The sequence below is a fragment of the Puccinia triticina genome, chromosome 6A, assembly GCF_026914185.1.
Source record: "Puccinia triticina chromosome 6A, complete sequence".
NCBI lineage: Eukaryota > Fungi > Basidiomycota > Pucciniomycetes > Pucciniales > Pucciniaceae > Puccinia > Puccinia triticina.
This window is the reverse complement of record NC_070563.1, coordinates 1414430-1485490: the sequence shown is the minus strand read 5'-3', so window position 1 is coordinate 1485490 and position 71061 is coordinate 1414430. Positions and strand designations below refer to the sequence as shown.

Below are 71061 nucleotides of genomic sequence, written 5' to 3'. Positions count from 1 at the left end.
TTTCCTCTTTGTTTTTAGATTGTGAATCAATGACGAGCTCAGAACAACGTGCAAGCCATTTATGCACGCCACAATCTTTGTGGCGTGGAGGTTCATTCACACCAAAGGCGGGCTATTCACGCCAGAATCAATGCGGCCAATGCCTGATCTTGGCGTCTGGCGGGAAAACACGTCTCTTTCTCTGGCATATAGGCATCCACAGGCCAGCTTTATAAGACTCTCTGGCGTGTCAGGGCAGAAAAGCCAATTCTAAGGCGTGCGTGTATTGACACACTAAAACAGCTGGTGTGGGTGGAAATGCACACCAACCATGTTGGCTTGTTCAACCGCTCACACCATATCCTTGGCATGCACAGGGGTTTTTTTTTGGTGTGCATAAAGGCTTGCCCTAAATTTAATCCTCAAGAGAGACACTGCATGACTTCCCTTTGGATCTGCATCTCTCCCAGATTTCAATTCACACAACCCAATTTTTAATTTTTGTCAAAAATAAATGTGTTTTCCTAAGCCTGGGAATCATTGCTCTCACGTGCAACCGTTGTGTTTCTGGTAGATTTCTGCATTTAGTATTTTGAAGGGCATCTAGAGCTCTCAAAATGCCAACAGGAAGTCTTCAACTGTAATTAGAAAAACCATAAGTCTAATGGAATAAATATTCTATTTTTCCACATTCTTTCATTAAATACCCAGTGCCTTTGTACCTGGGGTCCAGCTGTAAGAGCTGAGCTCTTCACTGGAAAGGATTTTGGAGGCACGGGAGAGAGTGGTCTCAGAGGTTTTGATAACAACATTGGGCTTGCATTTCAATACCTGTTAAGATTACAGTGATGTCTATTTCATCTTTCTTTCTTCTTACATGTGCTACATACATGTATTCTACATTTTACTCGGATGTCACAGCATGTAGTTAGTGTACCTGAGACAGCGGGTGTGGAAGGACTCTTTCCTCATCCTTCCACATCATTCTCACTCGTCAACACCTTGTGCCTGCTGTCTTCAGTTATAGTCTTTCATTCCTCTCTCTATCTCTCTTTGTCTTTCTTTCTTCCTTCTCTTCATGTCTGATGTGAAATGCTATTATCCCTCCACATCATTGTAAGAGCTTGCTAGAGCTCTTCACTGTTCGGAGGCAGAGAGGCGCAGTGGGACAGGCTTGAAGGCCTAATGGTTCTAGAACCAACATCTGCGGGGATTTATTGCAAGGGCTAGCCGGCGGAGAGAGGAAGGCGGTCCGGTTCTCTCAGTGGTTTGTCTAGATACAACATAATGAACTGAGAAGGAGGAGGAGAAGGAGAGAGAGAGAAAATGGAAAGCTCACCTAGCTGTTGGAGAGAGGAAGGCGGTCCGGGTCTCTGCCGGACTAGGTGAGGGAGCAGAGAGGCTGGGATGGTCCCCCTATCACGTGATAGGTGCCATGTAGCCTTGTGAACCCCGCAGGAGGCGCGGGGCTTCACAATCATCCCCAATCTTTGACGCCTTGTGCCCGCTGTCCAGCTCAGAGAGATGATCAGTTGGGTTTGGGTCTCTGCTGAGCTAGGAAAGGGTGGCAGTGGTGAGAATATGCTGGTCAAAGAGGGTCTTGTGAAACTTGCAGCACCCACGGTGCGGGGTTTTTACACCGCCTTCATGTTGTCTTCCACAGTATGCTATGCAACTAACTTGTAAAAAATGTTGCCAAAAAGACTGGTTCAACTGCTTGCAGTTCATGTGGGATGCTCCAGCCAAGCTACCATTGTAACCCCACCTCTTTAAATAATTGAATTCCAGGAATAGCCACTGTGCAATTTTCACAGTGACTGTGAATCCGAGCTGTTTGAGTGAACCCTTCATGAGAAATGTTGGAACAACCCCACAAGGCTCCCTCAATTTCATGTCTGTCAACAGCTTAGAGTTGATCCAGTTTGTTTTTCAGCAACTATATAACTTGGATCAAGGAACTATTTTATATACAGGATGAGGTTTTGCATTTGATGAAGATAATCCTGTAATTTGATAGACTTGGGGAAGCCTTTTTTGAATTCCTGCAATACAATTTCAGAATAGCTTTTGAACATGATACACCTGAAGCTAGAGATGGCCCCGCCACACCCGGGTACCCGTTTTGGTGCGGGTACCTGCAGCTGTTTTTAGCCCAAGTAGGACACCCGCACCCGCACCCGCACCCGCGGAGTGGAACAGAGCGGGTATTGGCGGTACCCGCGCGGGTACCTGCAGGTACCCGTGTAAGGGTTTCACCAAGGCTCCACCCTTACATAAGCTGTGTTGTAATAGAAGCATTATTATCCATGCTTATACATAGTATTCCCGCTTTATATAGTTTTGATCCCATCTCTTCTCTTCTCCCCCAAGCTGGTCTTCACCTCGAGGTTCCCCTTTCCATCCCTTCTCACGACTCATTAGTGAAATATCATTCTTTTATATAGACTCCTGGCCTTTGGCCCTCCGTCCCACCGACCCTTCCAGTGAGGGTTCACTGAACCCTTACACTTTTTTTTTCTATATAAAGATCAATTTCTCACTTGATCTCCTTCCTTCCTTACTTCCATCAGCCTTTCCAAGCCCGCAACGCCACTGGAAGCTCCGAATTGTCTTTGAAACATCATCGTGGTCTTTGGAAAATCTTCATTGTCAACCGCCTCATCCTTGTTGGACTCGGAGGCTCTTCATCATCGGGACAACCTCATCCTCGCTGGACTCGGAGGCATTCATTTTGGAATAGCCTCATCCTCGTAGGACTCGGAGGCTCCTCATTTTCGGAACAGCTTCATCCTTGTGGACTCGGAGACGCTTCATCAATTGAACGGACACATCCCTGACCAACAACTCGAACTCAATCTCGCCAGTCATCGATCTCTTGGCCCTTTGCCTGGATCCCTTCCACACCCTTGGCCCCTTGGACTCTTTCTCAATCTCTTGGACGCCCTTCCTCATCCGCCAACGCCCATCTGCCCCGCACCAGCCGCCACCATCCACGCCCTCTTCGTCGTCCTCTTTCCCCGCCCCGCTGCTCCTCTTTCTTCCGCCGCCGACATCAACTTCAGGCCAGCCTCAACCTCGCCTTGTGGTGGCCACATCGCTCCCTTGCCAGCCTCGACACGTTTTCCTCCGAAGGACCAGACAACAAATCGGTCGCCGGCCTCTCTGCTCTCTTGTCTCGATCCCAAAGGACCAACAACCCGAAGGTCACCAACTCGCCTCGAACTCGTCCTTTCTTCTTCAGAGGGGTCAATGGGGTCCCTCTGAGAAGAAAGGCTCCACACCCCGGACAACCCGAGAGCCGCGGAAGGTCCTCAACCCTCGCCCCCTTTTCTGGCCGCTTCCGCCCCCCTCCCACACCCTCGCCCTCCCATCGCCCTCGCCCTCCCATCGCCCTCGCCCTCCCATCGCCCTCGCCCTCCCATCGCCCTCGCCCTCCCATCGCCCTCGCCCTCCCATCGCCCTCACCCTCCCATCGCCCTCGCCCTCCCATCGCCCTCGCCCTCCCATCGCCCTCGCCCTCCCATCGCCCTCGCTCTCTCCACATTGCCCTCGCCATCCTTCGACCGCCACGCGCCCTGGCTACTACTCAACCTCGCCAACAATCCTTCTTGTCTCTCTTCGCTGCCCCCCTGCCCACTTTTCTTTTCTCGATGCCAAAGGACAGACGACCCAAAGGTCCCGGACTCCTCGATTTTCCTCTCAATCACCTCGCACGCCACCGCCTCCTCAACCAGGAGCATCCCCACCAGACACACCAGCTCGCGCCACCCTCGTCGTCATCTCAGTCAACCCAACCCCTGCCATTCGTCTGAACCCTCAGCTACCAGGTCCTCTCTTCCTCAGAGGGGTCAATGGGGTCCCTCTGAGGGGATGGAGACTATCAGCGGCAGCCGCCCGCTCCCCCGTCCGGACCACTCCGGTCCACACACGCTGTCGTCGCCGTCGTCGACGGAAGGCGGCCAGGAACGGCCCTCGGCGCCGCCCGCGCTTCCTCACTTGTCTTCCCCTCGCTCGCGTCACCATGCTCGCCAGACCACTCAAAGCCTGACCTCCTCTGCTACGACCCGCCCTCCAGGACCCCTGCACACTTGAGAGAAGGTCTCCGGCCTTGAAGGCTACATCTTCATCAGCGGCCTCGCCTCCCACCTGCTCACTCTGCTTGTCCGCGCCAGGTGGCCCTCGTCCATGGCTCCTCCAAAGACCTCGCCCCTCTCTCCGCAATCGCGAAGGAACAACGCCCCTCGCCATCGCTCCCCACCTCTTGACATCACTCTTTGCCCTTCCCTATTGACTCCAGCCCCTCGTCGACATCGCCTCAAGCCCCTCATCATCCACTCCCTCGCACCCTTGTCATCGCTTCCAGCCACTCTCCATCGCCACAGGCCCCTCGTCACCATATCTAGCCTTCTGTCATTGTCATCATCGCCTCTAGCTCCTCCTCATCGCCTCAGTTCAATGTTATCAACCTTGTTGCATCTTTGTACCTGGTCAATCATGACTGTTGCTTCAGGACATTCGGTCCATTTGGGACACTCGGTCTACTCGGGACATTTGGTCCATTCGGGACACTCGGTCCACTCGGGACATTTGGTCCATTTGGGACACTCGGTCCACTCGGGACATTCGGTCCATTTGGGACACTCGGTCCACTCGGGACATTCAGTCCATTCGGTCTTCTCACTCTCTCGTCATTGCCCTCACTCTCTCCCCCTTGTCTCCTCTCTCAACCCCATTGTCTTTGTCTCTTGCCCTCGCCATCGCCTCCAACCCCTCTTTGTCGCTCCAGCCCCTCACCATCATCTGTTTTCCTTTTCTTTTATAGGAGGGGAGATTGTAAGGGTTTCACCAAGGCTCCACCCTTACATAAGCTGTGTTGTAATAGAAGCATTATTATCCATGCTTATACATAGTATTCCCGCTTTATATAGTTTTGATCCCATCTCTTCTCTTCTCCCCCAAGCTGGTCTTCACCTCGAGGTTCCCCTTTCCATCCCTTCTCACGACTCATTAGTGAAATATCATTCTTTTATATAGACTCCTGGCCTTTGGCCCTCCGTCCCACCGACCCTTCCAGTGAGGGTTCACTGAACCCTTACAACCCGTTACGCAAAATGCTCTCAATACTCTCACAAAGACAGATATAGTTCTTATTTCTTCACATAGTCTTGTATACATAGTTATGGTGACAGTGGAGTGGCTAAAAGTCACTCCACAGTCACCACATTCACATTGCTGCCGCTACTTTTCTTACCCTTACTCTTAGACTTGTTCTTCTCCTTTGCCATGTAATCGTGGAGGGCCAGAGGCTTGATCTTGTCGTTCTTCAAATAGAACGACAGGGCCATCCCTCGACTTACTGATTTGGCATTGAGTTTGTGCCTCCTGACAGAGACATAGTCTCGGCCGAAGCTGAAAGTGCGCTCAACATTGACTGTTGTAGCTATGTATAAAAAAAAAATTAGAATGGATAATCAACTGAAGAGGATAAGAGGGTCTCATCTAATCTTACCTGGGCAACTAAGAACGTTGAGAGCCATCTGCAAGAGACCATCATGATTGTTTCCGCCCTGTTTCTGCCCGGCCCACCAATTGAGGGCATTGATCGGCTTGCCATCCTCCAAAAATAGGCCGCCCGAGAGCCAAATGTCCAATGGATCTGACACAGGTTCAGCTGATCTGGCTAAAGCAGCCGCACCTAGACCAGCAAGAACACCTGTTTGTACCTAAATAACAAATTTGATCAGCTCATGGTGAGATAGCGATATCGATTGCAGGAGGAAATTTACCTTTGGTGGTCCTTGTCTTGGTATTCTAGGGAGTGAAGTTGAATTTTTTGGCTTGTACCATTTGCTATACATATCGCGAGTGAGTCTGATGGCCTCGTCGATCCATTCCCTGGGCCACTTGGCAAGCTTAAAGTATTCATCTTTGAAATACGGGTGGAGAACTGGGAGTTTGGAGGCAGTTTTGCTTAGTCAACCTCAGAAAGCATACGAGATTAGAAGCGGGAATCCACTCACTCATTGCAATTCTGTATATTGGCGAACAGTCCGTAAGCGAATAGTATTTGTTTGTAATCGCAAGCCCAGCTCGGCAGGCGTTTCGTAAAGCTGCAGGATAATCACCATCCTTGTTTGCAATCACTGCCGAAAGATTTGCAGTGATTTGATCGATCAAGACGACAACCTCGGCAACCCGAGCCAAGGAGGATGTTGAGACTTGAAGGGTCATTTCGTAAAAAGGTTTGAGAACCTTCACCAGGTCCGCCGCCAAGTCAAAGTCCTCTTGATTCACATGAATGCCGCGAGGGGTGCCAAACGTTTTGTCTCGTTGCCACATGATACTACAGAAATGAGGGTCAGCCTTGTTCACAATCTGAATTAATATTAGCAAAGTGGTACTTACATAGCGTCCTCGCATCGAACGATGCTTGAAAGCTGCAAGTAAGTTGAGTTCCAACGTGTTGGGACGTCTCGCTCGACGTTATGAGGCCTCTTGCAATTCTTTTCTTGACAAAGCTCTATGAAGTTTGCCTTGGAGTTCGGCGACTTGTTGAGTTTGGTTGCAATTCCACAAAACTGGATATGAGAAGATATATTGGGTCAATTCGAGTGTTTGTTTTAAAGACCAGCCAATAAGTAAAAAACTCACCTTTGCAAGTGATCGGCGACAAGTTTCGGAGGTATAACTATCATCCACGCTCTCCTCTTCAATGTCTTTGAGGTCAGCCAGGGTCAGCTCATCGTCATCGCCAAGTTGTCCATGGGTAATATTGGGAAGATTGTCGCTGTCATCTTCTTCATCGGAGTCACCGAACTCATTGCTGGGGCTTTGGAAGCTAAAAAGGTAGATAGAGACAGAACAATTGTTCATGATCAGCGACAATTAATAAGCATAGTATGTGGTAAACAACAAAGGTACCTTTCAATTAAATCATGGGCATCTTCTTCCTCATCGGATTTGTTGATCTCAGTAACTACGGGAGTGTTTGAAGGGGTTTTTTCTTTGCGTCCAAATCGTCGGAGTATCGCCTGGACTATGAGATTGAGGATGTGTGCGAAGCACCTGATCCAGTGCGGCTCACCTTGGAATCGCTTCCATTTGAGTTTTGCCAACTCTTCAATCATCACTCCGTTGTTTGCTGCATTATCGGAAACTATCCCACAGATCTAAGGGGAGTCAAAGAGGATCAGAAAGCTGAAAAGGGAATAAAACAAAATGAAAAAGAAAGAGTACGTACACGATTCTCCAATTCAAACTTCTCAACTATGTATTGTACAACGCGAGCCAAGTAGCCACCAGTATGCCTTTCTTTGAGCTGGACAAAATCCAGAGGCATCGCATTTAAAACAACCTTACCGCTTGGATCATCCAATAGTCGGTAGATAACTGCACCGATGATATCGTATCCGTTCGGTGTCTGCCAGGCGTCAACACCCAAGTACAGTGCCCCATTGTGGACCTGAGTGCAAGTCGAAGTTAGTTTCTAATCAATCTGGAGAAAAATAAAAACAAAAGTTTACCTTCAGCTCCTCAAGGAGCTTCTCCTGAACACTCAAATATAGCTTATGAATCGTGATTGATACCGCCTTGCGAGTCGGAAGATTCTTTAAGATCGTTGGGTGGAGAACCCTCTTGAAGCTGATTTCCTCCAAGGCTGAAAAGGGTTTTGCGCCCTCAGCGCACCATATAGCACATCGTTGCAAAACCTAGAGCCCAAGAAAGAAGGTATTCAGATGAGATGACCAAATAGAAAGACCTGGAAATAAGTCTCACCTCCCGCGGGTCTATTTCACCCGTGCCGGTTACTCCACACGATGCAAGCGACTTGTTACTTGAAGGATTTTGTTGCTTCCTGAGGCATCGACCCGCATGTGTCAGAAGATTGCTGCAGGACGAGTTGTATGTCGGGCGATTAATTTTTTTAGAACACCTGGTGAGAATAATATATTCAGGTTAGGATAATATATTCTAGTTGTCTCGAATAAAATAAAATATACACACAATTTACATTGCCATGCAATCATGCGGCAATTGAACTTATCGAGCTGATCTGATAACTTGGGTGGGTCGTAAGAAGCGTATGCCGAGCTCACTTGATTCTGGGAAAGTTTGATTGCATGTTCTAAGGGATTCATGCTGGTGAGCTGGCATATCAAAGTATAGATGATAAAGAATAGGAAATGGAGGCTTACCTAGTCGCTGCTCATCAGTTGATTCAGGTCCGGAGGGAACGTTTGCGCCAGCCGAGTCAAGATCTTGATCGTGATCTTCTTCGCGATAATCTTCTTTGTTGTTTGATTGGCCGGTGGGTCTGTCTGTTTTGTCTTCTGACCTTTGTCGGGGTCGCTTGCGCGCTCGGGCCATTGTGTAGGTAGGAGGTTGAGGGCGCCGGGTATGGTTGAGGTTGCCGGGTATGGTTGAGGATGGGTGAGGTTGCCGGGTATGGTTGAGGATGGGTGAGGTTGCCGGGTATGGTTGAGGAGGGGGAGGGGAAGCCCGGTCGGAGATCCTGTGGTGCGCAGCTGCAGCGCACACAAGTACAGCTGTGCGCGGGTGTGGCAAAAAATACCCAGGTACCCTATGGGATATCCCCAGAATATCAGACATCCGCACCCGAACACGCACACGCTGGCGGGTACCCGCCGACCTTGGGCGGGTACCCGCCAGCGGATAGCAGGTACCCGCCCGCGGGTTCGTTTGGCCATCTCTACATGAAGCAAGAATGGTATAATGAGAGCATTGGGATTGGTCAAAAGACATGGCTTGGAATTGCCAATGTTTTGGCAGCTTAGTTCCATCTAGGCAGAGATGGCATCAGCACAACCATCCTGGAAATAAGCAGCTGGTATGGGAGAAAAGATGTCTGAAGGCTGTGACACAAATGGAAGTTTAGCTGGGATTTTAGATAAAATAGGCTATGGAAGGTTGAAATATCCAACAGGGATTCATTAATGAAAAAGAACATACCAAATTGCCAAGTCCAATGATATTAGTTTGCCTTGGAGTCACAAACTGCAATCAAAAATGGATTAATTAGATTGGATTAAAGAGAGAAAAAATACAATGGAAAGGCAGTAATTGATACAGAAAAGTACATGTCAGACTCATACCTTTAAATTATTAGTCACATCAGAAGTGCAACACTTTGCCAACAATGTGTCAGTTTTAGGTGACAATTGGGCACTTGCACTGCAGTCAAATTTACTTTTAGTAATGTCATATTTCCCATAACTGACTATTATTAGAAATTTGGAGTGATAATTAGCCAACAGTGCACAAGTTAAGAATGCATTTCCAATCAAGGAATTTGAGCCTATAGTTTCTGAATCTTATATGAGTAAAGCCTAGACTTACATGCTTGGTACCCAGATGACGAGGAGGTTGTTCTCTTTGTGAGACAGAGAGCATCTCTACCATTTGGACATGGTTTTGCAAACTTTGGGCTGACTTTCCCTTGACCTTGAACGGCTTGGCCCTGGAGGATGAATGTCAAGAGCACAGAGAGGAGAGTTAAATACAGCTGCATTATCAAGGGTGTGAATGGGAATGGGAATGATCTATTCAATGGTATTGATAATATTCAGGCGTATACTTTGGCTGTTCTAGTTGTGGAAAATTCAAGTAGTTACTGCGGTAGCTTTTGGGGTTTACGTATGTGACTGTTGATGGTTGGGGAGTAGATATTCTGGATGGGTGTGGAACACTCTTTTTATACCTGCAGAGAGCGATTAACTGAGAGTCTGAGACCCTCCATGACCATCGTCAGTCACCCCAGGCAACAAAATGGTCACATGTCTCTCCAAACAGTATCCTCGTTTCCGGGGCGCGAGACAGCCTAGTAGTGATAGATACCGAGCATGGTTGTATCTCAAGTCGAATTCCAACGTCGAACAACAGTTTGACATCCACGGTGATTGTTGAAAGGATGCGTCGGCTCCAGCTACGGTCTCGAAACTTTCAGGGGCCCGGAGCACTTCCTGCGACGACAAATTCGAAGAAAGGCTGTGTAGTCGAAGTTGTTTGTTGCATGGAATGAGCAAGAAATATGTTATGAATGTATGTATGTCTTGACTATGAAGGCGTTGGAGTCGGCCAATAGTGAAACTGATGCGATGCGGGCATTGATATCGGGCCGTATCGCATCGTCAATACAGCCCGATATTGTGCATTGCATCGCATCTACATAGCTTAACAAAGCCACTCGAACGGAGGTCCAGGGGACCCGCACGGAGCGCTCTCCGTACAGAAGAGATATTCAGTACAAAAAATAAAAATACAGTACACACCCCGTCAAATGGTCACCAGAGGGTTTTCCTGCGGTTAAGGGGACATGCATACATCCCTTAATGTTGACTGGAAAAAACCCCTCCAGTCCATGATTTGTTGGCAGGTGCAGTTCATGGATGCCACTTGTGTAGCATCCACAGACTCTGCATGGCACACAAGAAGTAGATTTTCATAAATATTGGTGTTCAGCCCCAGACACAACAATTTTCTTGGCATGCCTGGGCCCATACGCCAACAGCTCATGGTGTGCACACCGGTTTTTACATGTATCCTGGCCTTTATTTTTTCCTTGAGGATATGTTCATCTAAACATGCCAGGGGTGCATACATGATGTCAGAATATACAACAGAACATTCTAACGCATGCATAAGGTGACAGTAGACTGCATGAGCTGTCATACAGGGGTAATTAGTGTAGAGATGGCTCCGTCACACCCGGGTACCCGCAGCCTGTTTTGACTGGATCCTGACATCTGCACCCGCATCCGCACTTGTTGGCGGGTAGCCACCAGCCTGGGCGGATACCCGCCCCTTGAAACTCATCTCGGCAACCAGAAGGGACCCCTTTTGGTCAAAGAGGGATGACCTTGGCAACCAGAAGGAAGCCGTTCTGGTTGCAATAAGACCTCTAGTGCAACCAGGAGGTTTCCTTCTGGCTGCCAAGGTAACTTTGACAACCAGGAGGTTTCCTTCTGGTTGCCAAGGTAACTTGAGCGACCAGGAGGTTGTCTTCTGGTCGCCGAGGTGGCTTCAGCAACCAGGAGGTTAGCTTCTGGTTGCCAAGGTTACCTTGGCAACCAAGAGCTTGCCTTCTGGTTGGCGAGGTAACCTCTGCAAACAGGAGGTTACCTGGTGGTCGCGCGCTGAGGTTATTTAACCTCTGCAACCAAGACCATTTCCTCTTGGTTGCTGAGGTTTTACAACCTTTGTGACCAATATAGTATCCTCCTGGTCGCCAAGGTTTTGTAACCTCTGCGACCGGTAGGATTTTTTCCTTCTGGTCGCCAAGATACAGCCCCGGTGACCGGAAGGAATCCCTCCTGGTCGATGAGGTTGTGTGTCCTTGGCGACCAGGTGGGTTTTTCTGGCTGCCAAGGCTGTAAAACTTTGGCAACCGGAAGGGATCAGGCTTTCTGGTTGAAGCGGTGGGCGGGTGCAGGCGGGTGTGGGTTGAATTATCCGGGTACCCGCCCACTTTTTCCTGGAATCTCAGACATGCACACCCGCTGGCGGTTACCCGCCAGCGGATAGCAGGTACCCGCAACGGGTTCGCTGGGGCCATCTCTAAATTAGTGTATACACAAAGTCTGAGGCTGCAGAAACAGTGTAAATGATGTCATACTATGTATATAAATGAGTGTATTTAGCTAATATGTAATGAGTGTAGCCTGAAAGGGAGATGTATGCTTGTATCCTGTGATTTGTATAAGTGTACTACTGTGAAAATTGGGTTGAGGCAGGTGACAGCTGGGTTACTGGGGCTGGCTGTGTGATAGATGTCCATGAGGTGTAACTTCCACACTAGAGGGGGCCCAGGGGTGCTTCCAGTGGTGACTAGGGGTGAGATTGGCCATAGAATCCATTTGGTGGTATCTTGAGGCCTAGTATGAGTACTTATGTGGCATAAAAAAAACTTTTTATTTTTCCACATTTCTGTCTACCACATCCTTCCCCAACTTATCATCTGTCCCCAGATAATTTTGACATGAAAAGTGCTTTTTGTCAATTTTTCAACCTGTGAAATGGGAAATTTACGTGGAGATTTGCAGGATCCTTGGAGAATTGGCCATTTTGACGTCTTCTGGGCAACATGGCTTGAGAGGCTGAGTTAGGGGACCAACCCCATTTCTCCTGTATTTGACATGTCCCCCCTTTATTTATGCACCCCTGGCAGCTGCATGCAGTCTTCTGACCCCATTTCTGCACTTCATCTGATAGTATAGAAGGGCAGAGTTTGCACCTCCATCATCCCCTTCTACATTCAGCAAAAGGGTTTCACAACCACTTTTGAGTCTTACAATGATTCATCCTTGCATTCCGAGTTGAGATAGTCTTTGATCTCTTCATCAATTGAAGAGACTCATTTTTTTTTCTTGAAAATATAAGCTTTCAAGGTGTTTCTAGGGATAGGCTCATTGTTGTGTTTGTTTTTGTCTTTACTGTAGTTATTGAGACTAAATTTCTTGGCTTCTTCCTTAAACTGCCAAAGAATGAATTTGCTTGTCCAGGTTCATCAACTCAAGGGCTTCAGGAGTGAGTGTGTTTGTTTTAATTTGTGGATCAAGCAGCATCAAGCAGAGATGACGATATCTGAGTCAGAGCTGGACTCCACTTCTTTGGCAGGGTGTTTTGGAGGCATTGGATGAGATCAATTGGAGCTGCGGTGAACCAGGGATGATCAGGGATCCCATGTACACTTTAAAAGCCCACAGGTGCCTGAAATTTCAAAAAAATTACAAGATCCAACGGATGCCCGGCATCAGAGCCGGATATGCCAGGTTCGGATCTCGGGAGAGCCATACCCAAGCCCGGAGGCCCGGGTTGCAACCTTAGTTTGAATCCTGGTGGACCCAACCCCTGGCCACTGCCACTAAAACTACACACCCCCCATTCAACCTTCAACCCACTTATTAGTTGTCCTCTTAACATGTATAAAACTCTTCAATTTTCAATACCCGTTACCCAATTGAATCAACCTGAAAAATGGTTGCACCCCATTCACCCCACAAACCCACATCACACCTCATTGTCCCTAGTTGTTAAGATTGCCACATCCTCTACAGAACTTGGCTCCATAGAAACAAGTACTGGAAAGAACAAACTACAAACATAAAAATAAAGGGGGTTGAAAAATTGACTCCCAAAAATTAATTTTCTGACTCGCAAACATCGCAGAAGTTGGGAAGACCATATTTTGATGTCTGCACCGCCAGGACTCAAAATTGGTCCGGGGCAATTTTGGGCATGTGCTACTGTGGTTGTAATTTGGCAGATTCCCTCCAAAGGAATGTTACCAAATCCTTAGCTATTGTGCCCCAAAGTGCCCCAAAATTTCACAGAACTGAGTTAAATAAATCCTCTAAGAATATTTAGCTTCTGGGCAGTACCCCATAAACAGAAGTTAGTTTTGAGGGTGTGTCAGCTTTTGGTCATATCTCCTCATAAGGTACTTATTATCCGGCACATTCATAAATTTTTCTTCCCATGCACCACATGCATAAAAATTTGATAGTGCAGAGAATTATGCATAAACTGAAATCCTTGAAATTTCTAGAAATATTGTGTCATCAGAACATGTGTTATAAGGGGTGCGCTGTGGAATTAGTAGGAAAATGACTTCTAACTGTATACCTTTTTTCTTTCATGCCCAAACAGTCTAAAAACTTCAGGAATACTTTAATGTTAGATAATATTCATACGATTAAATTCTGAACAATGTTATTGCATCAGAACATGGGATATAAGGGGTACATGGAGGGCTTAGTAGGAAAATAACTGCTTACAGTATAACTTCTTTTTTACATGTCCCATAAGTCTCAAAACTTAAAGCAACGGCCTACGAAGTTCTCCAACACCCATGAATTGTTCATGTAGCAAGGAGATTGCATCGACGTATGTAGTTGGTAGTTTGGTTTCGTGGCCAACCACAACAACGTTGGGTCTTGCACCCTTTGTCGAAAAAAAAAAACCAGAAAGCAAACGCGTTATATCGCAGAATTACCCTTCCAACTTGGAATGGAACAGCCCACTCATCCGTAGAGAGTTTTACCCATTTGGTATGAAGATCACGGATTCAGTGGTTGCCTATTCAGCAAGGTGACTTTTTCGGTGACCATGGCCGTGGAACGCCGCAATTTCATTTGAACAGGGGGATAAAAAATGAACTCTCGTGATGAGGATCTTGGTTTTATTGGACAGGGAGGAAAATGAAAGTACTCGACAGAACGGAAAGATTAGAGAAATACAGGGGAAGGAGATAAGAGAGAAAGAAAGGTCCAGTCAATCACGGCTCGGCAGGAGCACTGTCCTCAGAAACAAACTTCCTCTTTCTTTCTTTCAGTTTTTCGGTCAAGATCGGGTTGACCCTCGACTCCTCAACCGGCGGTTTATCCTGACCCTTGTTCAGCTTCTTCAAGCTACTAACGAGTTCTCGCCCCTCTGCCTTCTTAGCATCATCAGTTCGGTCACCCTTTGTCCGCGCTTTCTTCTTGAAATACTCGCCCGATTCTAGCTCCAAGTCGATCTGTATTAATCAAGGTGGGCCGGGAGGTGAGAGTGAAGTCAGAATAGAGACGCATGTGACTTGGTTGGTCGTTCCGACTCACCTTTCTGGGCATCTGAGGTGGGGGGAATGGGGTGTATTTCTTCTTCTTTTCTTGCATCGACTTTTGTTTAGCTTGCTCTGATCGGAAAGCCGCAGCTTGGGAGGTATCTTGAATCGGTCGTTCGACGGCCGGCTGCTGTTCAGATAACTTGGCCGCTTTGGCCTGTTTAGCCCGCTTCCTCTTGGTAAAATTTGGTAGAAATCGATCCCAATTCTCTTCGGCTAGTTTGGGATTCTTGGCCAACTCGCGTTTAATCATCAGTTCCTAGCGAAAAAAAAAAAAAAATCGCAAGAGTTGCATTAATACCTCTGCGAAATAGAAGTGAGTAAAATAAACACTTTTGAGGTCAATGAGACGTTTGTTCGTCGCTCCCTCAGCTTACTTTGATATGATATATCGGATGTATGTTTTTCATGCAATCGATAACGATCCTTCGGACCATTTTCAAACCTTTATAAGGTCCCATTGCGGAGACTGTGGTGCCTTGAACCAACAAATAACAATCTGTAAGAAGTTCGATTGCCTAAATTCAAGGAACGACTTTCAGTAAGCATTCTCGAGGATACTACATTTAGACCTGGCAGTCAAAATAACTGGGATAGCCGATCAGAATAAGAACCTTGAGTGTGCTGCCCGATGGGCCTAAGATCCGCTGGCGTCGCTTAACAAATCTTTCTTTATTTCGGATGATGTTGCCAATCTTGATCACATCACAAGCTACATTGTCATCCAGAATTTTAACAGCCTGTTGATTGAAAATTTGTGGAAAAGGAACCAAATTTCAGTTTACTCGGAAATGTTCAGAACACAAAGCTGGATAGGGCGAGTACGCGCGTACCTGAGTGATTGGAACACTTCTTGCTAGGAGTTTGATCAAATCTCGAGCTTTGAGGATGATGTATGGGTCGACGGTTTTTCGGGTAGTTTTGACGGTCATGGACCCCTCCACAAGATTCAGTACACATGCTACACCCTAGACAATGTGCGATGAGATGTTCAGATGGTCCAACCAAACCTCTTAAGCAATCTGACAGTACGTGGAACGGTATGTAGAGTGCTACTCACATGCTGTTCGAGGATCTTGGTTAAGTGGCTCCAGATCTCTTTCAGATAAACTTCGCGGTATTTCGGAAACAGGGTCGCAAAACTAGATTCTTCGGTGAACGGTTTGATTTTATCTTTCTCCAATTCAAACGGTTCGATCTTCCAGTGGTCGATGTCGTCGGTATCCCATGGTTTGTCTTTACGATGTTTCTGCTTCTTGGATTTATGAATTTCATTTACTTCTTCATTGATATTTGATGTTGTGATATCTGAGCAGAGAGTCAAATCGGTTTAGTTTGGAGGGAGTAAAATAGTCGTGCTATTATTGTCAGTTCGATGAGACGTATGAAGGCAATGTATCTATGTGAGTGTTGGTTGCTTACCCTGGACTGGTTTGGCGATGGCCATGATGTATCGACGTTGAGTTGGTTTTGGAGGTGGCCGCACGCGTTTTGGGATTTTCTGCGGGAGTTTCAACGGTCAGAATTTCCAATTGAATATTCAAAACCGAAAAACCCAGCAAGCCCCCTGCAAGCAAGCGCCCAAACTACAGATTTCATGATTGATCAAAAGCCCGTCAAAGCCGTACTTCGTTGATGTTGCCTTCATTCATCGTGCTTGTCGCTACCTTTTTCTTTCCCTTGTAGATGACTCGGTTGTCGTTCAGTGAAAAAAAACTCCAATTTTACTGCTTCATTCCACTTGCGGTGTTCTGTGTAGCACAAATATTTTGCCGTTATGGCAGCAATTTTTCTTGTTCATCGTGAGGATGCGACCCCCTTGAACAACAAATCCATTCAACTGTAGATCGTGGATTGCTTTTCCTAAAATGTTTGGTTCAGGGAATCGCATACTTGCTCGACAGTACACCATGGAGATTTGACTTGGACCCGACGAAGCTTTCAACAATCATCAAAAGAAAATGTTGCTCGACGCCGGCGGTATCTATCACTCCATACACAACGTAAGAGGTTGGACCGAAGCCTACGATGCTTCTAACCAATCAGTTGGGGGTGTTTCCAGGTTGTCATGAGCTCCGTAAACAAGGACACAAGAAAGGGAGATATACATAGTGGCCATTTTGTTACCAGGGGTAACTGACTTCCAGGCATTGCAAGTTGCGGTATAAAAAGCTGAGTGTTCTACAACCATCCCAACTATCTATGTAGGTACACCGTCAACAATTACGTACAATATAAAAGCTACAGAAGTACCTACATACTTTAATTCTCCACGACTAAAATTGCCCAAATATACGTCTGAATAGTATCAATCTCATTGACTAGACCATCCCCGCTAGCACACTCAAACAATGCAGTTTTCTATAAGTTTTCTCTCAGTTCTGTTGGCGATCAGGCTCCAGGTTCAAGCTGTTGAAGGCAAAGGAACCTTCCTTCCAAAAATCGCAAAGCCATGTGTATCACCGGATCAGCCTTATGCGATGTGTATCACACAAAGACAAACTGGCACAAGTAGAGGGTTTTTTGCAGGTAAGTCTAAGTTGCACACAAACAAAAGGCCTGCATAGGCTCAATTTCCTCGCTTGAAAATTATTATAAAATAACCTGCCGTTGTTTTGTCTATCACTCCACTTTTATGATCACAGTGAGCTTTGCGTTTATAGAAAAACCTGGGACTCCATTCAACTGCAAAACAAATGCGGATTTGTCTCCCAACACAGACAGTTTGGTGGCAGTGTGCTGTAATAATCAGATGATTGATACCATGAAGGTATGTTGTTTCAAATACATGCCTTCAAATTTCATACATATCCTCACACTTTTGAATCCAAGCTAACCATCATTCTGCACCACAGCTCACCAATTCTGCCCCCAGTGGTCTGGTAAGTTTTTTCAAAGAAAAATGGATGACTTCCCGTTCAATCTGGGACCCCCACAGATGTGGTTTTAGACCCAAAAAGTCTAGATTTTTGCAGGGAAATCTAGCTTTTTGGGTTCTATACCACTTCTGCAAGGCTCACAGATCTTGATGGGAAGTCATCTAATCCTGTGTGAAAATTTGAACCATATCCTATTTTCTCTTGGTGGTCCCAACTGACCTTGAGATTGCATCACAGAAAATAGGTCACTTCTTCCTGTTGTCACCCTCGTTCTATCTTGGCCCCACTTGCGTTGTTGCAGACACTGGCAGTAGCTAGAGAAACCAGATTTATCATTTTTGGAGGGATCATTGACAAGGACCTGAAGATTTGATGATTTGTTGGGTGTTTAAGTATGCCCAACAATGATGAAGATTTGGAGAATAAAAGAATCTGATAAGATTCAGTATTAGTCAGAGTGAAGTGAGAAACGGCACAACAACAAATTTGAGTCAACGAGAACGGAAACAGTTTTCCTTTCTTTAGTTATTTTGATTTATTTGATTGATTGACTAAAGAAAGGAAAACTGGCGCCGGGCTTGATCCGAGTTTTATTTGAGGGGCCGACGTGGCATTTTGTTTTGCATATGTTATTGAATAGTTGTGCGGATTGAATAAAATGATCGAAATTCAATAAGATTCAGTGGCCAAATGTGCAACAATTGTGGTCTTTTTTTGAGAAATTTCCATGCCCAGATTTTCCATTACCCTTTTTTTTGTTTTAAATCATGTTCCATAGACTTTTTGAGACTCTAAATGGTACTTCTGGTCACCACAGAGAGAATTACTGTAAGTCTGTTTAGATGAAAAATGTGTGTCCTTGTATGTAGAACCCCATGTAAGATACTTCCTCAATGCAGTCCCAATTGTCACAGTTTTTATAGAAACTGTGTGAAGAAGGGCTGAACTATGCATAGGAGGTGCCGCGAATAAACCCAAAGTAATTCCCAAATCGGAGCACCCCTATAGCTACCGGAACTAAGAAAAAAACAAGTTTTACATACTAAACCGCAAAGCTTAATTAAAGGGGATCTCCTGTTTGGAGGTGTTACGATGAGCATCACAACCACATCACCCAGCCGCGCATATCCGCCCGCGCTGCCAAGCTCGTAAAGTGTGAAGTCAAGTCTCCCCATGGAGGGCCACAAAAGTGAGAGCCCCATATAAGGGACGGCATCCTCAACGGATCCTTCCCCCACCAGATACTCACATTGCTCTTGGCCCGGTGCCATCCTAATTTTTTCCTAATTCTTGGTATTCATATTTGGCCTCACTTATAAACAACAAATTGCATTTCAAGCTCGAAGCATCACATATTTAGTTTTGTTATCTTTGCATCAGGTCATCAACATTCACCAAATCTTGTTGAATTTGCACCAATCACAGTTTTCCCTTCAACCCTTGCAGGCCAAAACTTACCTCGAGATAAACACCTAGTGATTTGGTCACAGCATCGACTGCACCCACTTCCAACCTTCTACATATCTTCATTGAACCCCCCCTCTGCCGCCTGGCCTCTCTATTCTCAACTTACTCGAGACTGCGACTTAACAAGCCTGCTCATCTTAATCCATTCAACCTCATCCACAAGATCCCGGTCCGCCCACCCAATAAGACCAGTAAGCCCAACCCCCATCCCATCCCCAAATTTTACCAGTCCGCGTGCTTAGTAACACCACTAACTCTTTGCTTCTCTCTCAAATTCATCTGATCCCCAAACTTTTATCAGCCCGTGCATGAGTCAGATCACAAACTCATTGATGAGACAATCCAACATACAAAGCCAGACAATGGTCCCCAGGTCCGCAAAACCGTTGGACAATGCATATCCCATGATCCCCAACATTGAAGATGTTGTCCCCAAGCCAACTACACAAGAAGTTCTTGTCCCCCATGGCATCAAATTGCCACCCTGCACCCTTCGAATGGTCCGATGGCTCGGCGGTGCCCCCCCGGCATTTGATACACATCCGTACTGCTTTACAATACCCGGCCGCACCATGGTGGACGCTTTTGCCTTCGCTGTTGCCATGCAGGCCACTGTCCGATGGACATTGGAGAATTGCATACCCCCAAAAGTCCCAGGAGAAAAGAAGTCAAACGCAGGTCGACCCCCGACGTATAAGTGGAAACTTTTCTATATTTGCCCCCGAAAAGGTCACCACGTAGCTCCACTCAATTCTCACAAAGCCGAATCCGGACGGAAATGCGGCTGCGAGGCAAAGTTCAACATCTCGCTGCACCTTGCCACTGATACGCTACGGGTTGAGTGGTTCTGGAGGCACTCTCATCAGCTCAACACCGCTGACAATATGAAGCACACTCGGATCTCAAAGGCTGTCTACGACTGGGCTTGCGACCGAGTCGACTCAGGACTTGGGTGGGATAAGATTCAAGACTTACTTTTGTCGCAAGACCTGGATGATGTAAGTGCCTATTGTCATCATTATGCAAGGTATATGCCCATCCTGATCAGTGGTACCTGACCCAAAAAACTAGCTCTGCGAGACCGGTGCGGCTGTCCCAGAGGCCAATGGTGTCACCGCTGACCTTGTCCGCCACCTGATCAAAACACGTAGGCCTAACGATGCTCGGAAGGATCATGATGTTTTCAAATCACTGTCCCTCTGGGAAGTTCACCTGAAAAGTCTCGGGTGGCATACCTTTGCTCCGGTTATCGCCGATTCGGAGGCGTTCTTGTTTTGCATCCAATCACCCTGGCAACGGAAGATGATGCTGGCGCACGGTACAACAATGCTCTTGGTTGACGCAACACACAACACTGTCAACAATTGCTTCCTGTCGCAAGGTCGGAAGGCAAGCTTGTACACAGTAATGATCCGAAACGCGGTGACGGGCATGGGTCTTCCTGTATGCTGGGCCTTTACAGGCTCCCTTGCGATGTAAGCCACTTTCTCAGCCAATCACTTGTACGCTCTGAATATGTATCTGACTCGCCATTTGACCTGTCAGCGAGCCAATTGAACAGATTCTCACCTGGCTGCATCGGTCCTCTGGGCTGATCCCCCATTCTATCATGAGTGACTGCGCTCAGGCAATCAAGACTGCAGTCTCGTTATTGTTTGAGTACCTGATGGATCAAGCACCGCTACATTTCTGGTGCGTCTTCCACGTCATCAAGGCCGTCAAGGCCAAAGCGCTGGTCTACTTGGGAAGGCGATCGCTTGAGGCTGTGGAGGATTTCCAACAAGTACTGTATTCTAGCACATATCCAGATAGCCGAATGATGATCTTCCTCAGTAAGTGGAGGCAAGTACGGCCGGCATTCGCAGATTATGTCGACTCGCAATGGTACACGCACATCCAGCATTGGTCCAAGTTTTACCGAACAGTAAGTACCTCAAGTCTCTCCACCTGAAACAACTTTCCATACTCACATCTTTGTTTTGCCGGAAAGACCGCATACCAAGGTATCAACACCAATAATTATGTCGAAGCATGGCATAACGTCCTCAAGTCCCGATACCTCAAGCCATCTACACGACTTCGAATCGACGAAGTGATACAGATATTCTGTGAGGTTGTGGAGCCCAAATACAGTCGAAAAACATGCCAGGTGAACACCGGATTTGTCAAGCAAACTACTAACCGATTTCAACAGAAGGCGAAGCGCCGCGCAGACGCTATTGCCAAAGGCTACTTGGAGCTAATTGGAGCTAAGGTGTGCAGGTTTGCAAACCATGTGAGTATTTATTTTCTATGGCCTTATCTGCGTATCAACTAGTTAACATGATTTGGCAGTTCACAATTGGTAGTTTCTCGACCCCGTCTTTACATGTATACCGGGTCGGTTTTGAGCAGCCAACTGGTGTTGCCGAGGGGCGGCTGATTCGCTGCGACTGTCCCCACTTCACTCGCCACGGTAGTGCGTGTAAACACATGTACTACCTGGCGCGGGAGTACAAGTTACTGGTTGTGGAGAAGGCCCCGATTACCCAACAGCGCCACCCTCCTATCTCCGTCGACAGTGACTCAGAGGTAGAGGTCCTTAGCAGCTCGACCTTGTCCAAAGCCGCCGCCCCCAAACGATCCAACGACGAGGCGTTCTCGCCCCGCAACACTGGCTTTCCCAAGAGAGTCTGCGTAGACCGGATGCCTTGTGCTGAGTTTGCCACCGCCCACCCGGGACTACTCTCGGATGCTTCCAGAACCCCATACATCGAGCCTAGCAGAATCCCAGACAATCAACCCAGCTCATCTATTGCCACATCAGTATTACTCATCGAACCGCTGACCCGCGATGGCAGAATCAAGAACTCACTCAAGTCCGCCACCGTTGCCTTCGACCGGGTGAAAGAAGTCCTCAAGAAAAAAATGGACCGCAAGGAGATGGCCAAACGATCCTCGACGTCACGGATGCATGAGTTTCAGCTCGTGTGCTACTCCCTTTTGCGAATGGTTGAAGAACGTGTCCCAGGAATCTGTCACACAATGGCATCCTCGTTCCCAGGCGTTGCGGACACTTCTGGACTCAATGGTGCGGAGATGGCTGTGTTGGTTTGTGAGCTCGCAGAGGTTGGCTGGGCGGCGCTGAAGCGGATCGATGGGCTGCTGAAAGCCAAGGCGCACTCAAAAGCGTTCATCGGTAATTCGGACGAGCTATCTATGATTCTATTTAAAGAACGTCTTTTCGAGCTCGTGGGGATGCTCGAGAATGCCAATATGCTGGCTCCGAGGAAGCAAATCAGGTAATGGATGATACATTACAGCGTGCAGGGAGAGAGTTGGTGGAATGGTTACACGGCAGCGATTGGAGGGCGAGGCGAAAGTAAGATGGAACCGATTGTAGGGCGAGTCGTAGGAAGGCAGGGCTGGTTATATGGTGGCGCGGTTCAAGGAGCGATTCGACAAGGACGATCCGACTGTCCTTCCATCTAGGACAAGATCTGCCCGTCCTTCGGCCTTCATACTTGTAATTGTTTGGGTTACTCCCTGTGTCATTCGCCTCTGTTGTCACTCCGTTTGATCATTGCATTTTACAATTGTGTCTTCACTGCTAATCACGTATCCTAGTTACATGCACTGCTAATCATTTATCTTAATCAAGATGTGTTGGATTATTACATACTTTCTCTGCTTTTTTTTTGTCGTTCTTTTTTTCCATCTGGTTGTCAAAGTTACAATGAATTTAATTCCGACTTTCTTTGGCTACATTCGCGCAAGCGTACACAACCCTCCCGATAGCTGGTCTGTACCGGCCATCCAGAGTACACAACCCTCTCGATGCCCGGTACAGACCGATCGTCGAGGGGACTCAACCCTCTCGATGCCCGGTACAGACCGGCCATCGAGAGTACGCAACCTTGATGCCCGGTCTGTACCGGTCATCGAGAGGATTCAACCCTCTCGATACCCGGTCTATACCGGCCATCGAGAGTACGCAACCTTGATGCCCGGTATAGACCGGCCATCGAGATAACGCAACCCCCTAGATGCCCGGTCGAGACCGGCCATCGAGAGTACACAACCCTCTCGATGGCCGGTATAGACCGGTCATCGCGAGGACATAGCCCACTCGATGACCGGCCTGTACCTCGAGAGGACACATCCCTCTCGATGGCCGGTACAGACCGGCCATCGAGAGAGAGGGCACCACCCTCTGGTAGATCTGTCCCGGTCATCGAGAGGACACAAACTTCTCGATGGCCGGTACAGACCGGTCATCGAGGGGGTACATCTGTACCGGCCATCGAGAGGCTTGAGTCCTCTCGATGAGCGGCGTTGTGTCCTCTTGATGTCCTACCCACCGGTCATCGAGAGGCATGTGTCCTCTCGATGACTGGTAGAGGGGACACATCTGTACCGGGCATCGAGAGGACACTGTACCCTCTCAATGACCGGTCCGTACCGGGCATCGAGAGGGGTCTGTACTCTCGATGACCGGTCTGTACCGGCCATCGAGAGGGATGTGTCCTCTCGAGGTACAGGCCGGTCATCGAGTGATCGATGACCGGTCTATACCGGCCATCGAGAGGGTTGTGTACTCTTGATGACCGGTCTCGACCGGGCATCTAGAGGGTTGCGTACTCTCGATGGCCGGTCTATGCCGGGCATCGAGAGGGTTGAATCCTCTTGATGGCCGGTCTATACCGGGTATCTAGAGGGTTGTAAATCTGGCAGGTATTCTGGCATCTCAAGCCTGCGGAAAAGCTTCTAAAGCTAAAAATTACAAGGTGAGTCAGATCTGGCTTTACAAGTGCCAGATCTGACTTTACACGGCCGTGTAAATCGAAGGGAAGTCCTCCAGTCTGTAAAAAGTCATGAAACGCATGCGTCGAATCCACCCGGTTATCGAAGGGAGTTCTCTTGTTGATGATCGGAACAAAGCGGGTCGTTCCGGTCATCGTGGGGAGTATATACCCCTCTCAATAACTGGAACTAACCAGCCATCGAGGGGAGTAAATATGTACCTCCCTCGATGAGGTCGGAACAATCCGGGCTGTTCTGGTCATCGTGGGGAGTACATACTCACTGATCAGTAAACTGATGTTAATTTTTCCTGCATGGTGATTGGAGACTTGTTTAAACAACTCCGGGACTTTGGGGAGACAACTCTTGTCATCACTGTTTTTTTTTTTTTTTTTTTTTTTGTTGATTACTGATGGTGGATGACTGAGAAGATTAGTTCACAAAACTGTAGAAATATTGGAATAAGAACTAATAATAACAATCAGCGTGAGTCCAGCCGACCAAAGAGCAGGAACCCAAGTCGACATTCTCAGGAAAGCGGCGTTGTATAGAGCCGCGATAGCCCAGCCTACAAGGCTACCGGAGATTACAGCAGAAAATGAGTATATGACTAAGAAAAAAACAGGGGTGATGAATAGACTGGCGAATGGTCTCCTGGTGCGGTTGAGATGTATTGCAGGATGATGGATAGTAGTGATGATTGATGAGGCTCTCCGGTGGCGATTTAATGGGATCCATTCTTCTTGGTTGTGTATCGATCCAGCTGACCCTCTTCGAATCTTCGTCTTCTTCGTCACTCCTCCTAATCCCATTTTCACCATCTTATCACTTTTACTACTATTCACGGCCCTCGATCCACTTCTCCAAAATGTAAAGCTTGCAAACAATCCACATCCCATGAACACAATTCCTTCGAGTAGTCTATCAGAAAATAATGGATCCACCAATTGTATCAATCAGTGCGCTGAGATTCAAGGTAGTTTGTGTCACTTGGGTTTAACTCACAGAGTCCAATACAACGTGAATTTCCAGATAGCTATAAAGATTTATGGTGTCCGCGAAAAAGCCAACGAACGGCCATGGGCATGATACGTAAGTTCGAGACCAAAAGGGGATGTAAGAGAATCAAAGTTCAGCGCACTATATCAAGTAATGTAGCGATTGAAGAAGGGTCCGGAGGATTAGATGAGCGTGATTTTAGAGATTACTTAGATCAGACAAACTGCAAAAAATCCTCAACTTGAAGGTACGTAGAGATAAATTCCATCTGAATTAGGGCCATAGAGACTAGGCCAATGCGGTGTTACATATCCCGGGGGAGGTGCAGCATAAGTACCTGAGATCCCGTTAAACATCGACCAGAATATGAGGTCAGTCCCATCGAGAGTATCGCGAGGCTTTCAGTTTTGGCAGAAGATGAAGAGATACTCAACTTGGCAGGGAAAAGGAAGCCCGTTTAAATAGATGAGAAATAGTGGACATGTGTTCTTCAGACCATGGAGAAAGTTTGACCTGGCGAGTGCGTCAGCGATATCACGAGAGTTTATCGGATCAATCAGTTCATCGCTTGATTGTGTTCGAGCGCCTGAGCTGACCAAGCATTTGGTGTCGAGCACATCCCCGAGGCCCCGAAAGGCAGCACGCGCATCTCCCCACTCACCCAGATACACACCGGCCAGGGTCCCCACTAGAGGAAGCACACGACATGGCCGCTAGGACGGAGCCTTGGGTTTGCGTGTTTGGATCGAATTTATTCCATCAACTGGACCCGGATGATAGGACGAACTCAACGAAGAAAATTGGACATCCAAGAAACTTGAAGGACACGAGGATTCCAAGTGAGACATCGGTAGAAGTTCTTCTTGTGACCGATTCACAAACCCTGGTTCACTATTACAAGTTCGTGTTCACCTAGAATACGATACGGTGTTGCGACTATTGATGGTTTGTGTTAATGTCAAAATCAGGTCGGGCGAAAGCACTTCAGAATCAAGTTACCTGGAAATTTGGGGCTTTGACGGCGAAAATCAATCAAGCGTCAAAAATATTCGAATACAACATCCGGTCGATCAAGTAAAACAATGGCTTGGGACGACCACAATTCTGGGTTATCTCGCAAAAGACGGAACGATCAACCCGTTCAATTTGATGAAGGCCCAAGCTTCGAATGAGTCTCCAGAAAGAATTAACTTTAATTTAATAGGCAACTCCCCGCGCTATCAAGCCGTTACGATCAGTGACAATGGAGAAGTCTTGGCCGCCTTGTCAGCTGAAGGTAGTCGGACGTTCGATTTGAAAACAGAAAAGCAACTATCTCATCATCTCGAACTGTGGCCAGGTTTTCAAGAGCTACTAGACTTTTGTCATGATGGCGTCAAACCCAATTCTAACCCGAAATCCATCAAGTTGGAAAGCTCCCTGCTGGGGCAGACGGAAATACAACTTTCCTCGGGTGCTTCACACTTCCTTATACTAACTCACACGCCCTCCACGCTGAATCATCGACCGGAAAATGATGATCCCGATTACCATTCCACCTTGTATACTTTTGGCGATAACAGGTTCGGCCAACTAGGAATTGGATCTCGTTCGGTTTCAGTTGATGAACCTCAGAGGATCGAAAATCTTCCAGCTCTATCAAGCATCGATTGCGGCTTATTCCACAGTCTGGCCCTGGGTAAAGGTGGCGAACTTTACACTTTTGGTCACAATCGAAAAGGCCAATGTGGTGTCGGGAGCTCAAAGATTGACACAACAACTCCTATCTTGATTGATCTTGGAGGAAATGGGGAGGCTGGCGACATTATCGACGTGATTGACGCCCGCTGTGGAAGTGAACATACTGTGGTACTGGCTTCTTCTGGAGTCTGGGTAACAGGTTCAAGTAAGTTGCGTGGGTTGGAAACATTCTCGTCAACCAGGTTATTCCAAAAACCCACGGAAATTTACCATGCTGTCCAGATGCTCTTGGTCAATTAGGAATGAAACACTCAGGCTCCCACTTTGAATTCCAGCGGAACAAAAACGTCCCAACGGAATATCACGAAAACATGTCGACAGCGTTGAACATTCAAACTGGCCGGTGGAACACTTTGGTTTGGAGGAACTCATGATTGTAAATTTCTAGGGAGTATACATGTTTATGTTGTCGACATCAAATAGAATGTCCGTATGTTGAAGGAACAATTCAAAGAAAAAAGGGAACCGCATATCTCGACTGGACGTTAGTGATCAACAGCCATGGCGAGACTAACTTTAGCTACAACCTTTTCTTTTTTGTTCATGTTTATTTATTTATCTGTACTTTTCGTGTTTGTAGTTATGCGGGGATACCGATCAAGGAATGGGAAAGCGAACCATTTAAGAGGCGTATGTGAGGGAGCAAGAATCGCACCCTGCGCGTGTACGAAAATGATAGATATAGGGAATTAAACTTGAGTTTTACTCGCTCTCTCTCCTGACTTGACAACCAGTTGGAAAACTTACAAACTCTACGGGTATTAATACCAGCGGCTTGGTCCAAGGTACAATTGAAAAACCTGTCTTTCGAGGTTTTATCATTTTGCGCAAAGCCAAAAGCTGCGAGGTTCGCGTAGAAAAAGCGATGAGGTTAGTCCGAAGATCTAAGGAGTTTGCCGGTCGCGGAGAACGTACCTAGGATACTCTTCGTTGAGTGGTTGATTTGGTAAGCTCTTGAAAAAATTCGGTAATTTCGATCGGATAATTTCTTGCCTTGGTCATCACTCTTCGCACATTGATCAAGGAAGAGCTGCATGCCGACTTAAACCACCCCAAGCCAATTTTGAAGAAAGTTAGGAGAGGACTGAAGGCACAAGATTTTTTTTTGGGAGACAGAAGTTGTTAACGCTTACTAGGATTGGCATCAACGGTACCCGATGGACCACCCATGTGACAAGTCCTGTCGTCGCAGGTGTTTGAGTTGTGATTGTCGCAAGCTGAAACATCAACGGTGGGAAGACAATTACTTATTAAAACTAAGTTCTTGGAAGAGGGAGTTCTTCGGACGTACAAACGGCGTATTGATCCTTGTAGTCGTCTAAAGTTGACCAGCGCTGAGTGCATTCTACCTGATACTTTGCCGAGGATGGTTTTTCAACGGTGGCAGATAAGACTGTAAGACTCATGCAAACGAGTCCAACCATCAAGGAACTGAAGAGTGAATTCTTGAGCATGATGTTGTTGCAGAGATTGAAATGTCCAGGAATGAGTCTCTGCTGGGTCAATAAAGAGAGTAGTTAGCCTTGTGCGGCAGTAAGAGCAATACTAGATCTGCGGTGAGGGACGAGTAGTGGGTAATTGGTGAGGAGGGAGAAGATGGATGAAGGAAGTGGGTGGTATTTATCTACTTGACCCTGCCCACGGCCAGTAGGACGGGTGGCTCACCCGTGGGCGTGGAGTTCGTGACTGCCAGATTAGCTGTACGTACTGCTCTGGTCCTACAGCCTCAGAGTCACCATGACTCTACATATTCGGGGATTCCGCACCAAGAAGAAGGTAGAAGCGGCATTGGAATTTCGGGAAGTGGTTCAAGATCTGATCAACCCTGGCCCCTGTGAGCCACCCAGGGTCTCATGTGATGTATTAGCAGCAGGTGCTATGCCGATGTGTGTAAATGATAGGTAAGATATTGATCAACAACTTCAGCCTTCACGCATCAAAGGGCATTATCATGAACCCTTAATCGTGATACATTTGAATGCGATGCTCTTCAACTTACTTCCCTGTCTGAGCTTTCCTCTAATTGGAAACTGCCGGCTGTGCGATCAGAAGACTGCCATCGCCCAGGCCGAAAACCCAGGGACAACACATTTTGGGGTGACGAGAAGTGAGTTGACGCCTGTTGACGCGTCAGTTGATTGCGTTAGGTTGCCCGAGAGACGGACTGAACCCTGCTGGACCCCGAGCGCATATGCACATTCTCTGCTGGATTGTCGGTGTCATTTGTCCAGGGTCCAAGCGCCACTAAGTCCCAACAGACATCCACCCAACATACCGGGGGATTCCTATGACAAAAGTGTCATGCATGTCAAGACTCAGGAGTAGATTTTGCTTTCTAACCGGAGTTCTTCCAGTGAGTTGTGCTCCATGTTGCCTCTGCTCCATGCCAAGCGAGCAGCACCTGCTGAAGTATTCTCCGAGCCGGACTCGACCTCAACTTGAACAGGCATTACTGCTAATAAACAGATCAGATTCATGCCCGCTGGAAGGCCCTGGCCACCTGTCGAATTGTACATCATCATACATATCACCCTATGGAGACCGTATGAGGCATTTTATTTACACTAACGATTTCAATTGTTGTACACATCACCACACGGAATTACCAGAAAGAATACCGATCGATTTGAGTCGCACGCCGAAGACCGGCCGATCGAGTATGCGATGACTGGCTGATCAAGGCAAATTTGGGTTCAGTGACTGCGAAGCAGAAGCCATATGGATGGTACAGTGACCCCGCCATGTAAGCATAAGGATGGTGGACAAAAATCCTATGCTTACATCGCGGTATGCTTCTTATCGAGGTAAAATCCCAGCAAAACCAAGAGAATGGTCGCGGGAAATCTACATTTATGCTATGCTTACATCGTGATTATGCTTACATCGTGAATGCTTACATGGCGGGGTCACTGTATGACTTTGTGTGTTAACTTGACACAAGTCCCCCCTAACTTAACTAAGCCTCTCAAACGGAGGGTCCGGGGGACACTGCCCATATTGAATAATTGAAAAGAAAGGTCCAAGTGAGGTGGGTATTGAACCCACAACCTTGTGTACTGTGAGAGTCAAACTCACATTCTGAGCATTCATGAGTGATGCTCTATATATAACCATTGATCAGCTAATTAGACATTGCATGGAAATGAGTTTGAGGTGATGACACACATAACATGCAAGAGGTTGCAAACTAAGTGCATTTAACATTGGCATTGTGGTTCAAGGACAGGTACGCTGCAACTGAGCAGACAATCTACTCTCAATAGCCCGGAGGGCTCTCCGTAGGAGAGGCTTATGACTTATGTTGTACTTTTTGCCTGAGAGCTGGGGGCTTTTGTGGCTTTTTATACACTGCCGGCATAATTGGCTGGGTTGAGGTTATCCCAGTTAAACTGGGATGAAATCAACCAATTTAAACTTGGTTGATCTCAACTGATGAAATATCAATCCAAGGTACCCCCCTTGGTTTTGTATTTCATTGGATGAGATCAACCCATTTTAAATTGGTTGAGTGCATCCCAGTCAAACTGGGATGACTTCATCCCAGCCAAATATGCTGGCAGTGTTATGCCCCAATTCCCTTTCACCCCTCACAGAAAAAAAAACCAGCCCACCTCTTCTGAAGCCCTGAAGGGCGAGGGTGGCTGACCATCTTGGCCTCAGGTATCTGTCCTCATAATCGGGATTGGATATGTGAGCAGCATTGGCCAAGGCATTTTAACTGGAGCTTGGTTCTTGGGGAATTCCTTGTTTGCCGTACTGCTTGTCAGGACATAGATATGCTTGTATCTATAGTCCTATATGTAGTTGACTGTGGCGTAGACATGCTTGTAGCTAGACATATATATACCTCTATCTATCCTCTACAAGCAATGTATCATCATCCTGTGCGTGCATATCACAACAGTTTATGAACCCTTAAAGTTTTTTGCTCATTGAATTGTCCAAATAAATCAGCATACATTTCCTTTTCATTCCCAAAAATTATTTCACCTATCTTTGTCATAATTCCCCAGTAGCGTCGTGAAGGTTGAAAGGTACCAACAAGATTGAACCCTTGTTGCAAGAAAAAAAGAGTTCTTTTTATCTGTTTTTGTCAAATTTTACCCTTCTCCTGGCCAGTTAAGGCGTAGCTTCAAAGTACAGACAGATAAAGAGTCCCAAGTATTTCCTTTCTTCATTGACTCTTTCTTTTCAACGTACAAGGCTTCCAAGACTTGCATATCAAAGTTTGTCTCTTTATCTTACTGGAAGACTTCCCGTAGGATCTATGCCCCCCGTACAGACTAAGATTTCACAGATCTAAACCTTACTTGCTGGTGAAAAGTGATTGAGATCAAGTTCTCACCAGCCAGTAAGGTTTAACCTGGCCTGACAGATCTGGCTTTTTAGCCCACGGGAAGTCATCCACTATGTCCAATCATCCTAAACCCAATTCCAACCCATCCACCCATCCCACAAATCCTATCTCTCCTGATTCAACTCAACCAGCATAGCCAAGAATACAAGCTCAGACCGGTGGTCTCCCTACATCAACACACATCCACAATCAAGATACTTTGAACATACCTTTTCTTGCTGGTCCTTGAACAAACCCATACCCCCCCAAACAAAAAAAACCAATTGCCTACATACCCCTTTGTCAGCCAACTCCCCCAATTCCCCATTACCATTTCAACCCCACCCCTTTCAACTCTTCCGCTGCATCTGTCACTCTGTCAAAAAAAAAGTTCCAACTCCCACTCCTACCATCCCAAACCCCAACCCCATATCTCCTTCCAAACCCATGTCAACACCAACCAATGCTGAGGACACCACAATCACAAATCCTCCAAAAATAAATGAGGATCACAAGACTCCTCCGCACCTACCCCGTACCCGTACAGTTCAAGCAAACAATCCACCAATGCCTGACTTCGCCAACTCGCCATATGGATACTATCCCCCTTTTCATTACATGCCATATCCCTATCCCTACCATCCCCTACCGCCCAACTTCCCTCAACATCCCTCCCCAACCACGCCATAACCCAACAATCAGTTTCCCCCAATGCACCCTCAAGCTGAACCGCCACCCTAGATATCTTGGACCAAGCTATTGACAACACTCGCAATTGTTGATTAGCCAAAGAAGACCGCCGGACCACCACCTCAAACATATTGTTGGCGGTAAAGCTCATCTGGGAATAAGACATCCTTCTCGCCGACGGCAGCAACTATTGCAGGTGGGCCCAACAATTACGTGAACTAGCCTTGCAAGTGGAGTTTTGTCTAAGGAAATCTTCCATTCCAAATGGAGGAAAACAGGATCTCATCCTCCATTTGGAATGGAATACCCACCAGAGCTGGCTGGGTCAGCTCCTGCACTTCCAGTCCATATTCCAGCTCACCCAGCTCCCCCCTCAACCAAAATCCATCTCACCCAGGCCTCCCTGGACCCAAATATCCAGCTCACCCAGCTCCTAATCCCACCCAAATTTACAGGTCACCCAGCTCAACCCACAACCAATGATCCAGCTCCCCCAGCTCCCCTTGTCACCCCATGATACATGTGAGCCTGAGTCTCTATAGTGACAGCAGGACACAAGAAGAAGGGGGGGAAATATTTGGATTTCTTGGGATAAAGAAACTACAAATATAAGATAGAGACAGAAAGAGAGAGATAGACTGAGCAGATTCAAGATAAGCGGATGTTCAAGATTATTCTGGTGGGTACTAACTTCCACTGGCAATGCTACCTCCTTAAGGGAGTGCTGCCAAGCTGTGCTAGAGAGTGCAACAGCCTCCTCTCACCAAAGAAACGTGGAGGGCTCCTGGATTAGACAAATTTAATCCATCCACAATTTTTTAGCTTCCTTGTCAGGGCGCTTCTCTAAAGTGGCGACGCCCTGAATAGACAAGAACAGAGATGTGAGTTCCTAAAGAGGAAAACACGCTCGACTCGACCGCGATGCGGGAGGAGAAAGCCGCGCCTCCGGTGAAGGGGCTGGTAGAGCTAAGTCGTACCTGAACCTAAGAAGGTTCGTAGAAGAAAAGCTCTAGCTTACCTAATAAGGTAGCGAGCGGAATGAACCAGGGAGAAAGGGTAGTTGAGAACGGCGGAGGTGAAGGCGGAAAAGGGAGTTGGAGGCGGAGGCGGAGTCAAGGGAGGCGAGGAGAAGAAGTCTTAAAGGTATAAAGGAAGATGAGATAACTATAGATAAAAGCCCCAGTCGTTTGTATCAAAACAAGGTAGACGGGCGTTGTAATCTAGAATATAATCTAGTGGACCTTTTGTGGGGCGGAGGCCCCAGGTCTCTTATAGCAAAAGATGCTGGCCGCACTTAGGCGTTGTGTCTCCACGACGTTCTTGTTGAACTAAATCCACGCGTAGAACATCCGCATGGATTGTACTCACTCGAACTTTGACAACTAAATCCACGCGTGGAACTTTCCCGTGGATTGTGCTCACTTGAGCTCGATAACCCGTGAGTGTTACCCAGCCGGGTATGACACTCATGGCACTCTTACTCAGTTGCGCACGCGCGCGCGCTCGTTGTCTTTGGCGCGTTCTGTGCTTGGAGCGGCATTATGCGCACACAGCCCTTCTGTGGTGCGTGCGGTGTCAGCCTTGGCGCTGTCTGGACTAGCCAAGGGCTGACATTTGCCCCCACAAAAAAGCACGGCTCTGATAGGAGTTGTGCCGGGGTTGCGTCTCTTTGTGGCGCGAAATTTTTGCAGTAAAACATTGGCATTAGCAATGGCCTCCTTCCGGAGCCACTTATCATGATCTGCTGTCAAACCTTTGAACCTTGTCAGGTAAAGGCAACAATCCTGTCCTTGGACACGGGCCAACTTCTCGTCCAAGATCGGAAAGGCAACTTTATCCAAATCTGGTTCTGATAGCGTCTCAGGTACCACTGGAGGCGGAGCCTCCCGCTTATCTCCAGGGACCACATATTTTTTCAGTAGGCTAACGGGGAATGTGGGGTGCTTGAGGTTGTAGCCCTCTGTCAATATAACCTCTACTGCGTTCCGCCCGTGGAGAGCCTTCACAAAAAAAGGACCCACAAACAAGTCTTTCAGCTTGCGATTACCCCCCAAGTTCTGAAAATTAACGGTTGATACTAAGACACGGTCACCAACCGTTATGTCGTGGTCGCGATGGTTCTTATCCCAGCGTTCCTTGTTGTACGCGACCACCTCATTCAAGCAGTCGCTTGCCTGCTTCTCCGCCTTGAGCATCATTTCCTGAAAGCGCTCGGCTGAAGGGTGTAATGTCACCGCCTTGCTGAGCACTTGATCACGCGGCATACGCGGGATCCAGCCGCGCTCAAGTTCGAAAGGTGTTTTACCGGTACTCGCGTGTATGCTAGAGTTGTAAGCGTATTCCAGCGTAGGTAACAGGGAGACCCAATCATGAGTATATCCCTTGCTATCTTTGAATTGAAGGCCAAACGCGCAGTACCTTCGAATCATATCTTCTAGCGTCTGAATCATCCGTTCTGCCAGGCCATCGGTCTGTGGATGATAGGCCGTGGAGAAGGACAACTTAGTTCCCACCAGTTGGAACAGGCTTTGCCAAAACTCTGATGTAAATTTTGGGTCGCGGTCCGTAATGATTACCTTTGGACATCCGACATCATGGATGATGTTATTCCAGAAGATAAGTGCCACGTCCAGGGCGGTATTGTCCTTGTAACACGGCAGGAACCTTGCGCGCTTGGAGAACCTGTCAACGACTACGAGAACTGCATTGAAACTATCCTTCCCTCCAGCCGGCAGCGCTGTTACGAAGTCCATATTAATAACTTACCAGCGTTGCTTGGGTTCCTCAATGGACTGGAGGAGCCCAAACCTCTTGCCCGTGGCCCGATTCGCTTTTTGACAGCAATCGCAGCTGGAGCAGTACTGCTCAACTCTAACGGTCCATCCCGGCCACCATGCCAAGACTCGCAACCTCTCCACTGTTCGGTCTTTGGAAAAGTGGCCGGCGGCAATGTTATCGTGACATTCATGCAGCATTGTTTGTATGTGATCCTCGTCGACTAATACCAGTGCACAGTGATTCCCGGTGCGATGATACAGCAAACCGTCCAAGAGTATAAAACGCCCTGCACTAAAATTTGCCTTCCAGGGTTCCTCTAGCTGGGCCACTAAATCCTGTTGCGTGTGCTTTGAGCGCAGAATTCCTACTAGAGCCGCCGTGTTACGGTTACCGTCATAGCTACGTTCCACAGAGTCCCAAGATTTGTTGGACAGGCCGCTTACACTAATAGCCATTATTGGCACCTCCCTAGGGGAGTCCTCCTCGTCTGACGCGGGATTGTCTTTGTCATTAGGAAGGGCCCATCGCGACAGCCCGTCGGCGTTCTTGTGGACCAAGCCATCCCGGTGTATGATAGTCATAGAGCCTCGCCATTCCTGGATGGAGATCTGCCAGCGCATCATATGACGGCTAGGTGTTTTCATATTAAGCAACGACTTCAGCGCGACACAATCTGTGATGACGGTGAAAACAAATCCATCCAGATAATAGTACAGCTTTTCTAGGGCCCAGACGAGACATAAGCACTCAAGCTGTGAGGCACCATATCGCTTCTCCGATTCTTTCAACTGCCGAGATATAAAGCAAATAGGGCCTTCCTGCTCTTGGTCTCCAATCAATTGGATTTGATGCAGGGCTGCGCCTATGCCCTCCATACAGGCGTCTACGTACAGTATGAAAGGCCTTTTAGGATCAGGGTGAAAAAGCAGGGGTGCTGTGGTCAGTGCTACTCGCAGCGCTTTATAAGCCTTGATCCTCTCCAAGGTCATCTCAAAAGTAGCGTTAGGGCTGCAGATCTTATACAAGCAGGAAGCCATGCGGTTGAAATCCTTGATATGCAACCGGTAGTAGCCCGCAAATCCAAGGAAGGACTGTAGCTCTTTGATAGTGACCGGTATGGGCTTCATCAGCACTGCCACTACACGGTGTTGATCAATGCCAAGGGAGAGACCATTCACAATATGTCCCAGAGCTTTCAATTCTGAAAACCCAAACGAGCACTTGGTGAGAGAGATCTTCATCCCCATGCGAATAACACGCTGGAGGATAATGCAAAGCTTTGCCACATGCTCATCCCATGTATCCGTGAATACTATGATGTCGTCAATATAGATGATTAACCAGAGCTCGCTTAATTCCAGCCGGAATTCGGTGTCCATCATGCGCTGGAAATGTGATGGCGCATTTTTGATCCCAAACGGCATGCGGAGATACTCATGGATCCCCATGTGCAATATAATGCGTAGGAACTGTCGGCTGCTCTCGCTGACCGTGTTCTGATGAAACCCCTTGAGGACATCCATGCACGTGATGTACTTTGCACCGTGCAATTTTGTCAAAGACTCCGTGATTTTAGGCATTGGATACCGGTCTGGAGTCGTATACGTGTTCAGGGCGCGAAAATCACCAACTAGCCTCGACTTCTCCTTGTTCCATGCGATAATTACCGGAGTTGTGATTGCAACTCCTTCATTGGAACCCACCTTGCGGAGTATGCCCATCTTGACGAGCAGGGCAATGTGCTCCTCTATGGCCGCTCGAGTGCGCGGGCTGGCCGGGTACGGAGACTTCCGCAGGGCCAATGGATATGGTTTGTCAACTGTAAGAGTGATCTCAACCTCGTGTCCCTTGATTGACCCAAACGGCTGATCAGCAGTCGCAAAGGCGCACTTGTTGTCGGACAGGGCTCGTACCAGCTCTCCGCGCTGTGCTTTGGTAATATCCCCGCTAATCTTTGAGTCTCGCAGGACTTCACCCTCAAACGTGAGATCCTCACACTTATCAGCCGATACTGCGTTGATTAACTCGTCGAAGTCAAAGGTTTGCTTCCCAATTGTGAATTGGCGTTTCTCCGAGTTGATCAGTGATATTTTGTAATGGAGCAGATAGTCGTTACCGATGATGAAGTACTTAGCTGCCATGTTATCCATGACAACAAACTTGATTACCATCTTGATGCCACTAAAAACAAGTCGAACATTTACTACTCCGAGTGAAATCAGAGCACCTGATGCGCTACGGAACTTCCCTGCCTGCACGGGGAGGATAAATTTCTCCCATCCCGGACAAAAACAAGAAAGGTAGCCTTTCCCCACCACTGACCTTACGGCCCCGCTATCCAACAGGGCCACGCACTCCTTGTCTCAGCACGTCATCTGCACCAAATTATTCCGGCCCCTCGCGTGTCCCACGACCTCCAAACTATCGGATATAGCGCCAATGATGGATTCATCATTCTCTGGGTCACTACCAGCCTCGTCGCCCTGGCTGGCGTCGTCGCCGTCTCCACATTATTAACACTTTTTTTGGGGCAGTTGCGCGATATGTGACCGGTCTCTTTGCATGAAAAGCACTTGATGTCTGACATCGCCGGCTTGGCCTTGTCCGGCTGTGCGGCGGTGTTTTTAGCGGTCGGGGGAGAAAAGGGTTTAGGAGGGAATCTCCGCCTGCCTAGGCGAGTCTTATCGCAGATATCCTCTAGAATGTTTATAAAGCTGCTAAGGTCTGCGTCTGGCCGTCTCATCGCATTTTTGGCGGCATATTCTACCTTGTTTTCCATAAGATTCAGAAGCTTGAAGTTAATGGCCTCCTGGTCGATGCCAGGCTCAAAGCATTGCAGGCGATTATACTGCCGTGTCACCCATTGGGCGGGCGTGGTTTCTCCTGGGACAAATTTGTCTGCAGAGAAGGCGTCCTGTTTCTTTCGCTTCCAAGCAGAGTGCCCGAACTTTTTACAGATGTCAGCTTTCCAGAACGCCCATGTAGTATTCTGGTGAGTTAAGCGCATTGTTTCATACCAAGACAGCGCGGACCCAGTGAGCATCGTAAGAAGTTTGAGGACAATAACCTTGTCATGTATATGGCTGTCATTTTTAGCTGTGTCGATCCACCGTACAAACCGCAAGTGGTCGTATTCGCCGTCACCAGAAAACGTTGGCCAGTCTGATTTAGCAATGGCATTATTAAGCCTCTTCTTTAGTTCAGGATTGATCCCCTCCTGCGCATATCTTGGAGATTGGTATTCAGGCTGAGGAAAATGAGGCGGCGCCTGCCTGTATTGATCAGACTGGCGTAGCTTAGTGACCGAGTCGGTAAGCGCGGCTATCTCTTCCCTAAGCCGAGCCCCTTCTGAACGGTATTGACTCATCATACGGTCAATTTTGTCACTAAGCTTAAGAAAATCAGCGCGCTGATTCTCGCTCTGCTCCTCCAGTTTTTGCTCAACTTCCGCACTAACGCTGGAGGCGCCCAAAGGGATATGCGGGGAAGGCATGGTAGCAGTAAGACTCCCTACAAGCTTTAATTCGGAGAACTTCTTATCAATATGGGCTGATATTACAGCGGACAGGTTGGATAACATGTCATCCGGAACGACAGTCTCCCTGGAGAATTCGATCTCGCGTAGAATTGCCCTGTTCTGATCCGCCACAGAGGACAAGCGGGCGCTGACCTCCTGTATTACTTGTATTACCTTGCTGTTATCAGGTAATCCACTGATGACTTGAGCTACAGCGGTGTCAAGAGCTGTCTGGACAAAATTTCTCAAGTCGTTTTCGCCCCTCTTAGGGTCATCTGGGCGCGTAGTTCTCACAATATCCTCAATAGCGCGGATCTTCGCCGCCAGGCGATCAAGCACTTCTGTCATATAAGTAGAACTGGACGATATGGAATTACTAGTGGTATGTATTCCTGTAAGGGAGAATTTAACAGCCTCAAACTGCTCATTGACAACATCTTTCACAATCTGGACATTATTAGAGATAGGGGAAGAGATGTCTTTGAGCAAGGACTTCGAGAGGGACGTCGAAGACATATCAATACGATCCTTTATAAGGCGAGAGTTACCGTCAATAATCTTCTCAAGCTCCTTGAACATGCGGTTCAACACACTGCTCACCTCCAATAAGGTCAGTTGTTGTGCCCTTGGTTCCTGGAGCGTGACTGATCTATGGCCTGATAGCCTCCCTGGATCGTCCTGCCCATGCAGAACAACTCCGCGTAGATTGACGCCTTGTAGTTCTGACGACCCCGCATCCGGCTCGGACGATTTCCTTGGGCTTGGGATGGCTGGGGCGCTCCCGGTGGAATAGCTACGTGGTTGGGGCGTGCATAGGCTTGATGGCGGTTTCGGCCGCGATTTTGTTGGTTCGCTGACCTCGCTGCCCGGTGGTTGGGGCGCGTGGATGGAGGAGTCCAACCCTCTGTGAGAACCAGCAAGGTTTCGCGGCCGATCAACTGCTCCAGAGTCTGGTGGGTCGCCATTGCTTGGTCCCGCAGGATTCCCATAGCTTCCTGGTTCGCTCCCGCAAGGGCTTCCAGATACGCCTGCTTGTATCTGAGGTGAGTTTGGAATACTAACTCCGTTGTCGGGCTCCAGTTTCGGCGTACTTCCGCCGCGTTTAAATTCGCCCGGGGGAACGAGGGCTGGTTGGGAGGACCTGGTGGAGGATGCACGAGAAGCGGGTTTACTACTAGTTTTCTTGGGAGGAGTCATGATGGATGGGACTGGACAAACCTTCACCAATGGTGATGATATCTATACTAGCAACGGACTCAGATCGCGGCCGTTCTTGATTCAAATTATCGGGCCCAACGCGAGGATTATCGCCGACCAACTGTCGTTCTATAGCTGCGGATGAGGCTCCTGGAGATGGCCTGGAACGGACGTCGTCTATGAGACGCTGGACGACGGAGCTAGCCCGAAGAACCGAGTTCCCGTTAGAACCAGTAGACGAAGACGCAGAGTTGCGCAACTGGATCGGAGCTCCTAGAGCCGGAGCAGTAGCTGCGCGAGTGCTGTTGCGAGCTGTGGCACCTGTGGGGTGAAAAAGCCGATCGAAAAGATCGCCCACACCGTTATTTGCCTGACTACCTGCGGGATCTGCTGGGCCTGGGTTGTTATTTACCCCGGGAGGCGCTGAGCTTCTAGTCAAACGGTTAGAAACCGCTGGATTACGCTCGGACTGAAAAAAGTTAAGAAGGGAAGTCTGACGAGTCAACACTGTAAGGTTGTTGATCAGTTTGTCTTGTCCCACTGACAAGCTTCCGTAGATAAGACTGCGGCTTACTAGTGAAAATAAAAAGGACTGGACTGTCAGTGACACAGAAAAAAAAAAACGTGAAGCGAGTTTCTGTCAAAGAAACTAATGAGAAGACAAGTGTCAGTATTCTAGATACTCGTAGGGTCTGGGAAAAAATTTCCTGATGAGGCCCCCAAATGTCAGGGCGCGTCTCTAAAGTGGCGACGCCCTGAATAAACAAGAACAGAGATGTGAGTTCCTAAAGAGGAAAACACGCTCGACTCGACCGCGATGCGGGAGGAGAAAGCCGCGCCTCCGGTGGAGGGACTGGTAGAGCTAAGCCGTACCTGAACCTAAGAAGGTTTGTAGAAGAAAAGCTCTAGCTTACCTAATAAGGTAGCGAGCGGAATGAACCAGGGAGAAAGGGTAGTTGAGAACGGCGGAGGTGAAGGCGGAAAAGGGAGTTGGAGGCGGAGGCGGAGTCAAGGGAGGCGAGGAGAAGAAGTCTTAAAGGTATAAAGGAAGATGAGATAACTATAGATAAAAGCCCCAGTCGTTTGTATCAAAACAAGGTAGACGGGCGTTGTAATCTAGAATATAATCTAGTGGACCTTTTGTGTGGCGGAGGCCCCAGGTCTCTTATAGCAAAAGATGCTGGCCGCACTTAGGCGTCGTGTCTCCACAACGTTCTTGTTGAACTAAATCCACGCGTAGAACATCCGTGTGGATTGTACTCACTCGAACTTTGACAACTAAATCCACGTGTGGAACTTTCCTGTGGATTGTGCTCACTTGAGCTCGACAACCCGTGAGTGTTACCCAGCCGGGTATGACACTCATGGCACTCTTACACAGTTGCGCACGCGCGCGCTCTCGTTGTCTTTGGCGCGTTCTGTGCTTGGAGCGGCATTATGCGTGCACAGCCCTTCTGTGGTGCGTGCGGTGTCAGCCTTGGCGCTGTCTGGACTAGCCAAGGGCTGACATTTGCCCCCACAAAAAAGCACGGCTCTGATAGGAGTTGTGCCGGGGTTGCGTCTCTTTGTGGCGCGAAATTTTTGCAGTAAAACATTGGCATTAGCAATGGCCTCCTTCCGGAGCCACTTATCATGATCTGCTGTCAAACCTTTGAACCTTACATGACACAGTGGGGGAAGAAGTGATAGAAGGAGCTGAGCTTACCTGACTTGGGGGAGATGTCAAGACGATCTCTGCAGAGTCAGGAGGGGCGGGGGAAGAGCAAGACTATATGCGGGATTGTTTGGGATGCTGTGATCCTGCTTGTGACACCTCCAAAGGGAGGGGTTACAGTGTGGTTCTGGGTGTCTGATTTCTTTCGATCCTCCTCAGGCAAGGAAGATCCTGACTTCAAAATTTTTCACATTTTGCTTACATAATTACACATGTACAAGTGGTTGGCGCGCCTGGTAGCGCTGCCACGTCACAACTGCCCATGCGCGCCATAACTCTCATTGAGTCGCGGGACTCAATTGTAATTCATTGAGTCGCGGGACTCAATTGTAATTCATTGAGTCGCGGGACTCAATTGTAATTCATTGAGTAGCGGGACTCAATTGTAATTCATTGAGTCGCGGGACTCAATTGTAATTCATTGAGTAGCGGGACTCAATTGTAATTCATTGAGTAGCGGGACTCAATTGTAATTCATTGAGTCGCGGGACCTAATTGGAGGAACTTAGAGCTTGCGGATCAAATTTTAGTTTAGAGTTATTGTTCTCAAATGATTTGAGATGTAGAAGAGGCAGACTTTTAGGTTAGCTGCGCTGACTCTGAGGCTGACACAAGAACTTAGGGAAAGAGTAGAGTTACTAAGAAGTGACAAGTTTTAACTAGGGTTAAAATTGCATGGGAAAACAGAATCTGAAGTCTAAACAAGGTTATCTCTTAAGATGGAAAAGATATGAAGTAATTAATATGTAAAAAGGTAGAAAAGGCAGCTTTTAGGTCAGCTGTGTTGACTCTAAGGCTGAGAATACAGCTCACCCAGCTCCCCCTACCAGCCGTAAACCCAGCTGCTCCAGCTCTCCCTGCCACCTCACCATCCAGCTCCCCCAGCTCATCCTTCCACTCACAAAACCGGCTCCCCAAGCTACCCCTGCCACCTCAAAATCCAGCTTCCCCGCCACCCCAAATCCAGCTCCCATTGAGTCGCGGGACTCAATTGTAATTCATTGAGTCGCGGGACTCAATTGTAATTCATTGAGTAGCGGGACTCAATTGTAATTCATTGAGTCGCGGGACTCAATTGTAATTCATTGAGTAGCGGGACTCAATTGTAATTCATTGAGTAGCGGGACTCAATTGTAATTCATTGAGTCGCGGGACCTAATTGGAGGAACTTAGAGCTTGCGGATCAAATTTTAGTTTAGAGTTATTGTTCTCAAATGATTTGAGATGTAGAAGAGGCAGACTTTTAGGTTAGCTGCGCTGACTCTGAGGCTGACACAAGAACTTAGGGAAAGAGTAGAGTTACTAAGAAGTGACAAGTTTTAACTAGGGTTAAAATTGCATGGGAAAACAGAATCTGAAGTCTAAACAAGGTTATCTCTTAAGATGGAAAAGATATGAAGTAATTAATATGTAAAAAGGTAGAAAAGGCAGCTTTTAGGTCAGCTGTGTTGACTCTAAGGCTGAGAATACAGCTCACCCAGCTCCCCCTACCAGCCGTAAACCCAGCTGCTCCAGCTCTCCCTGCCACCTCACCATCCAGCTCCCCCAGCTCATCCTTCCACTCACAAAACCGGCTCCCCAAGCTACCCCTGCCACCTCAAAATCCAGCTTCCCCGCCACCCCAAATCCAGCTCCCCCAGCTTTTCCTGCCACCCCAAATCCAGCTCCCCCAGCTTGTCCTGCCACCCCAAATCCAGCACCCCCTGCCACCCCAAAACCCAGCTCCCCCTGCCACCCCAAAACCCAGCTCCCCCAGCTCCCCTACAATGTTATCCAGCTCCCCCTGCCACCTGGCGCAGGGAGAGCTGGTAGAGCTGGAATTTTGAGTGCAGAGGGAGCTGGCAAAGCTGGATATTTGCGTGGGAGAAGGAGCTAGGTGAGCTGGATATTGGGTGGAGGGAGAGCTGCAAGAGCTGAATATTTTGGTGCAGAGGGAGCTGGGGGAGCTGGAGTTTTGGGTGCGGAGGGAGCTGGGTGAGCTGGATATATGAGTACCGGGGGAGCTGGTTGAGCTGGATATTTGGGTGCAGGAGGAGCTGGTTGAGCTGGATATTTGGGTGCAGGAGGAGCTGGTTGAGCTGGATATTTGGGTGCAGGAGGAGCTGGATATTTAGGAGCAGGGAGAGCTGGGGGAGCTGGAATTTTGAGTGCAGAGGGAGCTGGCTGAGCTAGATATTTGTGTGGGATAAGGAGCTGGGCAAGCTGGATATTTGGGTGGAGGGAGAGCTGGGAGAGCTGGATATTTGGGTGCAGAGGGAGCTGGGGGAGCTGGAGTTTTGGGTGCAGAGGGAGCTGGGGGAGCTGGAGTTTTGGGTGCGGAGGGAGCTGGGTGAGCTGGATATTTAGGAGCAGGGAGAGCTGGGGGAGCTGGCATTTTGAGTGCAGAGGTAGCTGGCTGAGCTGGATATTAGTGTGGGATAAGGAGCTGGGCGAGCTGGATATTTGGGTGGAGGGAGAGCTGGGAGAGCTGGATATTTGGGTGCAGAGGGAGCTGGGGGAGCTGGAGCTTTGGGTGCAGAGGGAGCTGGGGGAGCTTGATATTTGGGTGGAGGGAGAGCTGGGTGATCTGGATATTTAGGAGCAGGGAGAGCTGGGGGAGCTGGAATTTTGAGTGCAGAGAGAGCTGGCTGAGCTGGATATTTGAGTGGGATAAGGAGCTGGGTGAGCTGGATGTGTGGGTTCAGGGAGAGCTGGGAGAGCTGTATATTTGGGTGCAGAGGGAGCTGGGGGAGCTAGAATTCTGAGTGCAGAGGGAGCTGACTGAGCTGGATATTTGGGTTTTGAGAGGCCTGGGTGAGCTGGATTTTTTTCTGAGGGGGGAGCTAGGTGAGCTGGAATTTGGACCAAACATGCAGGAGCTGGCCCAACCCAGCTCCAGTTGGTATTCCATTAAAAATGGAGGATGAGATCCTGTTTTCATCCATTTGGAATGGATGAATTATTTAGCCACAGGTGTGCAAGTGTTGTACAATTCCAAATTCTGGGACAAACCAACGACCAACATCCACCATGAGAAGGTTGGGCAAGCCATCCTCCTACACTCAATTGATCAGTCCCTTGAAGATGGTATCTCGTCAATGACAACTTGTCACAAAGGCTTCAAGAATCTGAAATCGTGCTTCAACTCAGTGTGCCATGCAGCACAAATATTGGCACTGGACTCCCTTCTCTGAATTGACCCGGACTCATTTGTGACACCAGCAGCTTGCGAGGCTTGAATGCACGACTTGATCACTGACATGAAAAACCTCAACATCACATTCACTGAAGACAAAATCCTTGGCCTTATCTTTCAGCGCAATCTATGTTCCTGCCCCATCAAGCGGGAAATGGCGCAACAAGTCAAGCACATCATGTATGCCAATGTCAGAAACTGAGAAACTAAGTCCGTGTGTCTACAACTGAAAAGTACATGTCTTATAACCCAATGGTTAGAGACTCCATTAGTAATTGACACAGCAGGCAATTGGATGTTGCGCGCAGCCCGCAGTGACACCCAAGCCAAGGGGACCCCCTTTACTGATACCAAAGGACAGCAGTGAGTTGCGCACAAGGCGCTCAAATTTTTGAGATGCGCAGCAGAGTGCGCTTGAGTTTCAACAAGCCCCCAAATTTGGGGCGCCAGGCAGTTTGAAATCATAATACGTTGAGTTTGCTCAAACGGAATCAGGGACAGGCCATAGGTTGAAGGGTTGAAGGTTCTGTTCATGACCATGTGGAGTAAGAAGTGTTTAATAGAAAATCAGAGCATCAAAACCAGTATTACTTGCATACCAAGGCTGGTGTTACTACTGGTTTGTTTGGCCCCCAGAGGCCATTTATTTAGTTATATGTAAATATATATTGACAAGGTAAAAGGGAGTTGTCCGCCTAATTGGAAAACTTAGATAAGTCCAAAGGTGGGGGCGCTAAGCGCCTCCACCAGAGGGACTTATGTGGTATTGGTGATTTAGGTCTGAGAGGAATGGCTAAAAACACCATTTCCAACAAATGTTGCAGTAGCTTGCTTACCTCCAAAGATTTCATCAAGATTTCTGGATATTATGAAAGCCCAGCATCTTGTCTAATTTTTGATGCTCTTAGATCATCAAATTTCCTCATTCTTTGCTCAAAATAACCCATTGAAGATGGGGGGTTGCAAGAGGCAAGTCTGAGCCAACAATGCAACAAATACTATACAGACTTACTTTGCGCACTGCAAAAAACTCTTTGCACACTGCACAGTGTGCACAGTCCCAAACACTTCGCGCACTGCCGGTGAAATACACAGATTTTTCAAGATGTTTTTTGACAAATCAATAGAAAGCCTTTCAATTGGCCTCTCTGAATTTTTGGGAGTTTTTTTGAAGCATTCTTCCATGTTAAAAAAAACATGAAAGACTAGAACAAAGGTAGGATGCGGGGCCTTAAAAATAAGGTTCCCATTGCCCAAAAATTCCAAATATTTTATTGAGTAATTAAAGATATAAGAACAGCTCTTTTGGAAATTTTTAGCTACTTTGTGCAAGGATAAGGGTCTGAAAAATGAGGATATTTTAGATGCAATGTGCTATCATGTAGTGAAATTTCCTTATTTTGCATACCCTTATTTTTGCACAAAGTGACTCAAAATTATCAAAGTAGCTTTTGTTATATATTTCATTATTCAATAACTGATTTGGAATTTTTGGGCAATGGGAACTTTGTTTTTTAGGCCCTCACACAGCAGTGGGCAGATACATTCTCCAAATGGATACCTCTGAGGGTAACGTAACCTTTACAGTTACGTTATCTGCTAGTTACATATATCTAATTTGGAGTTACGATATCTCCTGCAGAAAATGGGCTCCATTTTATCTAGTTACGTTCCCTGGTTATTTTGAACAAAACCAGTTACATTACATTTTTTCCCATATTTGGGTAACTTTGGTGTAACTTTCTGGTAAAGGCCCTGATTTGTTGTTGTTTTTATCAATATGAGCAAGATGTTCGCTCAAGTTGACACTAAACAACCACATAAACTCAGTATGCTGCCAGGAAGCCAGATTAAAAGTTGTTCAGAGTGAGGGTTGATGTTGAGTTGTCTGTTAGTCTGCTACCATGATGTATCACCACAGTATGGAGGGCTGTTGGATCGACCCATGAGCACTACCAACCAACCACCCAGCTGGCAGCCACAAGCGTCTGTAGCCTAATTGGTAAAGGCAGCACTCTAGTATGTGTCTCAGCATAGCTGAGGTCGTGAGTTTGACTCTCACCAGACACATCTTCATTTTACAGTTTCTACAGGTTATGAGCCCAGAGCTACCTGAGCGCTACTCGCTTACAATAGAGACTTGATGAATTTGTGAATGCTTACTTGTAAGACCACGCAAACCCCTATAAGCCTACATCTAGATCACAGGTTCAATCCCTACACTGATCATCTTTCCTGGGTCTCATTCCCACTCTCTCTTGGGGTCAATCCCCACTTCCCATCATGTAGCAAGGAGGGGTGTTGAGTTGTCTGTTAGTCTGCTACCATGATGTATCACCACAGTATGGAGGGCTGTTGGATCGACCCATGAGCACTAGCAACCAACCACCCAGCTGGCAGCCACAAGCGTCTGTAGCCTAATTGGTAAAGGCAGTACTCTAGTATGTGTCTCAGCATAGCTGAGGCCGTGAGTTTGACTCTCACCAGACACATCTTCATTTTACAGTTTCTACAGTTGAACCCGCAACTCCAAACATCACTACCCTCAGAGAGGCAAGCCTTAACCAATAAGCTAACATTAAGGGTGTTCAAAGTTGAAATCATAAAATTTTCAATGCATAAAATCATAAAATCATAAAACTTTCAAGTGATGATTTCATATGTACCATTCTAGAAATGTTGCTCTAATTTGAGTGCTTGGGTGCAACATATATTTTCAGCTTAGAATTTTATGATTTTATGGTGTTATGATTTTATGCGAGTCAACTTTGAACACCCTAACTGCAAGCAATCAGATGTTGTACGCAGCCCGCAGCAACACCTGAGCCAAGGGGACCCCCTTTACTTGGGTGTCTCTGCGGGCTGCGTGCGACATCCAATTGCCCGCTGTGTAAAGACATGATACCAACTTCCTTTTTTTTCAATAAGCTCAACCCCCTCTTACAAAAAGCCCCATATCAAAAAAGTTATGTTACCAAAAACATAAAAAATCAGGTTGAAAAAAAATTTACCTTACTATACTTTACTGCCCAAATTTTGTACATTACCAAAATGGCCAATTTGGATAACTAAAAAGATGTTATTTTATCCAATTTCACTGCCGTAACATAAAGTAACGTATCTGCCCACCACTGCCTCACATCCTACCTTTGTTCTGGTTTTTTATGATTCTTTTAAACATGGAAGAATGCTTCAAAAAACTCCCAAAAAATTCAGAGAGACCAATTAAAAGCCTGTTTAGTGATTGGTCAGAAAACATCTTGAAAAAAGTATGTATTTCACCCGCAGTGCGTGAAGTGTTTGGGACTGCGCACACTGTGCAGTGCGCAAAGAGTTTTTTGCAGTGCGCAAAGTAAGTCCGTAAAAAAACAACTTGATCTCACTTGATCCAATCTTTTGTGGCAAATCAATATATGAAAGTTTGAAGTGATGTGTATCAAATTAGGTAATTACACATCACATATTGTCTTACAAGGGGAAGCCCCCAAATTTTAAAGTCATAGGGGTTTGTAAATCACAGGAGGTGAAAGGCAAAAGGTTAATGTGACAGCTCAAAAGAAACAGATTAAAGTTTTAAAAACTTTGATGTTGCAATTCCTGGGTGACTATCTACATAACAGGCATTCAGTCAAAGGAAAGCAAATTTGAAATGAAAACTTGGTAAGAAACCAAAATTAGTGCAAACTGGTGAAATAAATTCAAGTTTTTTTCAAGAAGACACAAAAGTTGTGCTGGAAAGACAATTTTTGGGGAAATATTGATGAGGGAAATTCATGAACTCTGAACATGAGAAAGAAATTCCGTGTAAACAATGTTTTAAGTTTCATATGAAGCCTGGCCACTTAAGTTCAGGCTGAGGAATCACTACCTTTGTAGTTTGGCTTGACTTGCTTCTTTAAAGTGCAACATAGAGCTGGCAATGACTAAAAACAGTTTCATGAAGAACAATACCAACATTTCCAATTGTTTGGCCTTGAGATTTATTAATTGTCAGGGAGAAAGCCAGATTGACAGGAAATTGCTTTCAAATGTGCTTGAAAGGCAGTGCAGAATTGTCTGGGTAAGATATGAAAGGAATGTGAGGGATAGCCACAGAATCATTAACTCTGTTACCTGATATGACTCTTGCGTGAATCACATTTGGACCCAAGTTTTCCACAATCAACCTGGTTCCATTACAAAGTCCCATTGTCCAATCAAGGTTCCTGAGCATTATTATTGGCACTCCACATTTCAGTTGAAGAATATGAGGTGGGGACCCTGTGATGTTCAACCCTTTGATATACTCTTGCAAATATAGGTTTTGGGGATCATCTTCCACAGAATCAAAGCTTGTGTAAGTTCTCCCCTGAGATGGAATGGATTCTAGAATTCTAGAGTTGATTTGTTTTAAAGAAATATTCTTGCAGTATTATGAGATGATTCAAATTTTGCTCCTGAGAACCCCCATGAATAACCATAGAAGTAGGTGGGTTGATTTTGTTGTTTGATTGAGTGATACCTTCACATCTCCAATGGATAAGAGAAACTGCTGAAATTGAGGATCACCTGCTGCACACATATTGGCTGGAAGTTAGATGATATTTTGTTGGAAGTATCTCCAGCAGTAAGAGTTGACAATGCTTGCATCAACAATCTGGGGACATGTTCCCTTCCGCACCACTGGTAAAACCTGACGTAAATAACCTCCAAGTACAATTACCTTGCCACCAAAGGGTTGATCTGAATCCATCAAGTCTTGGAGTAATCTGTCTCAGTGTTTACCAATTCAAGGGCATGTCTATGTGTCATTGGGGCTTCATCCCAAATGATAAGATTTGATTGCCTCAACACATCAGCCTTTTGAGAATGTTTTGTGATTGAAGAAACTGAATTTTGAAGAAGCTTTTGAGGAATTCCAAAATTCAACTGAGCAGTCCTGCCATATTGCATGTTCATAGCTGCAATTCCTGTGGGTTCAGAGAGAATACAAATTAAGATGGTATGGTTGGGAAAATGAGAGCTCACCACTTCCTGCACCTGTGATAGCAACTCTTTGGGTTTATCTGACATTTTCCAGTAAGCAGTTGTATCAGAAAGTCTTTCCAGATCCCCCTGTACCATCATTATAGAAGCAAGCAGGTTGTTCTGAATAACATGCATTGATGATCTGATCAATCAAATGCTGATCTCTGCTGATTGTTCAAATGATTTGCATTGTCAATTTGAGATATCCACACGTTGAAGACCATTTTGTAAAAGGATTGGATTGATCACTTCAATCATCTGATTTGTCATGAGTGCATCATCTTGAAATCCCTGATGGATCTCCAGTCTTCAGTCATGTAATAGGAAGAATTCCATAAACACAGAGGGTATGAAGGTTGAAATGTTGCTATAATTATGCCAAATAAATTTTGCAAATAAGATGGCATCATTGTTTCATTTGCTTCAGCCATTGTGGCTTCCAAATAATGATCATTTTCCAACAGACCCTGGGCCAAAGAAGCTGAACAAAAACTGTTATCAATTTGTCTCCAAAATGTACAAAGATCCTCAAAAGAGGTTGCACCAGTGACATGATTGAGTAGTAGCCGTAAATGCCATCTTTCTGGAACAGAATGATAAACTGCAGAAATTCTACCAATTGAAAAACCCCTCTGCCTTGGCTTCCATTCTTTGCTTGTGGGGTGCCATGTATAGTGCTGAATGTCAAAACAAATTATAGAGAGATAATTTGCAGATAGTTTGAAAGAGAAAATCCTCTAGCATGCTGCTGGAGCTGCTACCCATCAAGAAGCTCTGAATATATTCACCCCATCTAATATTAGTACAGGTATTTGACTGCACATATTTCTACATTGATGTGACAGTGAAATTTGGCTGATAAGTATGAATTGGAGGGCACAACCCAGCAGTTGTCAATTATAAAGTGGTTATCCCTCTTGTGATTGTTGGTTCATTGTAAATTCTCCTATACAAATGGTAAGAATTTCCATTCATCAGATTTTCAGGGGTGTTGATTTTGGGAGGTTGTTGGTTGAAGTGTGTTGTGATTATAGGTATTCCCTAAAGTGGCTGGTCTGTTGACGAGCAAAATTGTTGTCCACAAATGATCCTGTCCTGATGGTATTGTTTACATGAAGATTTTCCAGATCATTGTATAGATGAGACATTATTTTTGTAGAATGAACATGAGGATCAATAAGACCCCTTTGTATGACACCCTTGTTTTGTACATTGTGAAAAGACAATGAAGGGGTAGAAGATAGAGCAAAATATTGTTGCCTTTCTCTGAATCTAGCTTGCCATTCCGCAGCATAAGCTCTTCTCAACTGTTCATTGGATTGTTGCATTTTTGCAATGAAAAAAGGAAAGATTTGAGAATTGGAATGAGGAAGTTAATTGAGGTGTGGTGAGGGGGAAAGTATGAGGTGTGATGATGAGGGGGATAGTATACTAATCAAAGGCAATGTTTGGTGTCTGATGAGTGGATTGGTTGAACTTGAGGGAACTAACAGCACAATGTGTGATTATATATGTTCTGAGATGGAGGTGCAGACGGGTAAAATCCACAGGGTTGTAGATGTGTAACCAATTTGGACAAAGCAGATTACTTCAACGGAATTGGTTGTTGTGTGTAGTGGTGTTTGATGAAGCAGATTGCTTCAAGAGACTCAGTTGTTTGTGTGTAGCCAAGTTCAATGAAGCAGAATTGTCATGGAAATAGACGATGAGGTTGATTACCCATGGAGATTGATTAGGTGTGGATGTCCACCTAATGGACGAACTGGGTGACCATCCCTAAGAGATTCCGTTGAACAGAGTCCACAAAACCCACAGCAAGTCCGTTGAAGGGAGTCGATTACCCTGAAAGGACTGGGTGACCCATTTCTAGAGTCCAATGAACGGAGTAACACACCCAAGCGAGTCCGATGCACGGAGTCAACACACCCCAGCGAGTCTGTTGAAGGGAGCGGGCAGGCATGCTGTACAAAGTTATCATTCCATTCCAGCAGATCACTGCTCGGACGGATTCTGAGACGGAACTGAGGGATTCCATTCAAATGATCACTGCTGCAGTGCTGATTCAGAGACGGAAGAGGGAGTCTGTTCAGATTTCAAAGTTGATCAAGCAGTCTGGTTCAAACCAAAAAGCTGCATGAACAGGGTGGAACGGACTTGTCAGTACAAAAAGAACATCGACGCCGGCGTTACTCACATGACAGAATTTGTACAGGATATTGACGCCGGCGTTACTTGCATTGACAGAAATTTTTACTGGTTTGTTTGGCCCCCAGAGGCCATTTCTTTAGTTATATGTAGATGAAGAATGCTTGGATTTTTCCCAAGTTTTTTTGTGGTATGGAATGAGTTCAAGATTGACTACTGCCTGTTTCTGCCCCGACTTCCCTGCGGCCTCATTTCCTTGTTTAACAGAACCAGCAGTCAGTTGGCCCCTTACGTAATGGCAGAGGGCAGGGGCCTATAGGCTTGTGCAAGAGCAGGCAGGGTAAAGAACTGAACTTGATCCAGTTCAGAATATGAACTCAGTTTTTCTTTAAGCCTGCTCAAGAACTAAATGGAGGATGCTGGCTCCGGGATTAGTTTTGGCCTTTGGCCTTATCTCACATCTGTCAAGGTAAATCATGCGGAAAGGATATGAAAAATGTGACATTGCTCTTGGTCAACAAAACCGGCAGATTCAAAAAAAATTCCTGCAACATCATGGCTGCCAAATGGAGCCTTAATAAGCTTTGAAAGGAACAATTTTTTTTTTCAATCTACATTGGGATATCAGGAGGTGGAAGGTAGAAGAAAAAGCAAGTTAAATAAAAGAGATTCTATTAAACAAAAGATCCCTTGCTTCCTGTCTCGAGTTGAGAATTTCATATTGAAGTTTTAATATTTGGTCGGTTTTCTGGGTGGAGACATGGAGTCAGAGCAAGCTTTCTCGGAACATGTGTTGTGAATTTTTGAGCACTTACATATATTTCTTGAGATATCCTTCTGGTAATGGCGGGAGGTTTTCGATCCCTACCAATAAGACTACACCCATGCCCATAAGAGCATGCGGCTGATGAAAGATTGTCAGTTCTGATGGGGATCCATTCAGAATTAGGTGAAAGCAACATTGTTCTCACCTGAGTGTGACAATGCATTAGGAAAGCACCCGGAGTTTGTGCCTTCATTCTCAGTACCATCCATCCCGTCACCGTGCCGGGCGGGACGGTAGTACCCTTATAAGAGGCACCCCGCTGTGATGTGAAGATAACCTCAGTATCTCGACGAATATGCCTCTTTTGGTGTGCTTCTGCTTCAGCTAGCTTGGCTTTGGTAAAAGCTCCAGTCCCGTGTGCTATCACGTAGAACTCTTGTCCATGAAGACTAGAATGCGCAGATAGAAAATGTCAACTAACATATTGATCGCGGAAGGCGGATTTGAGACGACTTACTGCCAAGGGTGCACTTCGCTCACACCAATCGAAGATGCTTGATTGACTATCACAATTTCCACCACATCATTCAATTTGATTGGATAAGCTCCTAGTTTTTTATCGAATCCGTTGTTTCTGGCAGCGGCTTTGTAGTCCGGTTTTATCTTGGTAGTGTAGGCTCTCACCAAGAAAGGCACTTTCGGCTGCGTCTCAACGTACTTATGGGGGGGGAAGATATAGGGCTTCAGTGTTTAGGTTGAGCAAGACCGGAAATGTCCGAAATTAAACTCACTTTCTCTCCATTAACAAACCAATTGATGCGCCCATCAGCCATCTTGACCTGCTGACCCTGGATAAAAATTCTACGTGTTACTTCTGCGGCCGTAGGTGCAACTTCCTTGGGGTCTAGTGGCTCGAATGTGTCAGCCAACCAAGTATTCCCCTCGTTAGGCAAATGGACTATTTTGTTGAACTCCTTTGGGTTGGGAAATGGTGTTAGAGAAAGGTCAAGGGGCTTGGTGTTAACCGAAGGGCCAATCGAGGTTGAGGTTGAATCATCCTCGTAGTGCAGTACAAAAGCTCCTTGATCACGAATCGGCCGCCACCTGGTTTCGAGCCTCCCCCAAAAATCTCTTTTAGATCCATGCTTTTTTAGCTCTTCACGACTTTTTGTCTTCAGCAAAAATGAATAACGTTGGCCGGAATGGAGTTGGATGTGTTTAGTTGACACGGGACGAACGTAGCCACTATCTACTTCTATGACTGAGAGATCTTCATGGTCTTCAATGCCAATGTACAAGTATGTAAGGACTGTGATACCAATCACTCTAAAGAAATCCAAAACAAAACAAAAATCAGAAAACTCTTTCAACAGCTCTTCAATACCTTGACTGCTGTGTTTTCCGTTGATGAAATTGCACGCACCTCACTCTGTATGTCATACCCGGCTTGACAACAAGGCGATGGTGGTGGCAGTTGGTGTTGCAGCCAAAGGGGCTTGTTAAATCACATTTTCCCAGAGCATTGCCATTGACCGCAATGCTTTGAGGTTCGCCGATCCATTGAAATGGTACTGATTTGAGGCCAATCGCGAGTTGTTCATCGAGCTTATGGTAATAATCGGCAAATAGCAATACGCGCTCTTCGTCATATTTGAAAGGTGGCCTGTGGGCGTCCTCAACGATGAATGCGCCATGGCAGGTCATCAAGCGAAAGCCAACATGATCATGATAGATACTATAAGTGTGATATGCGGGCATAAATCAGCGAAAATGTATCGCAATCCTGTCCACCTATTCATTATTACTAAGGAAAAAGAAGAGACTGACAATGTACCGGCAAAGTCTAGCAAAAATATGTAGTCAAACTGTCCTCCACCTGGCGGAATGGCATACTAAACAAAGGTTTTGTATTTTTCAGCTATTGAAACTCTCGGATCTGCGTGTATTATCATGACTGAGCTCGTAATTATTGAACTGGAACTCAACTTGGGATATCTTCTCAGTGCCATCTGAAAATGGTGCTCCAACTGTAGAGAGCCCGTGGAAGTGAATCGTCACATTGTCTTTCTTCAAGAGGTTAGTCACCCTAATTTTAATTTTTTCGCCTACCTTGAAACGTAGTTCTGGTCCTGGAAATGTCCCGTTGACAACTACCGAGGGCCTCTTGGTGCAATCGGCTGATATAACTTGCTCTGTAATTTCAAGTACCACTGTTCTTCTAGAAAATTCATTCGGATCAAAGCTGGAATGAGGGCTAGAACTGAGTTGGGAAGTCTTTTGGGAATTAGAACTCTGCAAAAGGAAAATTAACTGTAGAGCAAAAAGAAAAACTGAAAGACAAGAGAAACTGCGGAGCAAAGCCATTAATTAGGTGGAGGGGATGAAGCTGGGCACGGCGGTGTTAAGGAAGGGACTGGGGAAAACGTACATGGTAAGTCGTAACTTCCTTAATATATATATGTGTGCTTTCTTGTCAGCACAAATTGGAGCAATCCACCAACAAAAACCCGGAAGAAGCTTTACGCCACAATTGTTTATGTACCCTGCCTTCGAATTTCTAATGCGGTCATGTAACAGACGCCCGCCCAGTTGAATCGCCATTGCACCCTGCCGTCACCATGGCCCAGGCACCTTGGCACCCTTATGAACCAGTCGCCCGGAGGTGATTCAACTACCGGCACATTGCTGTTGTACGGCCTCCTCGGCGCCTATCCTTGGTTATAAACAAAGTGTACACAAACTGAATTAATGACGGATATCAGGACGAGTGTTTGCCGTCTCCTCGGCCCAATCGATCAATTGTATCGGCCCGAGATGGGAGGTGTGATTCTCGGTTTTCAAACAAACAACAAACAACAAAAAGCGTGCCTGGGTGCACCCTCTGGGATTCCATCGTGCTTCATGCCATAATACGGCATTATTGGGGCGAATGGTGAGTAGCTAGGGTTTTGGGAGGCATTTTTGATAGAAACATAGAAGCCAAGGCTGCATACACACCCAGTAACCTTGCCGGCCTGCAACAGTCCAATCGTATCCGAGCTCCGATTCCTGAAAGCCTTTTTTGAAAGCTCAATTTACAAATAGCAAACGAGGAGGTCTTTTGACTTTGATGATGAGACGTCATGTGTAGACACACTCTGCACAGCCCGGAGGTACAGTGCCTGGAAGAAAATTTTCATGACATTTCTTTTGACTAGAACACTTACAAACCATGCCTCCTCAGCTCTGAGTTATTGGAGGATGGACAGAAAGGTTCCAAAAGAATGTAATGTTTTTGGAAAAAATAAGTGCATAATTGTTGAGATCCTTCTTATACTCTGTGTATGTTTCTATCCAAACTACCAACAGTGTATCCGCTGCGCTGCGTATAGCGCAGCGCAGCAATTTTTCGGGTCGCTGCGCTACACGCTTTTTGATTTTCCCAAAAAAAAAACTCAAAAAACAGCGCGCTAAAGAAGCAATCACGTAGCTGTCAGCGCCACTTTTCTCTATGCCATGTGGGAGCAAAAAAAAAAAAGGTTTTAAAACACACATAAAAACACGTGTGGAAGATATAACTGGCCCGCTATCCGCTAATTTAGTGGGTAGCGTAGCAAATTTTTGCTTTCGCTAATGACCCTGGGAAGGTAGCGGACGCTGCGTGTAGCGAGTAGCGCAGCGGTGTTCTCGCTGCGCCATCGCTTTTTGGTCTGGTCACGTAGCGGTCAACCGCTGCGCTACGCTGAAAGGCCGCTTTTTTGAGCGTAGCGCAGCGGATACACCATTGAAACTACATGTTGTATTTAGGCCCCATTTGGCACCGATATAATCAGCGACATATTTCACAAATATTTCACGATTATATTGGTAAAATGCCTATGGCGTTTGGCAAACCAACATATTCAAAATATGAAATAATCTGTAATTACGGTTCCTACATGCCGATATATCGGCAGCTAAATCAGACCCAACTTGATGGCCCGGTTGGTCATTGAGTGGATACAACACTCCACTTGATGACCAACCGGGTCATTGGATGGACTTATCCACTTGATAGCCCGGTTGGTCATCGAGTGGATAAATACTCCACTCAATGGCCCGGTTGGTCATCAAGTGGAGTAGGTATCCACTCAGTGACCCGGTCAGTTGTCGAGTGGAACATACTCCACTCGATGACCGACCGGGCCATCGAGTGGATATAAGTCCACTCGATGACCGACCGGGCCATCGAGTGGATATAAGTCCACTCGATGACCGACCGGGCCATCGAGTGGATATAAGTCCACTCGATGACCGACCGGGCCATTGAGTGGATATAAGTCCACTCGATGACCGACCGGGCCATCAAGTGGATATAAGTCCACTCGATGACCGTCCTGTTCATCGGGTGACAATACATCCACTCAATGACCAACTATGTCATCGAGTGGATTAGGTGGGTCATAGGCTATAGCCACTCAATGACCGGGTGGGTGGTCATCGAGTGCAGGGTGAGTTCGTCCATTCACTTTCTTGGTTGATCAAGAGGTGGGTGGTTGGCTGGCTGGGTTTATTTTGATGGACTGACAAACGCCAGCAATATATTGAATTGCATTCTATTTTGGGTGAAATCCAAGTTTATTGGAGGACTTCCCGTCAACTTTGAATAAATCTGGAATTCCAGATTTCGCAGGGGAATCTGGAATCTGGAACTCTGGATCCCTTCGGGGAGCTTCGGGGACCGAGATTTCCCTGCGAAATCTGAAATCTGGCGGCTCAGATCTGGATTTCCAGATCAACGGGAAGTCCTCCATTAAAGACACAGATTTTCCAGAATTCCAAAAAAAAAAAAATTCATGGGTTCCCCCTAGAATTTACAAATCTCAGAAAAACACAACCATGGGTTCCCCCTACAAGATTAAAAAAGCGAAGAAAAAAAAATCATGAGTTCCCCCAAAGTATAAATAGAGAAATTAAAATCTGCAATTATTCAACAACTCCAGTAGCCTTCCAACATCAGCAGAAGTGCTGTGCCACAGGCTCAGCCCCCAGCCCGCATCAAGCGCACGGGACAAAAGGACTGGACGTGAAGGCCCCCGGCCAGCAGCAAAGGCTGGTGACCAGTGGGGGGCCCACTCTTTGCCCTTCAAACTGCGCACGTGCTGCAGCGGAAGGGTTGAGGGAGACGGATAGCTGGAATTTCAGCATCTCCAATCCCCCTGGGGGACTACGCCCATCAACTCGCGCCTTTTAACCAAGACAGACCACACCGCCCCCAGTTCAAAGTAACACCGCCCCTCTCATCTCCCTTGCCATGGTTGCCACACCCGCCCTAGAATCAGTGGTCATGGTTCCGACCTCCCTCTAGATTGTCTCCAACACAACACGAAGACACGATGATTCAGTTTAACCCTGGTCAGCCCCATCCCCCATCGCAACCTCACACTCGGTTGCACTTCATTTACAGCGCCCCTTTTAACCAACATACCGCCAGGCCTTCAAAGCCCTTCTCTCAGACCGCGCCCAGCCAGTCGGGCCGCTTAAACCTATCATTCAAACCCTGCCCAGCCAGTCAAGCCGTCAGAGCGCCCCCATTCAAACTGCGCGGAACCAGTCCGCTTGAATCACCGTCACCTTAGTTTAGCCGCTTTGCCGAGTACTCCCCCCGTCAGCCCATTACTCCCACCGTCAGCTGCCTAAGCCAGGCTAGGCCAACATACCCAGCCGTCCCCTTGCCTGATCGAAGCGCTGCAGTTGAAGTGAGTAACAATACTGGATCTCATTTATTGGAGCTAAACAGGAAGAGAAATTTAACATCCCAGTTGTGATTTCTACACCGCTCATTGTCAGAAGGCAACCTCCAATCCGGGCTCAGTAGGATTGCCAATGGCCAGAGTGGTTGGCTTGCGTTAAGGTCAGTTGGCCAAGCAGCTGAGGGGATGCTGAAAGCTTGTGAATCAAACTTGTCCAGGTCTTGTTCACCTCCGCCCGCTCGGGATATGGCACTGTACTTGAGGGTAAGCTGTTCAACATCCCCCTCTTATACAACACTGAAAACAACTTCGTCCTTTTCACCAGCTTGCCTCAATGTACTCAAACATAAGTCACATAATCAACTGCACTTTCCTGATCTGTGGAAGCCTCACCCCGCTCTTGGCAACAAACACGCAGCTGGCTGAGAGCCTGATGGAGTACAAGCAATGATTGGTTGCACTGACAGGCCCCTTGCTTGCCGTGTTCTCGCCCGCCCAATTTTCCAGGCCCTCATGGCCTCATCCAACTGCGGCCTTGCCCTTGACGGCGAGATGGCCATCCTGCTCGGGCCCTCCTTCTCGTCCAAAGACGTAACTGCGGCTGGGTCGCTGGCCTTGTTTTGGACTTCCAGTATTGGCTGCTCTTGTGGCAGATTGACAGTCGCCAGAGTTCCTTGGTCAGTCCAGGATTCATAAAAAACAGAACTGACAAGTGATAAATTGACACTCCATTTGTACCCTCCTCCTATTCACCTCCAAGAAAATCTCCTAGCCAGCAGCAAGGATACCAAGTGAATACAGCCGGGAAAATAACCTTGATTTCAGTCGGCTTGGGCCTCTCAATGGTGTCATGCTCCTAGCCCTGTTGGGAGGCTTTACGAGGGGGATGATGCAAATCAAACACTGCCAACCCGGCCAAAGTGCCAGCTGGTCGAGGGCATTGGCTTGGGCTTCTCCCCTGGGGCAAGAAGCATTGCAGAGGGTCTTCGTCTTTTGAGCCCAATAACCAGAATCCTCTCAACGACTATGAGGTGCACATCAAGCCAATGATAAGTGATAGCTATCATACTCACTTGGCTGGCCTCCACAACAGTTGTGCTGGAAGCTTTGATCACATCACTTAGTCTCAATTGTCCAGGTAATTTGCAAGGTCTATATCTTCTACTGAGCTTTGCCCCCCCTGCATTTGATACATTCCAAAGAAGCTGTGTTTGAAAAGATTTCAATAACTACAATGTTCTATTGAATCAAGATTATATGTACCCTCAATCCAACACAACTTCTTTGGTGTTGATTTGAGTGATTTCAGTTGATAGTGTGAACAGCCACTTCAGACTTTCTATTTGCTATCCAAATATTTATGAAGATAAATTTTTTGATGATCAACCTTTCAAGAATATTGAGTAATCTAATAAAATATAGTATGGGAATTAAGAATGAGTTGTGTTAAGATTGATAAACAGTCCTCAAAGGCACAAAAATAAGACCACAGTGTAGGTCCCAGGATAACATTAATCACCATCGAGCCTGGTTATGTGGTGTCAACTTGACATGAAGAGCTACTCTTCTTTTTATTCTGTAACCTTGTTGAAGTCCCAGGGCTCCATCTTCCCCTACCCCAAAAATCTGCACTTGAACAACAAAACAATAATATGAAAATTGAGGACAAACACTCACACATAAATGGGAATTGCAGAGCAAATCAAATTCAATGGTCTGCTACCCTTAATCCAGGAAGAAAAGAGGCTTGGAATTTGGGTTTTCAGCGGCGGAGCCGCCTTGTACTCTAGTAATCAAAATGTCACGGATTATTTCACCAATTATATCAGCACCAAACGGGGCCAGTCTATTTTGCCTCAGATCCAGGGTGAAGTACTCACTGAATTGGAACCGCTATTATCTTTGTATCCAGTCACTGTCACAAGACCCAGTGTATGTCACTTTCAGTCCCCTTGTAGCCTGGTCCACCTCAACAATAATAGCTGAAAATATTCTGTTGGGTTTTCACTTCCTTCTGCCTCACTTACATCTCTGACATGTGTTTCTTTTTAGTTTATGTCATGCTGTTATCTTCCTAAGCTTGTGACGTCAATCCCTGTCTAGTTGAGTTGATATGCTTTCCTAAACTACTGTGTTCTTCATGTGCTCAAGATGATGTCACCTTTTCTCTCTTGCTGAGTTCCATCAGGTTCTTTTTCTTTCTATTCATATTCATTCTCATTTCAACCACAAGTTAACTAAAAGTTTTCACAATACTAAGATTTGTACTTCTTGTTAGATAGAGGTTGATCTGACAAGCTCAGAGACTTAGAAAAAGAAAACAAGAAATATATGTACCTAAGAGCGGAACAGTAGCCGGCTCAGGTATAGAGAAGATAGGAAAGGGTTTGACTGCAGTGCAGCTGTGGCCACAAGATCACGGTATGAGCAATCCTGTCTGAGAGTCGCAGCTGAGTCATGAGTCAGCGCTTATACTTCCTGGTGGGAAGCTAAACATTGAGAAGGTAGTTCTCTTACAATTGCTTGTTCAGGCTTGTGACCTTATAGTCCGCCAATACGAGTACGCAGTGTGCCGTGACTGTTCTGGTCTGCTGATTATATCAGAGCCGACAGTCAGCTATCTGCTACACTGTTTCTAAAGGACTCTTCATCGATGGACTTACCACTCTTTGAGCTGGTGATCCTATTGATGAGGCTTGGGACGCTTTGGTCTGATTTGGCTTTGGGTGTGTGCTTGCTGTGTCGGAAACATTCCGGTTTTTATCAGCAGTGAACCTCTTGGCTAATGGCGATCCCAATGAGCATCACTTACCTGTTTGGTTGTGTGCTTCTTTTGGGATGCTTAGGCTCTTTGTCGGTTGTAGACGTGGCTATAGATTATGAACAGAGTTTCGGTGTTAGCTTACTCCTTCTGTCTTGGAGTCACATGCATATGCATGGACCTAAGAGATGCGCGGACTTACCGTTCCCCCTTGCGGGGTTAGGGTTTTCCTTGCGCTTCCTTTGACCCAGGACAAGCCCTAAGTCTTGACATTAACCTTTTGTACTTAGTCCACTTAACTTGGCTAAGATACAAGCAATTTCATCATTGGTTCTCCTCTCTTTTTGCCTGCACCATCATCAAGCCGCATCCGGTGAGCTTCCCAACTCACTGTCCTCTATCTTGAGCCTCTCAGCTCATCTCTTTGCCTCCACCTTGAGTCTTTGTATTCTGAGTCAAATCTCTACATATTCTTTCATTAAATGATAATTTTGGAAAATCTTTAATACTATTCCAAAAAAAAAGGATAATCAGAATCAGTAAACTGACATGCAACATCAATTCAAGTTAAGACACAGATTTCCCAGAACCCTAAAAAAAGGGTCAGCCTAAAGGCACACCAAGCATTTCCTCAGAGCACGCCAAAAATGTTTGCTTAGGGTGGGCATGCCATATTTGAATGGCGTGCAGCTCAACTAGGCCAAAAAACATGGTGTGAGAACTCCCATACGCCAAGTCTGCAGGCGTACAGGACCGGAGACACCAATCCCCCAAGAAATGTTGGTGTATACCGGCTGGGCGCACCAATATTTTTGGCGTTCCCAGGCCTAGCACCCCAATATTTTTGGCGTCCCCAGGCCTAGCACGCCAATGCCGGCGCTCCAGTAAAATTCCAGCTCCTCAAGAGCTCTCAGCAAGATGAAGGTGATTTTTCCTTTCCTGGAGATTTCTTGGCAAGCTGGGGAGGTACATATTCCTCTCTGGGAAGGAATACACACCTCTCGGCGAGCTAGACCTTTGACCAGCTCACTGTGGGTGTTTTTCCTGGCGAGCTGGTTAAATTTCAGCTTTCCCAGAAAAATTAATACCTCCTGGGGAGCTGGTACAAATCCAGCTTGCCGAGAGGAATACATACCCCTCGGCGAGCTGAACGTTTACCAGCTTTCCGGGAAAAACACCATTGGTGGGCCAGTTGAAGATCTAGCTTGCCAAGAGGTGCTGGAACTCATGAACAACAGCCAGGGGTAAGCAGTTGCCAAGGCAGCACCAACTCTGCAGGCGCCAGTTACCATCAAGGAAGTGAGTGATCTAGCAGATACATTGAAGGAGTTGAAGCTGTTTATACAGAATGTGGCGCATAAGCCACCAAAGGAGCAGCCTGCAGTGAGATCATAGGCTGCTGCTTCCGCTCCGCAACCAAAAAACGCGCCAGGGGCAAGTCAGCCAATGTGAAAGCGCAGACCTCTGTGTAGAGATGGCCCCGACGAACCCGTCGCGGGTACCCGCCCATGGTTGGCGGGTACCCGCCAGCGTGTGCGTGTTTGGGTGTGGATGCTGGATTTCTGGGAGAAATCGAGCAGGTACCTGCTCTTTTTTGGGCATGTGGCGGCTGCCACAATGACTGGAAGGACTTGGAAGGCCCTCCTTCCGGTCAAAGAGGTTTTGTAACCTCTTTGACTGGAAGTAGAGATCGCCTGTGGGTACCCGGTATCCGTGGGCGGGTACCCGCCAGCCCTCGGCAAGTACCCGCCCGCGGGTGCCATGTGCAGGTCCGGGTATGTAAACTTTGGATGGCAGGTACCCGTCCAGGTACCCGCTGCAAAAGGTCTGGAGACAAGCAGTCACAGATGACCTTTTGCAGCGTGATCATGGCCCCCGCTAACCTAACCCTCTCGGTGTCCAGCACATGCTGGACACCAAGAGGGCATACACTCTTGATGTCCGGCACAGAGCGTAAATTTGGAGGGTGTATGTATGCCCTCTCAATGTCCAGTATGTGACACCGGGGGGCATACACTCTTGATGTTTGGCACAGAGCGGACATCGGGAGTGTGAGCCTGAGTCTCTTTAGTGACAGCAGGACACAAGAAAGAAAGGGGGAATAATTGGATTTCTTTGGATAAAGAAAATACAATTATGAGAGAGAGAGAGACTGAGCAGGATTAAGATGAGCAGATATTCAAGGTTATTCTAGTGGGAATGCACGTCCACTGGCAATGCTACCTCTTCAGAAGAGTGCTGCCAAGCTGTGCTAGAGAGTGCTACAGCCTCCTCTCACCAAAGAAACGTGGAGGGTCTCTGGATTAGATAAATTTAATCCAGCCACAATTTTTTAGCTTCCTTCTGGATAGTCAAGGTTCTTAAAGGGAAACCTAAGGGACAGCCCTTTAATCAAGATAAGGCAAAGGCCAGCAGTTATGGAGGGACAGCCCTGTGATCAAGAGAAGGCAAAGGCCAGCAGAAAGAACAGATCAAGCAAGACACAGAGTTGTACCTCTGAGATAAACAAGGTTCAGTGAAAAAGGTTACTTACTGTCAATATCCTAGGCGCCTGTGACGGTAGGTATACTGGGAGTGTTGTAAACTCTTTGGTGGTGATCCTGGGGTTATCTGGGGTGTGGTTCTGGTGTGCTGAAGTCTGTAGATCCGCCTCAGGCAAGGGGGATCCTGACTATGAAAATTTTCACAGTTTGCTTATGTAATTTACATATGTACATGTGGTTTGGCGCGCCTGGTAGCGCTGACACGTCACAACTGCGCAAGCGCGCCACAACTCAATAACTCAGGGAAGGAGTATAGTTACAATGAATTGATAAGTTGTAACTAGGGTTAAAATTGCATGAGGAAACAGAATATGAAGTCAAAACAAGGTTATCTCTTAAGATGAAAAAGATATAAAGTAATTTATATGTAACAAAGGTAGAACAGGCAGCTTTTAGGTCAGCTGTGATGACTCTAAGGCTGACAGGGAGGGTGTATGTATGCCCTCTCAATGTCCGGTATGTGCTGGACACCAAGAGGGCATACACTCTTGATGTCCGTCCCAGACCGGAAATTGAGAATTCACACGCATACATACCCTCTTGATATCTGGCCCAGACCGGGCACCAAGAGGGTATATACACCCTTGATGATGGTCTATGCCGGCTTCAAGAGTGGTTTAAACTCTTGATGACCGGCACAGACCGGACATTGGGAGGGTATACACACACCCTCTTGATGTCCGGTCTGTGCTGGTCATCAAGACTGTATGCCCTCTTGGTGTCCAGCACAGACCGGACATCAAGAGGTTATACATACACCCTCTCAATACCCAGCCCAGGTCAGGCATCAAGAGGGTATATACACCCTTGGTGACCGGTCTGTGTTGGTCATCAAGAGGTTACACCACCCTTGAAGCCAGCATAGACCAGCTAGAGGGTTGAATTGTAGGCAGTACCCGTGATACCTGCCACGGGTACTGCCGGTGTAAGACTCAAAAGTGGTTGTGAAACCCTTTTGCTGAATGGAGAAGGGGATGATGGAGGTGCAAACTCTGCCCTTCTATACTATCAGATAACAAGACCCACCAAGCTAAGCTTGGCAAGTTTTAATCAAGTGATAGGTCTGGTCTAGTTCCAGATGAAGTTGTTCGATGACAGGTATGTGAGATTTGAGAGTGAGTTCAGTAGTTATTTGCAAATATAAGGGTTGTAGTGATGGGTGAAGGTGATGGTAAGTGTGAAGGGTAGTATGTAAATAACTGGGGAATACTGAGCTGAGGGAAAAACAACTGGGGGAGGGAGCTCCTTGTATAGACAAATGTGAGGGATTTTAGCTACAAGGGGGACCCTGGATGAGGGATTTTAGCTGGTGGGCTGCATACAAGTGGTGTCAGAAGATATTAAATACAGGCAGAAAGTGGGGTGAGAAATGAAAGATGATGTCATACTAATGCAAGGAGCGCATAAATGAAGCGGAGAATGTCAAATACAGAGGTACTTCATGCAAGGGGTGCATGAGTGGTGTCAGACTAATACAAGGAGTGCAGAAATGGGGTCAGAAGACTGCATGCAGATGTAAGGGGGTGCATAAATGAAGCGGGGACATGTCAAATACAGAAGAAATGGGGTTGGTCCCCTGCATATGCAGTGGAGATAAGAGGGATAGAAAAGAGTATGTGTTTGGCTGGGGCTGAGTATGCGTATACCTGGGAAAGGTGACTTGAGGGGTGTGACAGGTTAATGACTGAGGCTGGCCGTGTCCATGAGGGTCCAAGAGGGTGTAACTTCCAATCCTGCGGGGTTCCAGTGATGCTTCCAGTGGTGACTAGGGGTAAAATCGGCCGTAGAATCCATTTCTGAGGTCCATTTGGTGGTATCTTGAAGCCTAGGGTGAGTAAATATATGTATGAGAAAAAACTTTTGATTTTTCACTTTTCCATCTACCACACCGGTACCCGCCCTATGGGTGCCAGGTCCAAGTCAGGGTATCTAAATATGCCCAAAATGACCACAGGTACCCGGGTCCACTCGGCAATCTCTAACTGGAAGGAATCCTTCCGCTTGAAGAGGTTTTGCAACCTCTTTGACTGGAAGGAATCCTTCTGCTCAAAGAGGTTTTGTAACCTCTTTGACTGGAAGGAATCCTTCTGCTCAAAGAGGTTTTGTAACCTCTTTGACTGGAAGGAATCCTTCCGCTTGAAGAGGTTACAAAACCTCTTTGATTGGAAGGAATCCTTCCGGTCAAAGGGGTTGCAGAAAATCTTTGACTGGAAGGAAGGCCTTCCAGTTGAAGAGGTTACAAAACTTCTTTGACCGGAAGGATTCCTTCCAGTTGAAGAGGTTACAAAACCTCTTTGACCGGAAGGATTCCTTCCAGTTGAAGAGGTTCAAAACCTCTTCAAGCGGAAGGATTCCTTCCAGTCAAAGAGGTTTTGTAACCTCTTTGAGTGGAAAGATTCCTTCCAGTCAAAGAGGCCACAGAACCCCTTTGACCAGAAGGAATCCCTCTGGTCAAAGAGGTTTTCTAACCTCTTTGACTGGAAGGAATCCTTCTGGTTGATTTTGAGGGGCAGGTACCCGCTCTGACCCACTACCCGGGTGCGGGTGTCTAATTTTGCCAAAAAAAGGCGTGGGTACCTGCACCAAAACAGGTACCTGGGTTAGAGGTGCAAAACGGGTACCCAGCACCCGCTGGCGGGTAACCGCTGTGGTGGCCGCCCCGGTACACGTTTCAGGATCAAGATTGGCGGCCGTAGCAAGACTCTCAAGCTCAAGACCTCACACACCCTCAACTTCAGGATTCCCTCTTCCTTTCCCCCTTCCCTTCTCTTCAATCCATCAATCTCATCTTCTCCACTTCTCTATTTTCTTTCCCTTCCCCTATTCATTCTCACTTTCCCGTTTTTCTTTTTTCTTGGTCCTAACACAGTATAACTGTGGGTTTATTTGATCTTGTTTCTTTTTCACCTGCTTGATTTATCTCCTTCAGCCTCATTTGGTTTCAGATATTTTGTCTTCTCATCTGGCTCTCATCATTGTCCGGCTCATTGTTCTTTCTTTGTTTGGTGGTGGTTGATTTATTTCTCTTCCTGGTTTCATTTGATTCTTCTGTGTCATGTTTGTATGTAGGGAGATGATGACATGTTTGTGACAGGCCTCCAGGATTCCAAGTCCAGCGCGGACTTGGAGGATAGGAGGCCATAGCATTCTGTACTGATCCAAGTCGGAGGCTATCAAATCTTATTGATCTGATTATTGATTCTTGCCGATCCAACCCTGATTCTGCGCACCAAGCCTCTGATCTTGATTCCCAATATCTTTCTGAGTTCACCAAACAACACCGCCGACGAGAATCATACTCTCGTCGTATCAAAACCACTCTCTCAAACCCAAACGCTATCCATTTCGATCCCTTTTTTTTCCGACTCCTCTCCGGACCACTCTAGAGGGCAGCTCCCCAGCATCTATCCCCTCCCAGCGCTGCCGCCGGCCTAGCACCGGACGGAGCTCCATATTTGGTCCCCCGAGCCGGGATCGAACCAGCGACCTCAAGATTTACAGTCTCGGACTGTGGTTTTGCGGTGCTTGGCGGCTCTCTTTATTTTGTTTGTCGGCTTTCCATCCCGGATCATCCTCCCTTCGATTTCCGAGTCCTCTTTCCCCTCGTCAATCTTCCACAAGACTCTCGGTCGATCGCCCCAGAAGGTCCACCCCCCACGAACCTTGTTTCAGGAACGGTCCGGACCTCGTTTCAGCGGATCGGAACCTCTCCTTCATCGATTTCCTCTCGATCTCGACCTTCTTTTCTAGGTTTGATTTGTGTTACCAGCGGGGCACAGGGGTATTAAAGTAAGTCCCCTCCAGTTAGTAGCACCTCCGAACTCTACATCGTGTCGAAAAACATCCCGCCACTCCGTGAGCCGCTCTCGATTTCCACTTTCTCCCCCCCCTCGCAGGTTTCCTTGCTATGGCCGAATCCTCAACAGCTGGCAGCAAGATGAAGAAGATCAAGCCCCAGAACAGGACTTGGATCTTCGACGGAAAGGACGTGGAAGAGTTCATCGAATTCTATGAGCTGGCGGCTGATATCGATGAGGCTTCTGACCACGATCGCGCTCGTCAGGCCGGCTGTTTTGTCACGCCGGAGATTTTCAAAATCATTGTCACTCTCGATGGCTACAAGCCGCCGGACTGGGCGAAGCTGAAGGCCTCCATGCTTTCTTATTGGGGAAGGCTCGATAAGGCGCTCTACACGGAGCGAGATTTGGTAGCGCTTGTTTCGACGTGGCAAGGAAAGGGCGGCGTGGCGTCGGTCGCGGACTATCAGGAGTTCCAGAAGACATGGGGTCCCCTGCAGTCTTATCTAGTCTCGAAGAAGCACATCGACTCGGTTGAGGAAATCAGGAAGGACTTCTACCAAGCTTTTTCCCCCGGGCTCCAGGAGCGCATCCGCGATCAACTAATCAAGGACAAGTCGTTGGTAGTCACCCTCGACAACCGTCGACGTCTTCCCGAGTTTAAAATCCTTAAGGCGGCGGTTGACGAGGTGATGGAGGGGCAGGTGGCTCTTACTTTTGAAGATTCCCGGTCTACCGCCCCGGTAGCTTCCCCGTTTCAGGCCTCAAACGACATCATGAAGCGGATGGGGGAGGAGCGCAGGCCTGCTCAGACCGCCTCGACTCCCGTGCCGTCAACCTCGATCGATGAGCTGACGAAGATGTTCCAGTCATTGGAACAGTATCTGAAGAAGGAGCCGGCCTCAACCGCGACGGACCGACCAGCTATGATTTGCTTCTACTGTCATCGGGAGAGGCACGGCACCCTCCACTGTCGCGAACTTCAGGCTGACAAGGAGCAGGGCCTGGTCGAGCAGAGGGGGACCAACTTTTTCCTCCCTAACGGCGCCCTCATTCCGTTCGATCGCAGTCGACCGATCAGGCACGTGGTGGCCACGTTTTCTGCCTCCAATCCATCTCGACCGTCGACGCCCACTCGTCAATCAGTCAACGCGGCTTCCTCGGAGTACAAGGCGGGCTGTGGATCTCTAGAACCGATGTGGTACCCACCAGCGGTCTCATCTCAGTCGTTCGCTGGTACTTATGAAGCTGATCCGGCGGGCAGGAAACGCCATGAGGAGCCTAGACCCTTTAAGGCGCCATTAGCCCCGGCCTCGCAGGCGAGACGACCGATCCGAAAGCCATCTCGAGAGGAGGTGGAGCCCAGCAAGAGTGGCCCGGCGGATGAGCCTGAGCTGTTTGATCGGATCATGAATGGACCCGACCCCGATGCTCCCGCCGCCAAGGGCGCTCCTAGCCGACCCGCTACCCCGCCCAAAGCTTCAGGATCCCAGCCTAAGGTGCGGTTCGAGCGGGATGTTCTCAGAGAGCAGCCCGAGGTAGTTACTGAGCTGCTGCGGACGATCGGTGATCTTGAAGTGCCACGCGTGACTGTGTCCCAATTGTGCGCCGCCTCGCCGGCCGTTGCCGAAGGCGTGAAGAAGTGGGTGTCCCGTCGACGCGTGGAGGTGGGATCTGAGGAGCTGAAGGTTAACTCCGGTACTCTAGCGGAGGGAATTGACCCAGACGGTGAATTCGACCCCAATCTCTACTCCTGCCCACTTGGGTACCTTAACTGTAGTGTAGGTGAAGGAGAAGCGATTTCTTCTCCTCTGGTAGACTCAGGATCTCAGCTCAACCTCATCTCAGACACACTCGCGGTCAAGCTGAATCTCACACCTCGGGTAAACTTCAGTTCCGCCGTTTATGGGATCAACAATCAAGCCTGCGAGCTGATTGGAGTCGCGGAGGATGTTCCTATCCGGATCGGTCGATCTATCGTTGGATCCTGCCACTTCTGGATCACTCAAGCGGACGGGCCTTTCATTCTTGGAAGGCCCTTTTTGATGGACTTCAAAGCTACCTTGATGTTCTCCCCAACGGCTGGGGAGAGGATCATCCTTCCGGACCCCAGTGGGCGTAACATCGAGGTGACACTGTGCCCAGTCGACAAAGGACGGTGGGAGCGTGAATTTCCAGCCTACGGCCGGAAGGGGGTGCTGGCCCATTGCGGTCGCATCCTCGAGGGCTCCTCGGAGGACTCGGCTTTTTTATGAAGACCGTCGGTCCAGCAATTGGCAGAGTTAATCAAGGGCCCCAAGCTCTGTCCAAGGGATCGACTTCTCACCCCTGGGCCCGCTCCTCTTCTCTTCTCAAATTTTCTGCGCCTCCGTCTTCCGTCTCTTTCCTCTCAGTTCAGTCTCTCGAAAAACATCAAAGTCAAAAACATCAAGAAAATCAGAAAAACCTCAAAAACATCGCCCCAATTTCTTTCAAGTCTCCGATTCCTCAGTTTTCTCAGTTCTTCTCTTCTCATCTCTCAAGATCAACCCCTTCGGCTCCCCAGTCTAGCGCGAGGGAGGACATGCAGCATGGGCTTTCCGCGGGGGCACTAAAACCAAAAGTAAGTCCCCTCCATAGTATGCACCTCCGGGTAGATACTACCGCATCATCAAAAACTCTACCTTGCGCCACACTCGTGAGCCGTCCGCAATCTCTTGGTTCTGTGCCCAGGCTTTCGGAGGCGCAGCCATCCGATCTCCGTCTCTGCGATGAGAATAATCTATGCCCCAATCTCCGTCTCTGCGATGAGAATAATCTATGCCCCGATCTCCGTCTCTGCGATGAGAATAATCTATGCCCCGATCTCCGTCTCTGCGATGAGAATAATCTATGCCCCGATCTCCGTCTCTGCGATGAGAATAATCTAGTTTTGTCTCAGGACACCCTCCGGGACGAGGTTAAACTAACGTACCTCCGGAATGAGGGCAAACAACTACCAAGCCTCCGGGACGAGGTTAAACTATCTACATCCGATTATATCCGCCTCCGAAACGAGAATAAACTAGCTTCCTGCCCGCAGGGGGCAGAGGGACGTGTGGGAAATCTTGGGACGATGCGGAGGTGTGGAGAAGTAGAAGTAAGTTCTCTCCAGTTATGCACCTCCGAGCTTGATGCTCCATCCTCGTCGTTAGCATTACATGCCACTGCTGTGAGCCGCCCCAAAGGTTCTGGTCTCTTGGCATCCTTAGGCAACACGGCGAGTCTGGACGGGTTGCTCCGCAACGAGCATAAACTATTCTCTTGGAAATTGGTGTGCGAGGAGGGCGAGGTGGAGTATAGTCCGCCGTGGAGGCAATTTGGGGTAGAAGTAAGTTCCTCCCAATGTGCACCTCCGAGGCGTGATGCTTCAAAAAGTCCGAAAACCCTACCACGCGCCACACTCGTGAGCCCCGAACGTGCCTTCTGTTCTTCCTTCTCAGAAAAGGCGGCGTTCGAAGACGGTGCGGAGCATCGGACCCTTCGTCTTTTGGACTGCGGCCTCAGTCATACGGCTCAGCTTGCCCTAGTGGACTCCTGGCGGGAAGGCGGAGCGCTCTCTTTTGCGGCCAAATACAAACCGGTGGCCCGCAAGGTTAAGCCGGTCAATCAGCCAATGCCTCAGGATCTCAATCCCCCGCTCCAGCGGCCACCTCTGTCCCGGGACCCCTACTGCGGTCTGCCGCGGTCGCTCGCGGGCCCCTTTGTTCCTCAAGGGCGCGTCACCGAAGAGAGGCTAGCGGTGGTAAATTTCGGGCCGGCGGGCTGGTTGTACCCTAGCGAGCTCGACCTCATCAAGAATGTTCTGTCCCTCCGCAACCGTTCAATTGCTTTCCAGGAATCGGAGCGCGGGTTGCTCAAGGAATCTTACGGGCTGCCCTACATCATTCCGGTCGTGGAGCACGAGCCATGGCAAAAGCCAAGATCCTCAATAACCTGACGTCGGAGGCGGTGGCGACATTCCTGCAAGAGAACTGGACGATGCGCTACGGCCTTGCGGGTTCTTACTCCACGGATGGCGGTTCAGAATTTGGAGGTGCCTTAGCAGAGATGCTGCGATCACTGCCAGGTCAGCACCGGGTCTCTACACCCTATTATCCGGAAGGGCAAGGAATGGTGGAGCGCGGTCATGGGCCTCTCAAGTCGGCACTGGTGAAGCTAGCGGGCGAGAGCGGTAAAAATTGCCGTAAATACCTGCCACTGGTGCTTTTCTCGGACCGAATCTCTACCAAGCGGACTACCGGCTATTCCCCTTACGAGCTGATCTTCGGACAACGCGCGGCGCTCCCTATTGATCTTGACATTGAATCCTATCTAGGGATTGATTGGGAGGAGGTTCGAGATACCTCTGATCTATTGGTAGCCCGGTCTAGGCAGCTCGAGCGGAGCGAAGATACTCGACGGGTGGCTCATGAACGGATGATGAGATCTCGGGCGGAG

The 71061-nt window shown here is 47.5% G+C and overlaps 7 protein-coding genes across 7 annotated transcripts; 2 read left to right on the top strand and 5 right to left on the bottom strand.

The window, feature by feature from the left end:
- Positions 1-14272: 14272 nt before the first annotated feature.
- On the bottom strand, positions 14273-16046 carry PtA15_6A186 (uncharacterized protein; the record flags this gene model as incomplete). The annotated part of the gene is made up of 7 exons (XM_053169864.1): positions 14273-14512; positions 14595-14858; positions 14977-15117; positions 15214-15339; positions 15433-15567; positions 15660-15907; positions 16022-16046. The coding sequence occupies 7 exons, from the start codon at positions 16044-16046 to the stop codon at positions 14273-14275; spliced, it is 1179 nt and encodes a 392-aa protein (XP_053021113.1).
- Positions 16047-19307: 3261 nt separating this feature from the next.
- On the top strand, positions 19308-22230 carry PtA15_6A185 (uncharacterized protein; the record flags this gene model as incomplete). The annotated part of the gene is made up of 2 exons (XM_053169863.1): positions 19308-19318; positions 21507-22230. The coding sequence occupies 2 exons, from the start codon at positions 19308-19310 to the stop codon at positions 22228-22230; spliced, it is 735 nt and encodes a 244-aa protein (XP_053021112.1).
- A 1934-nt stretch (positions 22231-24164) lies between these two features.
- On the bottom strand, positions 24165-25209 carry PtA15_6A184 (uncharacterized protein; the record flags this gene model as incomplete). Its single annotated transcript, XM_053169862.1, has 4 exons — positions 24165-24648; positions 24733-24763; positions 24968-25063; positions 25161-25209. 4 exons carry the CDS (start codon positions 25207-25209, stop codon positions 24165-24167), a joined length of 660 nt encoding a protein of 219 aa, XP_053021111.1.
- Positions 25210-25432: 223 nt separating this feature from the next.
- Positions 25433-26840, top strand: PtA15_6A183 (uncharacterized protein; the record flags this gene model as incomplete). The annotated part of the gene is made up of 3 exons (XM_053169861.1): positions 25433-25626; positions 25695-26611; positions 26689-26840. The coding sequence occupies 3 exons, from the start codon at positions 25433-25435 to the stop codon at positions 26838-26840; spliced, it is 1263 nt and encodes a 420-aa protein (XP_053021110.1).
- Positions 26841-27087: 247 nt separating this feature from the next.
- PtA15_6A182 (uncharacterized protein) lies at positions 27088-27920 on the bottom strand (the record flags this gene model as incomplete). The annotated part of the gene is made up of 5 exons (XM_053169860.1): positions 27088-27122; positions 27214-27306; positions 27382-27507; positions 27600-27683; positions 27758-27920. 5 exons carry the CDS (start codon positions 27918-27920, stop codon positions 27088-27090), a joined length of 501 nt encoding a protein of 166 aa, XP_053021109.1.
- An 11123-nt stretch (positions 27921-39043) lies between these two features.
- PtA15_6A181 (uncharacterized protein) lies at positions 39044-42234 on the bottom strand (the record flags this gene model as incomplete). Its single annotated transcript, XM_053169859.1, has 2 exons — positions 39044-39453; positions 42232-42234. Coding segments are annotated over 2 exons (413 nt in total), but the record flags the coding sequence as incomplete, so codon positions are not given.
- A 9520-nt stretch (positions 42235-51754) lies between these two features.
- Positions 51755-53495, bottom strand: PtA15_6A180 (uncharacterized protein; the record flags this gene model as incomplete). The annotated part of the gene is made up of 6 exons (XM_053169858.1): positions 51755-51773; positions 51841-51929; positions 51997-52240; positions 52309-52508; positions 52583-53117; positions 53215-53495. 6 exons carry the CDS (start codon positions 53493-53495, stop codon positions 51755-51757), a joined length of 1368 nt encoding a protein of 455 aa, XP_053021107.1.
- Positions 53496-71061: the final 17566 nt, after the last annotated feature.